The sequence below is a fragment of the Rhinolophus hipposideros genome, assembly GCF_964194185.1.
Source record: "Rhinolophus hipposideros genome assembly, chromosome: 26".
Classification (NCBI taxonomy): domain Eukaryota; kingdom Metazoa; phylum Chordata; class Mammalia; order Chiroptera; family Rhinolophidae; genus Rhinolophus; species Rhinolophus hipposideros.
In genome coordinates this window covers 17,733,871-17,805,959 of record NC_138072.1, presented here as the reverse complement: position 1 = coordinate 17,805,959, position 72,089 = coordinate 17,733,871, and positions in this window count along the sequence as shown.

The following is a 72,089-nucleotide window of genomic DNA, read 5'->3' as shown; positions in this document are numbered from 1 at the left end:
ACGTATACTGAATTTAGCATCAACTTAATTTTTAATAGTTTAATCTGTTTCCTGATGAAAAGTTAACTAAACTTTACTTCAAATCTTTTATCCATATTAAACTCTTGGATTGCATAATTATCATAATTTTACTAGTTAGCTGGAAAAATAAGCCATCACTCAAGCAATCTGACAGCCAGCAAGACTTGAAGTCACGCATGGGACGACCCATAGATAGGTTCTTGGCAGCTACTGGAGGCCACATAATGTACAGAATCAGTGGGAAGGAAGAGTAAGTTATTTATTTTTCCAGTGAAACGTCTATCCTCATACGTCAACTGATTCTGCATATATACGTACAAGCCCATCCAACCTTGGAAATTTTTATCATGAACAAAAAGATATCTTTGTCCAAATGCAGCAGAATGAAGCACGTCACCTTTAATTTTGCCATGTAGAAATGAGGGCAGACCTTCTGGGAGCTTTCATGTACTGTCCACACCTTTTAAGTTAGAGAATTGTTATTATATATAGTGTCTTCCTGTGACCCTCAGCAGTTTCATATATCTAAGTTTGTAATATTCAAATACCTTGAGTTCAAGTTCATATTTCCTTGTATCCTCCAACTCACATAGAAAACTGCTTGTTACATAATGTGTGTTCAATAAATATCTTATTAAGTCATTGGAAGACGGCAGTTGTAAAGGACGTCTGCTGAGGGATAAAATGCTGATCTCATTTTATCTCAAGATGAAAAGGACAGGACAAACGTATTAGGGGGAAGGAAAGGAAGCTGATTAGTTCTGTCAGTAACAGGCATTGTGTCCGGCATTTTTACATTCCTTGCAATTAATTCACAAAATGCAATACAAGATGGGTGTTATCCCATTTGCCATCATTCTTATGATTCTTGTTCTTACTCTTGAGTAAATAGATGTTCAAAGAAGTCAAATTCATTATTTGAGGACACATAACTACTAAATTGAGATTTCAAACCATAAATTTCTGGCTCCAAACCTAATGCCTTTTTTGTTTTGTTTTGTTTTTCATGGAAATGTTGCCTCTTTGTTGTCTATTTATATCATAGAGTCTGTATCAAATAACTAAAATCTATTTTTTTCTTCTCTGGTTTTGCCTAGATAGGTTAAGAGATGGTGCAGTTCCACAGCTGGGTTTTAGGATTTCTATATTATGACAAAATCCTCCATATCCAACCGTGAATAAGGAATCCACACAGTTCCAACCACTCAGGGTGCACAGACTTGATTATGAAGCCTGTTCTGTCTGGAAGGGATATACTAGCTTTGGGATAGGGTTAGGTTACCGGATGATGGATTTTGCCAAGATAATGAGAACCGCTATTAAGACAAAGGACTAATCTTATCTGCCTTTTTGCCAACATTGAAGATGATTGTTGATCATTCAAACATGAGTCCAAGCAGGGAGAAGACATTGAGCCAGATCACACAATCTCATCCATAAGAGTCGATCTGCATAGTGGTGCATTTGGTTCACATGAAGTCTTCAGAGAGGTCAGGACAGGCTTGGAAGTTTAAACAACTTGCTCGAAGATTACACTACATGTCACTAGACCTACAGAGCAGAGCCAGCCTAAGCCAGGTCCAATGGAGTCTCCTTACTTCAAAACATGAGGGTTGCCAGAAGCCCTACCCCTACTTTCCGATCCTGATGTATGAAATTACAGCATTAGAGGCTCATTTCTTTGTGTTGGAGCATGTCTTTCCCCATTGGGTCTACACTAAGTTCTTTATAACATAATGAGGATGAATCTGTCAGACTTTTTTCCTAGTTGGAGGGACAATCCTCTATCCAGAGATGTAAATGAGAAGATAATAGGGGAAGGAGTGTCTGCAGATGGAATAATGCATTTCCCTGACTTGCCAATTTTATTTAGGGCAGGACCAATAATAGGTCCTTGGTTGGTGTTTTTGTTGTTGCTGCTGCCAATCATGTTACTAGCCTAAAAGGGTACTCCCCTTTGAAATGGAGGACAGCCAGGCAGTACTGAAGGAATATGCAAGCATCCTGGGGTAGGGCGGGGAGGAAATGTTTCTAGTCAAACAGGCCTTTCTGCAGGCTCCCCATCACCCTGGAGTTAGGTGTAGAGAACCTCAAAGGTACCCCTGCTGCCAAGTGGTAGATTTGCATCTGGATACCATTAGTGAAACTAAATGATGGTTACTTCACCCTCCTTTCTCCCATATCCTTGTGGCTGCTTCTCTTCTCCAGAGGGTAATATGTTCTATTACATCACCTGGAAAATCTAAAGATAATAAAGGTGATTACAAATTAAATTAACCTTGGATACACTTGTTGAAAATTGCCTTTTTTCAGTAGCAGAATCGCAGACTTTTACAGCAGAAAAGAACCACAGAGATTAATTGATCCAACTGTTCTAGTTTTGCAAACGAGGTAACCAGCAAAATATTTTAGACCTGTACCAGTTTCCTGATCTTTCATCAGAAACGCACACACATAAAGTGTTTGTCCTATTTTAAGGCTCTTACAGAGAAAACAGACAGGAAAAGTAAAAGTCCTGCATATTCGAAGGAAAACTTAATTAGAAAAATTTTGTTTTGCATAGGGAAATCTTAATAAAATCACAATAATGTTAAGCACTTGCTGGTATTCTAAGGCCTTTTAGAGCACATTGCAGGCTAAATGCACCTAAGGCTTTGTGTCAATTATCTGAGTTGTTTCTTGAATCAAGCTGATTCAAGGTAGGGGGTAATATGATTTATATTTTGCTCAAGAAACCAAGGGCCTGGTTGGTATCAGTGAAAGAACCTGCTCTATTATCTTGTTCTGATTTTTGAATCATTGCTCCCTGTAAAGAAACCATTTGAGATCTGTATCTATCTGTATCTGTATCTCCTATATCTATACATATCTAAATCTAAATATTTATGTAACTCTATATATAAATCGACATCTATGTATATGTCTATATCTATCTCCATAGCACATACATGTGTATATGCTATGTATATAGACACATAAGACACACACACACACACACTTACACACACACGCACAGCACAGAGATGGAGATTTCTAGATTAACATAGTGGCAAATAAGCAATGTATAATAGGGTGTCTCACAACTTCCTAAACACCAAAGAAGATCAAGTTAAGTAAGTTAAGCGGAAAAGTCAATATGAAACTGTATGAAGCGTATGAGTCTAATTATATCACAAAACATAACTTTATATATATACATATATATATATATATATGTATATATATATATATACACACACACACACACACACATCTATATATATCCATCAATGCTCCAGTCTTCATCATGATAGAATAGGTTATATGGGATTTAAAAAAACTTCAAAATCTCAGTGATTTAACACAATAAAAGTTTATTCCTTACTCACAAAAAAAATATGCACTTTGTTCAGCCTTCTTTTGTGGCTACATTACCTTGGACATATGGCCTCCAAGATTTCAGTGGTGGAGAAAGAAAGCAGAAAGAGGCACACCGCTCTAAACGGCCAAGAGTCACCAATGTCACTCCCACACACCCATCATTAGCTAGAACTAGTTACCCAGGACACGCTTAGTTGTAAGACTCGGAAATGAACGGGAGCTCATAGATATACAGAGAGCTTTACAGTTTCTGCCAGTAACCCTTTCACCACAAATCTAGAGGCTCAGAGATTATGTCTCACCCACTGATTACACCAAATTCTGTATTCATGAGCCCTGCTAACCAAAAAACATCTAGTTATTCTGTGATTCATCTTGATATTATATAACTTATGAACTAAATTACAAAGTAAATCATCACAGCATACCCTATGTTTAAAAAGTGGGGGGAAGGGATAAGAAAGAAAACTAAAATTAGTTAAAATCTAGAATATGTATATGTACATATAATAGATAGATAGATATCACAGTAAGAAATAAAATACAGATCAATATTACATACCTACTTCTGTTCATAAGGCTGCAGTTGGTTTACTGGTTTTCTTTCTCTATTCCCTAAGTTTCCATATCCTCAGCCAGCACCCGAAGAGGTCAGGTTTCTACATCTGATAGGGAGACCCAACACTTCATTCCTGGAATTTCTGAGAGTCTTGATAGTCCTGTCTGTATTTTGTCATAGACTTCCACAATCTTTTCCTCTAGACATGGCAACACCAAGAATCACCCCAGAGGATCACCTCTTCTCCTGACACACTCTCCTTTCCACCATAGTGTAGAGACAGGCATTTGTGTATGGTAACCTTCTCTGTTCCATATTCCTGATGTGGCATGAAGAGCCCTAAATGAACAGGTAGTGCTGATCTTAGGGAATATTTGTGACAACCTGTAGTGGCAGCACTTATTCCTTTGAAACTAATATCCAAGTTGCACAGGAAAAGGAAGGCCATTTTTCAAAAATAGTGTGAGGTGCTTCTACAGTTTATTTTCACTTTGGGGTTGGGCAACGTTTGTGGACTGACTATGGCAGAAATCAGACAACATACTGGCCACTGAACCTGAGCATACTTCACCACGGAGGATAGTTCCCTAATCTTAAGAAGAGTCTTTTGGCCAATGTTTACTGAGATTTCAATAAGTCATTCTATTTGCGTGAAGGCCAGTTGCTTATAGGAAATAAGTGCATGGTAAGATTCACGAAAACTGAGTGCATCAGCTCACGTTGCATTACTTATTCCTCTGAAAAATTAGTTATGTGGATTAGGGGATGTATGAGTTCTGCTTGGGTGTAGAGCACTGGAAAAAAACAAAAACTGTTCCTACCATCCTTACAACAAAACAGAGAGCATGACAAACAGTAAGTTCATGACTTCTTAAATCCATCCTCAGGAACCCAAGGTTATAATGCAACCAGCTAGCCCGAACTGTAGGATGGCGCCTTCAGGGAGAGATGGAATATGTCCCTTGCTTACCTGGGGCAGACACAGCTGAATGCTGGTAAGAACAAAGCTACAGTTGTTAACGAAACTAAAAATAACAACAGACACCAAACCACACATCCAAGAAGCTCAGAACACACACAAAAATAAATATATATATTTAAAAAAAAACCCAAAACACCTACATACATCATACTCAAAGTGCTAAAAACCAAAGATAAAATCTTGAAGGCAGGCAAAGAAAAAAACAAGCACATTACATAAAAATACTAACAACAATAAGAATTACAACAGACCTTGTCTGAAACCATGCAAACAAGAAGACAATGGAGCACCATCTTTAAGGTGCTAAAAAGAACAATAACCTATCAACCCAGAATTCTATATGCTGGAAAAATGTCTTTCACAAATAAAGGATAAATAAAGATTATTTTTTTTAGGCAAACAAAAATTAAGAGAGTCCATAGATATCAGACCTGTACCACTAAAATGTTAAAAGAAGCTCTTCAGGCCGATGATACCAGATAGGAAATTGCACAAGCAAATGGAATGTCATAAGTGAAATAAATTAATTTAAAAATAAATTTATGTTTCTTACTTTTAATTGCTCCAAAAGACAACTGTCTAAAGCAATAGTAGTCGCAATGTATTGTGTTTTTAACCACATAGAAAAGCAAAATGTATGACAAAAACAGCACAAGGGATGGGAGAAAGAAATTGGGAATATACTATTATAGGATACTTAAACTATTGAACACTGAGAAAAATCCACTTGAAAGAATTTGATAAAACTGTCTGAAAGATTTTGAAGGTGACTTCCAGGGACTATACATGCCCTGGGGTAGTTTTAAATTCCCAGAAAAAGTTCAAGTTATTTTCTCTCAAATCTGGCAATAAAACCATCAGCACATGAAGAATGTTGGCATTTGGTTGGCTTCCCACTTAGCTTCCATTCTTTTTCACCATCTTTTCTTGGCTGAGACAATAATTTTGTACAAGCCAAACATGGAGGCTTGCTGATAGTGAAAATTACCCACTGGCAGCTTTAGTGTAATTTTCTACAAAGGCTTTTCCTGGGCTCTGTCCTCATGAGTAAGAGAGATTTGAGGAGAACCCCTGGTCCTGGATATCATCCAAATTTACAAAGTGACAGCAAGCATCACAGCCTTCCAACTGTGTGGGGAAATGGCACAATGTGTTATTTCTTAGATTGTCTATTTGTTTAACTTTGGTGGGATTGCAGCAGGACAGGATTGGCTAGGATTGAAGAAATTCATTTTGTCAATACAAATAATTACACTTAAACTGAAGGCTATACAACTCTTAGCTTGGTTTTCTTCTTTCTACGAAGAACGATGTATTTATGTACACATTTGGGGAAACAGGAAAAAATAATAATTCAAAACATTCCGCCTCCCCTTCCAAACTCAGATCTTTACAATCTTTGCTTCTTCTTAGGATGAATAACTAAGATAAGTAACTTTTTATTCCTAATATTTGTGAGTTTTCATATATGTCTCATCTGTGGAAACCTTTCACCAATCCTCTTCTCGAATCAGCTCCATGTCTCCTTCCAAATAAGCCTTCCCTGACCCTCCACAGTAAGTCACACTCTTCACACCCTTCCTCAGCTCTCCTAGGACCCTGTACTTTGCCTTCATGGCACATAGATTATTTGTCATGAAGCAGTTAATTCTGTAAGTGTGAAACTTGTCAGACTGACAGAATGTGATTCCAGGAGGGCAGAGACACCATGTGTCTTATTTACCACTGAATCCAAATATTTCACACACAATAGACACTTAATAAATGTTTAGTAAAATCTTGAGTGTGAATTCAAGTTCTCAATGAAATTAAATACCGTATGTGAAACATGTAGCCCACAGACTGGAATATAGTGCATCTTCGATCAATGTTAACTTACTGCATTTTTGAGTCTTATATCAACCCTGGGAAAAGGTAGGCAGGTATTATAGAAAATTCTTAATTTCCAAGTAAGGAAATAGACTCAAAGGGCACGTGGCTTGTCCAAGACATATTACTTGTAACAAGTGGAGGCCACGTGGAAACCAAAGTCTTCTCAATGCACCATGCTCTTCCTAATGAACCAAACTCTATAAAGAAAGTACAGCTGGGATAAAGAAGGAGCCAGTGAGTCTGCAACATGCACTAGCCTGAGGAACTCCATCCCCAGTGTCTTCGGTGTCTGGCTAGGAGAAGCTCTCTGTTCAACTTCTTTTCTTCATCATTGTAGCAGAGGCTGTTATTTCCCATCCAACACCCAGGCTTGGTCTTTAAGATAGGTCTACAATTTTTATTCAGAGAGCAACACACTTCTTAAAGAAAATGTATTTATCTCAACTTTCCTTGCATCAAGGTGAAGTCATTTCGTTAAGTTCTGATAATAAGTGTAAATGATGCATTTGTGTTCCAGAAAGGCTGCTTAAAGACACTGACTTATCTAAAAAGAGTACACGTTTGTCACAAGCTTTCAGCTTTTCACTGTTGAATAGAATGTTAGCTGTGGGTATGTCACATATAGCTTTTATTATGTTGAGGTACTTTCCTTTTATACCTATTTTATTGAGAATTTTTATCATAAATGGATGTTGTATCTTGCCAGATGCTTTTTCTGAATCTATTGAGATGATCATAGGATTTTTATCCTTAATTTTATTAATGTGTTGTACATATCATGTTGATTGATATGTGGATTTTGAACCACCTTTGTTCTTTCCCCAGGAAAGAAATCTCACTCGATCATAGTGTATAATCCTTTTAGTGTGCTGTTGAATTTGCTTTGCTAATATATTGCTAAGGATTTTTGGATTTATGTTCATCAGGGATATTGGTCTGTTGTTTCCTTTTCTTGTGGTATCCTAGTCTGGTTTTGGTATCCGGTTAATGCTGGCCTCATAAAATGAGTTTGGAAATATTTCCTCTTCTATTTTTTGGAAGATTTTGAGAAGGATTGGTATGAGTTGTCTGATAATGTTTGTAGAATTTCCAGTGGAGCCATCTGGTACTGGACTTTGTTGGGAGATTTATCATTACTGATTCATTTTCTTACTAGTCTTCGAATTGGTTTGCCCTAACTTGCTGCTTCTTCACAATTCAGTCTTTTTGGGTTGTATTTTCTTTAGGAATTTATCCATTTTTTCTTGGTTGTTCAGGTTATGGGTGTATAATTGTGGATAGTGATCTCTTATGATTTTTAGTATTTGTGTAGTTGTAATGTCTCCTCTTTCATTTCTGATTTTGGTTGAATCTTATCTCTTTTTGTCTTGGTAAGTCTAAAGTCTATTTTGCTTATCTTTTTAAAAACCAGGTTTTAGTTTCATTGGTCTTTTCTAGTCTCTTTTTAGTCTCTATTTCATTTTTTTCCCCCTGCTCTGATCTTTGTTATTTCCTTCCTTCTTTCTGCTAACTTTGGGCTTAGTTGTTTGTTCATTTTTTCTAGTTCCTGAGGTATAAATTTAGGTTTTTTATTTGAGATCTTTCTTCTTTCTTAATATAGGCACTTATCACTACAAACTGATCCTTTTCTCCACTTATCTAGTCTGCTGTTAAAGCCCTCTATTAAATTTTTTCAGTGCGGTTGTTGGACTCTTCAGCTCTGTGGTTTCTGTTTGGTACTTTCTTATATATTCTATCTCATTGTTGAAATTCTCACTTGATTCAGGCATTGTTCTCCTGACCTTGGTGAGCATCTTTCTGATCATTATTTTGAACTCTTTGTGAAGTACATTATTTATCTCTGTTTCACCAAGGTGTGTTTCTGAAGTTTATCTTATTCTTCTGTTTGGAACATATTCCTTTGTTTCTTCATTTTCCTTGACTGTCTGTATTGGTTTCTGTGCATTCAATAAAATAGCCACCTTGCCCAGTCTTAACTGAGTGGTCGCATGTAGGGGATGAACCTTATCCACTAGCCAACCCGAGCTTTCAGTTGACTCAAATCTTTGGGATTATCTAAGGTACCTTATTTGTTCTTAGTGGCTCCCAGTTGAGAGCATGAAAAGACCTGTAAGCCAAAAGGGAGAATCAGAGTCAGTACCAAATGCAGGTTGATTATAAGCTGGACACTCAGATGGCAGCTGGGAGAATATGCAGTTACAAACTTCCAGGGAGAAACTGGGAAATGGGCATTTGCCAGCTTCCTCTGTCCTGGACCTGGGTATATAGCCACAGGGGGTGCTCCTGTCCCTGATGAGAACTGATTCTTTGCTAACGTCTGTGGGATTTGTGAATGCTAGCCCCATTTCCTCTGAGAACTAGGCAATTCAAGGGCTCACCTCATGGGTGGCAGCTGCAAAATCTAAGATGCTAGATGTGTGTACAAGGTCCTCCCACAGAGATACTGGCAATTTAAGGCGGGTGAGAATGAAAAGCCTGAGGTGACATCGGCTGGCTTCCCCTGTCTCTGGGGAGGATCACAGCCAGCCCCTAGATGTGTAGTAAATTAGAAACTCAACTTAGGCAGCAACTTTTAAAATAAAATAGGTACCTGTCAAAGAAAGACTGGGAGATTAGCATTTTGGGCCTGCTTCCTCTATGCTGAGTCCTGGGCACAGCAATGGGGAGTCCTCACAAGTCAGTTAAGAACTATTTCTTTGTTTGCCATAGTTTTATGGACCTTGTGATGCCAGCCTGGTTGGCTTTCAGAGCTAGGTGTTTTGGGGGCCTAATTCTCAGGTGGACATCTTAAAAGTTGGGGCACTAAATGTGTGGTCCAAACCTTCGCTCCTCAGAAAAATCTGGGAGTGGAAATCCCCTTCTGACCCTATGACACTCTGCCCAGGATGGGGTTTATGGAAAGTGTGTGTCTCAGTCATTATAATCCATTCCTATGTGGGTATTTTCTCATTTGCCCACTGTGTAGGAGTCGATGTGTATTTTCTGGATTTCTTTTAGAGGAAATTGCTTTGTGTGGAGTGTAGATTCAGTGTGTCCATGGAAAGAAGGGAGTTAAGGGGCCATCGGTGTTGCTATCTTGGATTGGGGCCAGGAAATGTATTTTAAATCAATATCTTGAGATTTTGAATTGCAAATATTGCAACATGTCAGTATCACTAACTCTATGTGAAGTATGCTATTTCAGAACTCATTAAGGTAAGATTTATGAGATAATTCGGGGTCACATTTGTCTGTTTCAAGATTTTAATCAGCTGCAGTTTTGGAAAAGATTCTTAGCAGAACAGTAAGAGATAGATTATGCAGCAGTTTCTTTATTTGTAAAAGTTATAAATATAGAATTTTAAAATAAGAAGGTACCTTAGAAGTCATGTAGTCCATCTTTAGTTTAAAGCCAAAAAATAACTTGGGAATAATTATTATAAACAACTTTCTACTATTTCCACCGTTTGACTTTGCCCTCCTCCCAACCTACAGATAGGCATGGGAAGAAAAACTACTAATTTAACTGATCAAGAATCCAAGTAATTGATATGACCCCTTAACTAGTAGAGGGTATCAGGGGTCATTAATGGCCACGATGAACTCTGACCCGTGGGCCGTGTCAGAGACCATGTCTTCTGTCTCTTCTTTGAACGTCTTTTGCCAACCAGACAGTTAAAGAACTGCTCTTAACTAATGGGTGGTAGAGCTTGCATGCATGCCTGACTGCTGGCTGGGTAAGTTTTCTCTACCATGGGAACCTGAAGGTAGTAAGATCCCAGAGTTTCCATTCAGGATTAGGGCAATGTAGGTGGTCCCCACTTAGGCCACAGTTTAAACTTCATCCTCTAACTAGCTTTTACCAGTCAGCATCAGAGTATTAAGTGCTGGCTTGTCACCTTGATTCTGATTTGGCTGCTGTTCCTTAAGTGTAACTCCTAACACAAGGAGGTTAGAGCTATCATGGATTAGGTGGGGCAAGGAGAGAGGGATGGAGTAACAATTACCAGCTGGCTAAGATTTGGGCCTTTTGAGATCTCTATCCTCAATATCATAAAAAATTTTCAATGCTTTAGTATTGCTCCCAAATTATGGTCAATATATCTGACTGCTTGATATTTGATCATTTGAACAATCAGTCTAAACTGATAGTAACTGAAATAAAATCATCTCTTTAACCATTGTATATTTTCTTTTCCCTTACTCTAACCACCCCTTTCACCAATAATGCAGAGGTGAGTAAAAAAACCCAGGCAGATTCAATGACTCCCTTCAATATTCACCTCTTCTTGTCCCACACTTCCTCTCTCCCATTCACATTTCTTTCTTCTGCTCTTTGTTCTCCCCTGTCCATGCTCTAGGCCCTCCATACCATTCTAGCTAAAGTTCTCTGAGCAAATCACATTGCTGGACCTTGATAGACATTCATAAACCTTCAAAACCAACTGCACATTGTCCCCACCCCATCACTTCCTGGTCTCTTCTTTGAATCAGACTTCCATGGGACCACCATCCCATTGAAATGACCCACAGTTAGCACAGTTAACATGTTACAGGAAGAATAAGGATCAGATGGTCATCTTAGCCTTCCCTAAACAGGAATTATTTCTAAATGATTTCCATCAGGGAGCAGCAAGCTTTTACTTATAAAGAACCAGGCAGTAAATATTTCAGGCTTTGCATGCCATCCACTCTGTCTCAGTTACTCAACTCTGGCATTTTAGCATGAAAGCAGCCATAAACAATATGTAAATGATTGAACATGGCTGTGTTCCAATAAAACTTTGTTTACGGACACTGAAATTTAAATTTTATATAACTTACATATGCCCAAAGCATTCTCCTTTTGTTTGTTTGGGTTTCTTTTTTCACTTAAAGACATTAAAATATATAAAAACCTTTTGTACTTCGAATGCTCTATTTAAGCAGGGACGGATTTGGCCCATGGGCCATAGTTTGCCAGCCCTGATATAGGTGATATCCTTTTATAGTCTCTTTGAAGGTGTCTTTCCTTTTTGCTTATAAAACAGACTTTTATAGAAAGTCACCCATATTATTATTGCTACATTTTTATTCACACTATATTATCAAATAATTCAATAGTCTTATAAGCCAATTTAAATCAGTCCTGGAACAAAAAGGGGTATAACTAAAATAATATAGATTTATTTTGTGAAGGAGTGTTACTGAACTTAAAGTTTTCATCACATAAATTTTGTGCACAAATATTTGTGTTGGGGATTTCCATCAACACAACTGAGGCACGCCTTCGTCATAGCACACCCCTGACTACCTGGCTAGCTCCTTACTAATGCTAATCCAGATGGTATTCCTTTAGTTTCCCTTTAAAATGCTATTTGGTTTTTGACATGTCAAAATCTATGGGCTTCCCACCTTCTTCCTAGTAATAAATGCTAACGCACTTCTCAGAGCTCTTTGGAGAAATGTTCCGTGGAAATAGATTATATGGTAGACCACTGGCATTCATCGGGAATACTTCCTGAGACCTTCAAATATCCTAAATACATAAATACCACCGGAGCATATAAATTCCCATAAAATATAACAAATAGCTCAAGAAATCTATTACTTTATAAGTAATAAATATAGTACCAAAGTAATTTATAAGACCATTTCCTCCTTTCATGAGAGTTACTGTGAACATAAAGATAAAAAAAACACCAAAGTGAATGCTGACTTTCTAGAAAGGTCCACTTACTGGCTAAGTGGCTCAATTCTATAGATTAGCCTAGCAGCAAACATTACTCAACTTAAGGTCCTATCAAAATTATGAGTTAGGTCACTTTATGAAAGTTGAAGGGCTGTGGTAAAATTGCTAATATTAAATCTACGAATGCTAAGGTTGTGTTTTATTTAAGTATCCAGAAAAGAAGTAATTGGTTAAGTTATAGAGTGGTAGACCTGATGTGGGATCAATATAAAGAAGTGATTGTAAGGGTCATACAAAGATGGAATGGGTGGCTTCCACCTTCACCAAATCTTGTAGATATTGGAAGGGATACTGGCTTTAAGCCACATTTTCTTTAGATATAAACCTAATTCAATTTCAAAAATGAGAATATATGTGCACAATACAGATGCAAAAATTATTTTAAAAATTGGCAATCCAATCCAGCATGTATGATGGTAGCTAGTGTTTCTCCTTCCTAAGGCATTTTTTTCTCACCACCAGCAACTAACCTTCTTTTGGTAATAGTGCCTCTTTCTTTAGGGAGTTATTTGCCCATTCCAAAAGATCCCACATTACTACTGCTCAACAATGTAGTGGATATGTGACCTAAGCCAGACCAATCAGATTATCTCTGCTTGAAATCTGGTTCTTAAAATAAGTCATAAGGTAACAAAGGCAGTGGGAGTAAATTACACATGGTGCTACAATCCACTAGATGCTCTTTTTTGTTTCTCAGAACAGCTGATTCCTGTCCTTCATGGGCTTTAATCATTCAGCTTTTACTCTGCTCCTGCAAAACACCCTCACTGTATTTCCAATCTGACCCTCTTAAAATTAATATTCAATGACTATTTTTCATTGTTTGCAACCAGAGAAATTCAACTACGATAATTAGAATATCTAGAAATACAATTTACTTTCATGGATAGATGAAAGGTAGAGAAACTATGAGACAGCAATAAAAGTCAAAAAATAACTGAAATACAATGCTTACTTTTCATTAAAAAAAGAAAGTTCTTAGTAAACTAAACATAGAAGAGCTTTTTCTCAGTTTAAGTAGATCTGCCAGAAAATACCATACTGGAATGGGGATGGGGGTGGAGGTGGGGTAAGTATAACCACTGTATTCAGGAGCATCGAGAAAGTGAAAAACAAAGGGCCGGGGGTTGGGGGGGTGTGGGCGTTGGAAATTCACCAGCCACAAATTACAGTACTAGAGCCCAGCAGGGCAGACAAAGTTGTCACCACAGAGGAGACAGATTAAGAATGGTACACACTCATTTGAACCTCTTTCCCATCACTACCACAAAGACAGAGTAAGTTTCCTCAGTTATCCAGACTCCATCTTGGGGAAAACGTAGGAGGAAGAGGCAGCTCACCAAGTGACTGCTTTTTTCTTTCTCCTGGAGAGATTGAGAATACTGTAAAGAGACTACTTAAATTACTAGATTGGACTAAATTTGACAGAAATTTTACTTAAATATTTTTGCTGCTTACTAACAAGTAGGAAAACCAGATTACATTTTTCTCTTAAATGTAAGCTGCAGGAGGATATAAATTTTATAACTCCATACCAGTCTGCCAAGGAACTGTAAGATGATCAACTAGAAAATTATTAGAACAAAGAAGAGAGACAAGTAATGTGGCCAGATATAAGATCTACATGTAAAAATCAATTTTTACTACATACCAATAATAACCAAATAGAAATATAATTTTTAAAAAGGTCTCATTCATAATTCAATAAAACTCTCCTTATGAAATGAGCCACATTAATATAAAGAAAACCATAAAATTTTACTTTAAAATATTAAAGAAAACCTAACTAAATAGAGAGACAGAGCATGATCTTGGATGGGATGACTCAATTTCTAATGTCAAACAAATTTCTATAGGGTTTTTTGTTGAAATTGACAACACCTAAGCTGAGCTAAAGAGAATTAAATATAATCACTTAAGTTTAGTATCTAGTGACATCTCCTGCAAATTATAGGTACTAAATAAAAAGATATAACAGTTATAATCATTACTAGTATGGTTATTCTCATTTCTATTACTATTACTTGATCAATAGTGTTACAACCTTGCAATAGAGAAGGACTTACTAAGAATAAGACCAAAAATAGAACCCATAAAGTACAATATTTGTAGATTTAATTTAAAAATATTAAAAGTTTTATACCGCAGAACACCATAAACAAGATTAACAATCAAACAGAAAAATATGTATAATATATACAAAACATAATATCTTTTATATATATATGTATATATATTTAAAGCCTTACAAATCAGTATCAAAAATAAAGAGGTTAGAGAGAAAAATGGTTAAAAGATATAAACTGGAAATTGACAATAACGCAATGAAAAAGCCAACAAACACAACAAAAACAAACAATGAAAGAGTTTTATCTCACTAGGACTCACAACATAAATAAAAATGAAAACTATTTTTCACATCAATTTGGAAGACATACAAAAAAAAGTTGAACTGAAAATATATCAATTTGCATTGGATAGAATATATTTATGTACTTTGCAGTTACTTCCACGGATAGCTCAGTTTTCTTGCCGAAGTGATTTATTCCCAGAGATACTCCTACAGCACTGGGGCAACTCGCTCACATCTTGACATTAATACTCTGATACCTTGTCAGTGAGTGTCACCAATTTAGAGTACTTAGCAGTCATTGAACAGGAGAATCAAAAGTCCCCGAAATTTTGCTGCTCGTTTTATAGCAATTTTATGGGATTTTTTTTCCAATTTTACTATAACTTTAAAATATTAGAAAGATATCACCCATAGTGAGTTGTGAAACTGAAAGAAAATTTTCTAAACTATAAACAGTATTTAAAATTCTTTTTGTTAGACGTGCAAGAGTAAAGACTGGATTATCTATTCTCTTGGTGAAAGTACTGTAAAATTGTTCTATAAAGAGGTGATCATAGAGAATGCAAGTTAATAATACAGGAAAGTATTAGAAGTGTATCAGGCATTCATTAGCCATGTTTGTCATCTCCAAATACTAGGACAGGAAAGGGGGGTAGGGGTGTTCAAATAGCACTGCTTGGAAAAAGGATTTTCAGTCCTCATTTTTCAAATCTGACCCACGTTTTGAGGCTAACATTTGGACCTCCATGACTAGTAAATGATTTCATAAACAAAGAAGCCAAGGATTCAGATTCCTTGTCTTGGTTTCAAACCATAGGAATAAGAGGAAGCCTCAGACTTCGTCAGCCTAGGAGACCAGCAAGGGTACAGGGCCAAAGAGCTAACTAGGTGGACAATGTGTATTACCTTAGAGCATCACCTTGGCATCGGTCCATTAGAATTCAGGAATTTGATGAAACTTGATACTGATCCTCAGCGCATCCTAACACATTTGGCAGTCCAAAAAGCAATTTCTCTAGAATAAGTCAGCTCCTGATTTCTGTTTAGACTGATCTTGGGCCATGGAATTGAGCCAAATCACTTTGGTAGCCATGACCTTTTGTCATTGGGGATGCAGGACATCAAAGAGTACTCACTTCCAAACACATCAGAGTGAAAATGCTATTTGCTGCCCTGATACCAGCAGATGAGAGGCTTTCAAACCCTAAACAGAATAGGAAGAGAAGCTTGCCACACACAATTTATCCTTGCTAATTGTCTTAACTGCTTTTGCCCACAGTTGAGAGAAATGTACCTAGCTTCTTGAAATCTACTGTAGCTCAATGAAAAACATATAAATGATCAAGGCAAAAAATCCACTTCACTCCCAGATTATCTGAAGTTGCTGTATTGTTATAGTTTGATATGTATGGAAGCTGGAGGAGGATATGATTTTTTTAACTTTTTATTTTGAAACAATTAAAGATTTACAAGAAGTTGCAAAAATGGTCCATGGAGTCCCCAGTCAACTTCATGCAGCTTCCCCCAGTAGTGGCACCACAAATAACTGTAGTCTAATTAGTATCCCCCTACAAAATACAGGATATTCCATTAAATTTGAGTTTTAGATGGATAGCAAATCATCTTTTAATATAAGTATGTCCCAATATTATTTTTGGTTATCTGAAATTCATATTAAACTCAATGTCCAGTATTTTTATTCTCAAAATCTGGCAATTCTAAGTATAATGCCAAAACTAGGAAATTAGCATTGGTACAATATTGAAAACTAGACTACAGGCCTTATTGCATTTTCACATGCATTCCTTTATGTAAGTATATGTAGTTTGATTTTCTTTTTTTTCCCTAAATTTCACAAGCAAGAACCAAAAGAATCTGAGAACTTTGCAATGCAGAGCCCACCACTGTCGCATCTAATCACTGTCTGGTGTGTGTTGCAACTGGTGGCTCACCCAAGAGCCTGCCTGAACTAACAGGCTGTGAGCAGCAGGACTGGGGGAAACCAATAGGTTTGGTTTTTACTCTGGTCTAGAGACTTCAGTTAGCTTTTCACCTGCCTGGGGAAGTTCTTCCACTTGAATTTCTCTTGTTGCTATTGTCCCTAGACCATGATTTCCTGTATAAATAGCCATTTTCATGCTTTATAACAAGAGGAAGTGCCAAATTCTTCTCTTGGACTATAATTTATGTTCTGTAACCAGCGATTCGATACTCAATCTTTTGGATGATTATCCTTATTTTCTTTGTAAACAGTGGTGCTCTTAATAAGGAAAACAAAGTGGGAAAAACAAATCAAACCTCACACTGCCTAAGCCATGCTGATCAGTCAGCTTTCACTGAGAACTGCTGTGGGAGACATTATGGATGTCAGCAGCCAGAAACACCAAATGAAACAATTTGCTTCATTTAGAGACACATCCCTCCTTGTAGCACCTCCATCAGGCTATTTTAGCCCATCCTACACTCTCAGAAACAGTATACTTTAAATTCAAGGGGTATTTATTGCTTGCCTTTTGAAGAGTTAAAGAAAGGAGATTTTTATGAAAGATATATCACACCAAAATGGTACCCTGAGATACAGGCAAAGAAATATGCAGGAAATTTGACCTATATATGGCTGGGGGGATCAGGGAAATCTTCGGGGGTACCTGTGCCTAGACTCTTCTCCTACATGGAAATTCCTAGTTATTTATCCCCCAGACTCTTACAAGCCAATGATGACATTTTCACAGGTCTCATTAAAAAATGAGGAAGAGGAGATTTCTGTAATGTGTTTTCCATAGAGTTAAATATTTCAATTTGAAAGAATGTCCCATATTCCAAATTTTGTTCTATTTTTTAGTCATAAGATGTTCTATTACGAAATGATGGCAATAACAAGAATTTTTGTCCTTTGTTGTTCTTGCTTGGCAAATAAAATACAATGTTGAATAGATCTGTCAGTTACAACCACAATAATTCTGTGCGACACACTACCCCAAAGCTCAGCAGCATATAACAGTAAGCATTTATTTCTGGCCACTAGTCTACAGGTTGGCTGGGCAGCTTTGCTCTAAGTGCCTCTCATTCTTCTGGGGCCACTGGGCAACTGGGGACATGTTCTTCCCCTAACAATAGCACAGCAACGAGAACAAAGGCAAACATCCTTTTGGCCAAAGAGAATCACATGGTTGAGCCCAAAGGAAGGGTGGATAAGTATGGTGCACCCTCCATGGGGCCACGGTTGTGGAAAAAGGACTACATTGCACATTGTGACATAGTTCAGAGGGCACATGGGGCCAATTATATCAGTCCCTGTTTCCCCCTGATATTTGCTGACCTGAGACTGATCCAAAGACATCTTTGACCATGAAAAAAAATGCAGCATAATAAACAGTAGTTTAGAAAAACCAGATATGGGTCCTCTGTAGGCTATGAATGTTCTGTTCATGTATCTCTTGTTTTATGAAATATAATACTAAACTGAGGCAATTGACAATGACCATACTGTGCTTGTCGCCCCTTTAAAGCATCTCTGATAGAGTCTTTCGGCGTTTCTATTTTCTTCTTAGGATTATTGGAAAGAAATTTACTAATCAGAATTCTGTGTGAGATCATAGGTAATTGATTGATTCACCTTGTCCACTTTCCCTGTCCACGATGCAATGGATCCAATTTCTATCCTGGAACTTAATATGATTAGTTCATTATTAATTCATCATTCAAGTTGTCTCTTCATGACAAATTATACACTTTCATGCCTGCTCATGTTCAGCTTTGCCAACAAAATCGTTAGTGCCTTTTTAACTGTTTTTATTTTTTTAATAATAATAAATAAATAAATAAATCCTGGAAACCCATCACTATGGCCTTGAGTCAGAAATATTCATAAACATTGAAAATTCCAAGAAACAGGTACAGCATTTTGGAAATTATCTGCTTGCTCACACTATCTTCCTAACAAAACTATGGTTTCTAAGAGAGTCGGCTAGGACAAACAGCCTGGACTTTGTTCCAGAGCCTGTCTCTTGCGAGTTACAGTGGGGGTGGGGTGGGACTGAAAGACGTGTTCGGATGAGTTTCAAAGCTTTATGGAAGACAGATGATACAAACCTGGATATCATCTCATAGTCCAAGGCAGGATGTTGTGAAAGCCTCAGTACAGAATCAGGAATAACCATCTTCCTCTAGGCAGGAACATGGATATCAAGCTTCTCCCTTCTCAAAAGAAAGCACTGCACACACGGCCACCTGTTTCCCAGCCAGAATGCTGGGTGCGAACACACACACAGGACACAAAGGCCTTTTGTTTTCTAACCAGCTGCTTTGGCACACTGGTGGGTTAGAGAGTTCTGCCAAGCAGTGTGTGTGCCACGCAGCTTCTTGCTGCACAGCTGGGCTCCTGGTTTCTCAATCATATCATGAACATAATACATTCTCCAGTTTGCTTCGGGGGAAAGCACTTCTGTGGGACCGGGATGGAGAGAAGAGGAGGCAGAGCTGAAGGGAGTGGGGATGCCTGTTCTGGTAAGTCGCTGGGGTGTTAGGTGTGTTGTTCTGTTTCTCACCGTATGCAGGTGACTTAACTTCCTCTCATCAATGCAGGTCGCATTTCACATCAATATCCGGTAGCTCAGCACTCAGCCAAGAAGGCTTCAGAGGTCTCAGCCCGATGCCTCATTTTTGAGGGGTGCAGAAATGGCTTTTCCTCAAGAAAGATTAACAACAGGGAATGGAAATTCCCTGGTGGCACAAAAAGACATAGAAAAGGAGAAGAAATGAACGCACCGAAATTTTGGAAGCTGGGAACTAGATGGATCAATGGTGACTTAGAAGTCCTGAAAAAACTGAATTCTAGCCTGAAGAGGAGCAAGCCAAGAAGACACAGGATTTACTGCATAAGCTCTCCGAAGTCTCAGGAATCAGCAGCTCTGAGTATGTCCGCAGTGATTGTGAGGCTGAAACAAGAGGACTGGACCAAGGTGTCTTTGCAGAAATCTATTAGGTTGGTGCAAAAGTAATTGCGGTTGTTGCAATTATTTTTGACCTTTCAAACCGCAATTAGTTTTGTACCAAACTAATAGAAGCACAGATATTTCCCCCAACTCTGATTAACCTGACTAGTGCCCCTACCTGAACCCACAAAAAAGACTGATATTTATTCTTTGTTAGTGCAAAACTGAGAGTCTCTGGGCTTAAGGACATGCAGGCGTGGTGTAGGTCAGGGCTCCCCCAGTAAAAATGGGGCTTATGCAAAAAAAAATGTGCGTATTCTATTTTGAAAACCTCCCTCCACAATATTCTTTATCCCAGCTTTTCTTCACCTTTTTAAAAAAGCAAGCCGCTGATTGATATCCTCCCAGCAGGATATTGGAAGAGCCTTCTTGGGGAAATCTGACCCCTTAAGTGAAGAGACTTTAAGATATTGACTGACGGATTGCCCAGTGACACAGACCCCAAGACCTTCCTACAAGGTACCTACAGGTAGGCAATCCTCCCCGTCACACACAGTGCTTGCAATCACCTCTTTACTGTGACAATCTTAAGATGTATGAACACACAGTAGAGACTCCCTAGACATTTGAGTAAAAACTTCTGATAAAAAAAAAAAAAGCAGAGCAAAAACTTATGAAAAGCAAAAAGGCAATTATGAGAAAACAACTATGCAGGGGGGAGAAACCTGCTGATAATTATTTTTCTGCAAACCAGTGGGGAAGGTGTGGACTGTTTTAGTAGATTGTGCTGGAAAAATTGGTTTTCTGTTTTGAAAAGTTGACGTTGGATCACTATCTAATGCTACAAACAAGGGCAGACGCTAGAAAGATTAAAGACTTAAAATTGAAAGGTCAAGTTATAAGTTTAATACAATAAAACGTAAGAGACCATCTCCATCACCTGGAGGCAGGGAAGGACTTTAAACAAAATTCAAAAACAATGCCACAGGCAAAACATTAATTAAGTTGACAGCATCAAAGAGAAGATGAGGAAGGGTAGAAGGTATTTTCACTATCTAAAACAAATCATGGGCTTCTACCTAGAGCAGGTGTGTCCAAACTATTTTCAACGTTTTTCACCAAGGGCCATATGCAGTAAAATACACAAACAGCCGGGCCACTCACTCAAGGTGTAGTACCTATTGCCTCACCTGGTTTATGGAAGTAAACTAAATATATTTTTGGAATTTGCTGCGGGCCAATTAAAAATGGGCTGCGGGCCGCAGTTGGCCTGCGGGCCACAGTTTGGACACCCCTGACCTAGGGTATAAAAAGTACACATGAAATCTATGTAATTTTACTAGTTATTGTCACCCCAATACACTTTAATTAAAAAAATAGAAACAGTGAAATGTAGGGGAAAAAAGAAAAAAAAAAGGAATTCCATCAAACCAACAAATAGCAAGCAGCAACCCCACACATCCCCTCTCTATTCAAAGACATCTCTGTAGCACATGTGCACTTTTCCTCCTATGCCATCATTGTTTCCTTCTCACCCGGATCATTCCCATCAGCATATACCCATCTTTTTTTTTTTTTAATTCAATTTTTGAAGCACCCTCTTTTAACCCCACTTTAACCCAATTTCTCTGCTCCCTCCTTCATGGAAACACCCCTCAAAACTGTTTCCAATTCTCATTCTCTTTTAAAATTTTGTCATGTAGTATTTCATTAATACAAGAGAATATATGTACATGAAACAGAATGATAAAGTGAACACCAGTGAACCTTCCACTCCGCTTGAAAACAGGAAAATCACCAATTGCATTGCATTTACCTTTGTGTCCCTACTCCAAACACTTTGCCCTTTTCTCCCCCAAACACAGAAGCTGCTACCTTCAATTTTATCACTCCCATGTATTTTGCAAACATGTATCACACGTGTCTGTATTCCTAACTGATACATATTAAAATCAGAGAGAGAGCCTGTTTTGTTAGTTTTCTTTTTCTTAGTTTTCCCTCCATATTTTGAAACATTCCAAATGTTTCAGGTTCAGAGAGAAACTCCTTACCTTACTCCTCCCACCTCCCACTGTCTTCCCAGCCTAGCGATGTTACCCTTCTAGCTGCTCAGACAAATTACTTTAGTCACTTACGTCTCCTCTTTTTCTCTTGTAATGCATATCCAATCTATCTCCAAGTCCTATTGGTTCTACCTTCATAATATACTCAGAATCCTACCACCTCTCATCTCTACTCCTTTCACTCAGGCTCAAGCCACCGCCATCTCTCATCTTAATGACGGAAAGATCCACATATCTGTATCCTTGCTTTTGTCCTCATCCTGCCTCCACCCACAGTCTACTCCCAACAACAGCCAGAGTGATTATTTGAAAATCCATGTCAGGTTACATTACTCAACAACTTAGCACTCTTCAGTGGCTTCTATCACAGGCAGAATAAGAATGTACAAGACACTACATGCTCTGAGCAGCCCCTCAACTCACACACAATTTTGCAGAATTTCTTACCTACCGTTTCAGCTGGGTCGACTACCCTCCAACCATCTGCTTTCATGAACAAGCTAGAATCCTCCTGTCCCAGGATCTTTGTTCATGCTATTTGTCTTCTTCCTGGGAAGTTCTTTTCCTTAAACATCCTCTCTTCCTAGACGGCTGGCTGGTCATCACCTCCTTCACTTCTTACGGGTCAACTTGTCAGCAAAACCTTCCTCACCGCTCTGTTCAAAATACCATTCCGATCCCCATCAGCACATCTTATCCCCCTTTCCTGCTTTATTTTTCTGCATAACACTTATCACATTCTGACATGCTATATCTTTTGCTCATTTGTTTATTGTCTAGCTTCCTTCACTAAAGTATAAGTTCCTTGAAGGCAAGAGTTTTTGTCTGTATTTTTCACTGCTCTATCCCCAGCAATGCCTGGAACATACTAAGTCTCAATATATACTAACTTACTTACTTACTGAATGAATGAATATAAACCATCTTCTCCCCTAATATTTACCAGCTACCAATATCCATATCACACTGTTTTTTACTTTTCTATAACTAGATTCCAGGCCAAGTTAAAGTGTTGTTAGCACCTGGCCCGGTGATTCCAAAATGCTAATTACAGGTTCTGTCTCTTCTCTCAGAGCCCCAGGAGAGGTATACCACAATTTTTGCCTCTTTCTCCTTTCACCTCCTTACAGGCTGTGTCATAACACTGGAAGCTTTAAAATATGTTCCACAACTGAAAGTGAAGTGCTGTTTTTCCCAAGTTACCTATGTGTCTCCCATCACTGACACAAGCCCATTGTTGATTTTATGGATATTAAAGCCTAAAGCCTAAAAGCCTTTGAGTGAAATATTGAATTTTTTCAGTTTTAAGAGCCTGTGTGGCATACTTGGGTTTAATGTTACACTTAGAAAAATAAAAGGCATTGAGACATCATCAAAATGGCAGCGTAAGTTGAGCCTCTGTAAAGCTACTCTGGAATTTATAACTAATCGAACAACAATAACTCCACAAAGGACTCCCTGCACAGCAGACAGGCAAGACGAAGAGGCCGACTACTGAATTCACCTCCAGGTGGGCAAATCTCGGGAGCGGGGGAGGAGGGAAGGGAGAAGTGCGGATATGGAGCCGCGGGGGTGCAGGACGCAGACCTAGCTCAGTGCTCCGAGCTCACTGCATCCCGGAACTACCACAGCTGCGGGAGAGGGAAGGACTTGGACTGCTAGGGCTCCGCTTATGGCCCACAGGGTTGAGGGGGCAGCATATAACACGGCTGAACCCAATGCTCCTGGCAGACACCTCGGAGAAAAGACTGAGGGAAGAAGGCTGAAAACGGTGGTTTAAGCCCTCACTGCCGAGCAGAGAATGGAAGCCTTAGGCACTGAGACTAGCCGGCCCCTCCTTCCCCTCCCAGAGCTCGCCCTGCCCCCACCTTCCTGGTGCTAGAAGCTGAACAGTAGCAGTGTCAGATCAAAAGAACAGAATATTTGCTGTTCTGAGAACTGTGGACCACAGACACAGATTCTCAGCCCAACTAGTTCTGGCAAAGGGGAGGGAGTTGAGGGAAGCACGACCGGCTGTGGTGGTGGTCGCAGCCATTGCTCTGGGCCACCTCTCACAACTTACCCCGCCTCTGGCCCCACCTATCTGGGCAGATCCCTGCAGGAGTAAACAGAACTGCTGAAACATAAGGGCTCTGAATCCGGTGCAGGACGAGCTTTGGAACTTCAAAAGCTATCCGCATGCATACCCACATGGACACTGTGCCCTGTGACCCAGGCAAACTATTAACAGAGGAGAAGCCCGTCTCCCAGGGAATCCCCCCATTGTGTGAGAAGGTGGAATAGTGCAGAGAAAACATAGCACTACCGTGTGAAAGAGGAAAAAAAAGGCTGCAGTTGGAGAAAAAATAAAACATTCTACCAACAAGTACTGGAAAACAAAAGAAAGACACCTTCCTATCAACCTGTTGCAGAAGCCACTCCTGTAGATGTCTAGGAAGAGAAATAATAAATCAGTAATTGCCATGAATAACCAAGGCAACAAGACAGCTCAGAAAGAAAGTGAAGTCTCCAGAAAAGGAACTTAAAGATATGGAAATATGTGACTTAAATGACAGAGAATTCAAGATTGCAGTTCTGAAAAAACTCAACGAGATGCAAAAAAACACAGAAAGGAAGTTTAATGAACTCAGAAACACAATCAAAGAACAACATGAGCATTTTATGAAAGAGATTGAAATTCTAAAACAGAACCAAATAAAATTTCTGGAGATTAAGAACTCAATAGAAGAAATTAAGATTGAAATAACCAGCTTAGGTAGTAGAGTTGACCAGATGGAGGAAAGAATCAGTGACATCGAAGATAGAAACCTGGAAATTACACAGATGGAAAAAGAAAGAGACTTGAGACTTAAAAGAAATAAAGAACTCTACAAGAACTTTCTGACTCCATCAGAAAGAGCAATATAAGAATTATGGGCATACCAGAGGAGAAGAAAGAGAGAAGGGAACAGAGAATATATTCAAACAAATTGTCAATGAGAACTTCCCAAACTTATGGACAGAACTGGATCCTCGAATCCAAGAAGCAAATAGAACACCTAATTACCTCAATCCCAACAGGCCTTCTCCAAGGCAAGTTGTATTGAATCTGTCCAGAATCAACAACAAAGAAAGTATCCTCAAGGCAGCCAGGGAAAAGAAGACAGTAACCTACAAAGGAAAGTCCATTAGATGATCATCAGATTTTTCAGCAGAAACTCTACAAGCCAGGAGAGAGTGGAACCAAATATTCAAACAATTGAAAGAGAGAAATCATGAGGCAAGAATAATATATCCAGCAAAGATATCCTTTAGATATGAAGGAGGAATAAAGACCTTTCCAGACATACAGAAGCTAAGGGAATTTTCTAATACACAATCTGCACTACAAGAAATACTAAAGGAGGCTATTCGACCACCATCAACAGGGACAATTTGTGGCAACCAAAACATAAAAAGGGGGAGAGTAAAGGCCTGAATGGGAATATGGGAATGGAGAAAGTAGGCGTGCTGAAGAAAATGGAATACTCTAAATATCAACTTTCTTTTACAAAAACTTAAGGGTAACCACTCAAAGAAAATCCAGAACTGAAACATGTACTGTAATAAAAGAAGAAACAGAGGGAAATGTCATAGAATACCACCACACAGAAATCATAGACAACAACAAAAAGGCAAAGAAACAATGGAGACACAGCCTTACCAGAAAACTGAAGATCCAAGCAAATGGTACCCAGAGAAAATCAGGTGTAGCCATAATGATATCAGATGAAACAGACTTCAGGGTGAAAAAGATAACAAGAGACAAAGATGGACATTTTATAATGGTAAAGGGGACTATACAACAAGAAGACATAACAGTCATCAATATTTATGCCCCCAATCAGGGAGCACCAAAATATACCAAGCTACTACTAACAGAACTAAAGGGAGAAATTGACCAAAACACAATTATACTAGGGGACTTAAATACATCATTGACAGCTATGGATAGATCATCCAAACAGAAAATAAATAACAAAACAGCAGCCCTAAATGACACATTAGATGAAATAGACATAATTGACATATATAGAGCACTTCATCCTAAAACATCAGACTATACATTCTTTTTTAGTGTACATGGAACATTCTCAAGGATAGACCATATATTGGGACATAAAATCAGCCTCAGCAAATTGAATAAGATTGAAATCATACCAAGCATATTCTCTGATCACAAAACTTTGAAATTGGATATCAACTGCAAAAAGAAAGCTGGAAAAAACACAAATACGTGGAGATTAAACAACATACTTTTAAAAAACGACTGGGTCAAAGAAGAAATTAGAGGAGAGACCAAAAGATACATAGAAACAAATGACAATAAAAATACATCCTACCAAAAGTTTTGGGATGCAAAGATAGCAGTTTTAAGAGGGAAATTTATATCGTTACAGGCCTATCTCAAGAAATAAGAAAAATCCCAAATAAATAACCTCATGTTAAACCTTAAAGAACTGAAAAAAGAAGAACAAGTGAAACCCAAGGTCAGCAGAAGAAAGGAAATAACAAAAATCAGAGCAGAACTAAATGTAATAGAGAACAAAAAGACAATAGAAAAAAATTAATGTGACAAAGAGTGGTTCTTTGAAAAAATTAACAAAATTGACAAACCGTTGGCTAGACTCACTAAGATAAAAAGAGAGAAGACACTAATTAACAAAATCAGAAATGAAAAACGGGAAGTTATCACATACACCACAGAAAAACAAAGGATCATCCAAGAATACTATGAAGGACTATATGCCACCAAAATCAATAACCTAGAAGAAATGGACAAGTTCTTAGAAACATAGCCTTCCAAGGCTGAACCATGAAGAACTGGAAAATCTAAACAGACCGATCACCAGTAACAAAATTGAATCAGTCATCCAAAACCTTCCCAAAAGCAAAAGTCCGGGACCAGATGGCTTCACTAGTGAATTCTACCAAACCTTCAAACAGGATCTAATATCAATCCTGCTCAAACTCTTCCAAAAAATTGAAGAAGAGACAGTACTCCCTAACTCATTTTACGAGGCCAACATTACTCTGATACCAATACCTGGTAGGGGCAACACAAAAAAAGAAAACTACAGACCAATATCTCTGATGAATACAGATGCAAAAATCCTAAACAAAATTCTAGCAAATCGAATACAACAATGCATTAAAAAGATTATTCATCACGACCAAGTTGGGTTCATCCCCAGGGCATAAGGATGGTTCAACATCCGCAAATCCATCAATGTGAAACATCATATAAACAAAATAAAGGACAAAAATCATATGATTATATCAATTGATGCAGAAAAAGCATTTGACAAGATACAACATCCATTTATGATTAAAACACTTAATAAAATAGGTATAGAAAAAAAATACCTTAACATAATAAAGGCCATCTATGACAAGCCATCAGCTAATCTCATAATTAATGGTGAAAAGCTGAAGCCCTTTGCTCTACGTTCAGAAACACGACACGGCTGTCTCCTATCACCTCTGCTTTTCAACATAGTGTTGGAAGTCCTTGCCAGAGCCATCAGGCAAGAGAAAGAAATAAAAGGCATCCAAATTGGGAATGAAGAAGTTAAATTGTCACTCTTTGCAGATTACATGATGCTATATATAGAAAACCCTAAAGACTCCACCAAAAAGCTATTAGAAACAATCAACGAATACACTAAAGTTACTGGCTACAAAATCAACGTACAAAAGTTCATTACATTCCTATATACTAACAATGAAATCTCAGAAAAAGAAATACAAAAAACAATTCCTTTTGCAATTGCAGAAAAAGAATAAAATACCTAGGAATAAACTTAATCAAGGACGTGAAGGACCTATATGCTGAAAACTATAAGACATTTTTGAAAGAAATTGAAGAAGACACAAAGAAATAGAAAGACATTCTGTGCTCATGGACTGGAAGAATCAACATAGTTAAAATGGCCATATTACCCAAAGTAATATAAAGGTTTAATCCAATCCCCATCAAAATCCCAATGGCATTTTTAAAAGAAATAGAACAAAAAATCATCAGATTTGTTTGGAACCACAAAAGACCCCGAATAGCCAAAGCAAACTTAAAGAAAAAGAACAATACTGGAGGTATCATATTCCCTGACTTTAGCTAGTACTACAGGGCTACAATAATCAAAACAGCATGGTATTGGCAGAAAAACAGACACATAGACCAATGGAATAGAATTGGGAACCCAGAAATAAAACCACATAAATATGGACAGACAATTTTTGACAAAGAAGCTAAAAACACAATGGAGGAAAGACAGCCTCTTCAATAAATGGTGCTGGGAAAATTGGATAGCCACGTGCAAAAGAATGAAACTGGACTGCTATCTGTCACCATGTACCAAAATTAATTCAAAATGGATCAAAGACTTAAGCATAAGACCTGACACAATAAATTGCATAGAAGAAAACATAGGTACTAAACTTATGGACCTTGGGTTCAAAGAGAGTTTTATGAATTTGACTCCAAAGGCAATGGAAGTAAAAGGTAAAATAAACGAATAGGACTATGTGAAACTTAAAAGGTTCTGCACAGCAAAAGAAACCATTGACAAAATAAAGAGGCAACTAACTGAATGAGAGAAGATTTTTGCAAACAGTGCCTCCGATAAGGGGCTAATATCCAAAATATACAAGGAACTCATGAAGCTCAACAACAAAAAAACAAACAACACAATTGAGAAATGGGCAGACTACCTGAAGAGACATTTCTCCAAAGAGGACATACAAATGGCAAATAGACATATGAAAAAATGCTCAACATCGCTAATCATCAGAGAAATGCAAATAAAAACCACAATGAGATATCACTTCACATCAGTCAGAATGGCTATCATCAACAAGACAAATAGTAACAAGTGTTGGAGAGGCTGTGGAGAAAAAGGAACCCTCATACACTGTTGGTGGGAATGCAGACTGGTGCAGTGGTTATGGAAGGCAGTGTGGAGGTTCCTCAAAAAATTACTAATAGAATTTCCATATGACCCAGCAATCGCTCTCCTGGGTATCTACCCAAAAAATATGAAAACATTTATACATAAAGACACGTGTGCTCCAATGTTCATTGCAGCTTTGTTTACGGTGGCCAAGACATGGAAACAACCAAAACGTCTTTCGATAGATGAATGGATAAAGAAGTTGTGGTATATATACACAATGGAATACTATTCGGCGGTAAGAAAAAATGATATAGGAATGTTTGTGACAACATGGATGGATCTTGAGAGTATAATGGTAATCAAAATAAGTCAGACAGAAAAAGCAGAAACATATGATTTCACTGATATGTGGGATACAAACCAAAAATAACAAAAGAACAAGATGAACAAATGAGAAACAAAAACTCAGAGACACAGACAATAGTTTAGTGGTTACCAGAGGGTAAGGGGGGAGGAGGGTGAGAGATGAGGGTAAGGGGGATCAAATATGTGGTGATGGAAGGAGAACTGACTCTGGGTGGTGAACACAAATGGGATTTACAGATGATGTAATACAGAATTGTACACCTGAAATCTCTGTAGTTTTACTAACAATTGTCACCCCAATAAATTAAAAATAAATAAATAAAAGGCAAAAAGACCAGAGTCTATTCACTCTACATCCTTCCTCTTTCTTGGAAAATCTTACATCAGCTCAGAAAAACCTAAATTACATGAAGTTTACAAAATTAGTTGCCTCCTGAATAAATGGATTTCTTATTCAAGATGCTAGTGAGCACATTTTATTATTCAATATCCTTGGAACAAAATATTTGAAATGTGGGATGAAATATTTTCAAGCTGCTTTTTTCAGGCAGACAAAAAGAACATTTGCACATTAACATAAAACATTCATCAGGAGGTCTGCTGGCAGCACAGAAGGAAGTGGCTGCATTTTTTATTAGAATAATTCCCATTGAATTGTGGTTTGTGACCATTTTTACTGTGTCTATGCTGGAACTTACCTCAGATCATTGAGGCTATATCCAAAGATGTTATAAACTATCTACTGTAAGGAACTAGAAACTTCCAGAAGTGTTCTTAATGATTAAGAAGATAAGAATGACCAACCAGCCAAAAATCAATTGGTTTTATTACGTATTTTGCTCATGTATTGAAGTTCAATATTCCTATACCCCAGAAGCTTTAAACAAATGTAGCAAGCAAGGAAAACTGTTTTCAATTTTTAATTATCTTTCTCTATTCAAATTTCCTGACTTATCTTCGCGTTCCCCCTCATCTCCTCCCTCTGAGCCTGTTTATGATGAGAGGTTTTGCCAAGGTCAAATTCCAAAGGCAAGTCGTCTGCTCAGCATTTGCCTCATAACATTTTCAATAAATGTTGAACCCTTAGGGTCTGAAAGGCAATGCAAGATATATATTTTCTAGGTTTACTTTAGAGAGAAATTGTGGGGGTTTCATGTATCTCTGGTTTTAGAACTAATATTATGAAGGGGGAAAATAGATTAGAATAATAGAATCTTCAAGCTGAAAGAAACTTTACATTTCCCAGTTAACCCATTCTTTTCATAAATAAACCGAGGAGGGGAAGTGATTTTCCTAGCACCCAGCAGTCAGTTAATCACAGTACAGAATTGGAACCAAGCTCCCCGACTCCAGCCCTGGTTTTTATCAGCAGTTTGTGAAGTCGTGGTCTGCATGATTTACCTATGGCTTCTTCATCCCTGCCTCCAGACTGGTACCAAATCCCACCTTTCCACCTTAGAAATGTCTTTATTTTCTGGCCTGTGGTCATTGCCTTCATCCAGCCCCTCCCTGTGCCCAGTCTGGACCAATTCAGGGCCCTTCTGTCTAGCTGTCCTATTCTTGGACTCCCTTCACACCAGCTAGTTCCCTGTGAGGCTGCAAAACCACCCAATCCAAAATAACAATTCAGATCACACCCTGTTCCTGCTTAGAAACTTTACTGGCTTCCCGTTGTCTCTGAAATCAAATTCAAGCTCTTCACCCTCAGGTACCAAGTTCTCTGGAATTGTCTGAAGCCCCAGCTGTCCCCATTCCATCCCCATGAACTCTACTTCAGTTCCAGGGAATATTTCACATTGCTTTATTCTGCCCAAAATGATTTTTGGCATTCCTCATCCACCTGGCAATAAATTCTTTTTGTCTGATTATTGGGAAATCCTTGGCCATCCTTCAAGAGCAATTCAAATGTCATTTCCTCTCAACTTGTGTGACACTTTGTGAAAGTGTGGAGCTCACCTCGGTCCCTTTGCTATGCTCTGCTGGTCTCTTGTCCCATTTCCCAGGCATAACCTCACCCAGCCTCTCCATCAGCTTAGTGCTTGCTCTGTCTCACAAATTCCAAATCTAGCCTCCCACATCTCTCATCCTGTTGCTAACCTTCTCCAAGACTTAGACTTTTTGATATCTGAATTCTCACATCTGTCTTTTCTTTCTGACATAGGCTCTCCACAGACTAATGAATCATGTGTTATGACCCTCCCCTTATTTTCCACCTAAAAACCCTGGTCATTTGCACCTCACAATGACTTCTCACACGGGCAGTTCGCAGCAGGCCTGACTCACCCAGGTGGACCAAACAGTAAAAATGTTTATGTAGAACTTCTCACACTGCAACAATACAAGTAGCTTACACTGTGAATTACTTCATGTCAAGAACTATGTGGATTTTATCTTTAATTGTTAATGCCTAAAAGAGGGCGTGATGTATAGTTGGCATTCAATAACTGTATGAATGAATGAATATAATAATAATAATAATAATAATAATAATAATACAATACAGCCCAAAGAACTGAACAGAAATGTAGATGGAGAGTCATTACATTCAAAGATCCCTTCTGGTCTAAAGAATAAAGGGTTTGTAGAATATTAGAAATTAAGTTCAGTTACTTACTTCCTTTATTTTATTAGAATACAATATTTACAAGAATAGGCCACTGAGTTATATGCTTGTTCAGTCAGGATCTAGCTAGATCGAGCTAGGTTCTGCTGTGGTGACAAACCACCCCAGATGGCAGGGCCTGAAAACAGCAGGATTTACCTGCATGTCCAATGCGGGAAGAGGGAGGTCTGGTCATCAGAGTCAGTCTGGGATCAGCATGATGGAGGCTGTATCTCAACAAGCATTTTCAGGAAGTCTTAAACCAATAACTTAAAGCCCACAATTTCCACCCACACCCATTAGCTATCCCAGTCGTAGGACTATACCTGACTTCAAAGAGACATAGAGGGCCAGTCGTCACACAGCTGGGAGGACGGGGAAATGGTGTACCAGTGGAGGTGGTGACATCTAGCACATGCCACTCCTCTGGTTTCTTGTTCATTCCTCTTCATCCCTCGTGCAGAGCTCATTCACCTGCCATAGCCCGGTCCCAGCACTGAATATTGGGTACATTGTGTGCTGGCGAAAGGGCGAGTGAAAACGGATCTTTCTAGATCATAGTTTTTGAGTTCGAGAAGAATTACATCTGACCTAACATAGAAATGAAAGTTTATGACCCATCTGTTTTTGTTTCCTAGGGCTGCCATAACACAATACCACACACAGAGTGGCTCAGAACAGAAATTTATTGTCTCACAGTTCTGGAGACTAGATGTCTGAGGTCAAGGTGTCAGCAGAGCCATGCTCCCTCGTAAACCTTAGGGGAGAATCCTTGTCTCTTCCCAGCTTCTGATGATTGGCCAGTAATCCTGAACATTCCTTGGCTTGTAGCAGCAACACTTTAATCTCTGCTTCTGTTGTCACAAGACATTCTCCTCTCATGTCTGTTTCCTCTCTTTTTCTTATGAGGACACAAGTCACACTGGATTAGGGCTCACAACCCACCTTAATCCTGTATGACCACGTTAATGTGATTATATCTGCAAAACCCTTTATTTCCAAATAAGGTCGCATTCACAAGCACCAGGGGGTAGGACTTCAATATATTACTTAGGAGACACAACTCAATCATGAGACCATCTACCACCCTCCTAAAACCTCTCATGTAGACACTGTTGCTCATCACCTCGAGGTCATGAACTTTGAGCTCAATGCCATGACTGGATAGGATTTGTGTATTGTCTCCCATGGGAAGGGCGACAATATATATTTATATATTCTGCATGGGTGAAGGAGAACGAACCAAATATTTTGTGACTAGAATGGTGGGCTATAGTAGACATTAGAGTTCCTGACCAATAATTCCAGTTGTCTTCCATCCAAACTAACAGTAGAATTATACCTATCTGCTCCCATGAAACTAGATGTGACCATGTAAGTTGCTTAAAGCCAATGAAATGTGAGCATAAGAGATATCTGTTATTTCCAGATACTAGAATTTCAGAGCCAAAGCACAAGTTTCTGCCTTCCTTTTATCTTTCAGGTTGACAGCTAACTTTCCACATGGCGAAAGGTCAGAATAAAGATTTTGGTAGAAGGACAACATGAAGTAAAGAACCGCACCACACTGACCTGTACTTAACATGTAGCTTAAGTGAAAAAATGAGTTCTTGTTATATGAAGACTCTGAGTTGAACATATGCTTACCCCATGCATGACACAGCAATTTCATACATATATCATAAAAATTCTTGCACATATTCATTAGGGAAATGTACAAGTATTTTTAATAGAATTGTTTGCAGCAAAAAAATGGGACTCAGTCGAAATGTTCATCAGTTGTATGTTGAAATAAATAAATAACTTCTATGACATCCACAGTTGAATAATGTATAGCATTGAAAATGAATGAATTACAGATAAAAATCAATATGGATAAATTTTAAAAACATAATTTTAAGAAATCATAAAACAATACATAGGTATTATTCCAGTTCTATAACAGTCAGAATTAATCAATATATTATATAAAGATATAAAAATATACAGTAATAGCACTGAAAAAAAACCAGGGACTACAATTTGGCTGAGTGATTACTTCGGGGAGATAAGGGGCATAATGTGATTGGAGGGGGCACTCAGAGAGGTCCTGGGGTATGATAATTCATTTTCTGGCATGGTTGTTGGGCACATGCTGTTCATTTCATTATTGATCTTTAAACTCTACATATATATTTTATGTGCTCTCTTTATAATCTATATTTCACAACTTTAAAAAATAACTTGGGTAAAATTAAATATTGGGCTTTGGTGATAGCAGTAATGCCATGGTTATTTTTTCCTGTAAAATGAACAATTTTCTTGTATAAATAATGATTCACTTATCACTGCGTCTTTTGGCTTTGTTAAAGAAGGGCTGGCCTTTCACTTTTAATTTTTTTGTCCTTTTTGCAGGATTAAAGAGGGTAAAACAGGAAATCACAAATCTATAAAGACTTCTTTTTAAGAAGGGGGATTTTCATCCCATGCTAGTGAAACAGCTACTCTCTTAGCATATTTTCATGTGTTTTTTTTCTTGTTATTTTTGCTACTTTAGTGGTCCTAAAAAAAGAAAATTTACCATAAAATCTTCCCTTAACAAAATAAAAAAATTAATATATAACACCTTCCAGAACAATGACTTTAGAACTTTTAAATTTTCCTATTTTCCCTGATGAATGTTAATTCTCATGTTCTCCCTGCTCTTTTTAAGAAGTATTTTGGAGCACTAAATTTGTTTTAATTTATTGGGGTGACAATTGTTAGTAAAATTACATAGATTTCAGGTGTACAATTCTGTATTACATCATCTATAAATCCCATTGTGTGTTCAACACCCAGAGTCAGTTCTCCTTCCATCACCATATATTTGATCCCCCTTACCCTCATCTCCCACCCTTCACCCGCCTTACCCTCTGGTAACCACTAAACTATTGTCTGTGTCTATGAGTTTTTGTTTCTCATTTGTTTGTCTTGTTCTTTTGTTGTTTTTGGTTTATATCCCACATATCAGTGAAATCATATGTTTCTCTGCTTTTTCTGTCTAACTTATTTCACTTAGCATTATACTCTCAAGATCCATCCATGTTGTCACAAACGTTCCTATATCATTTTTTCTTACCGCCGAATAGTATTCCATTGTGTATATATACCACAACTTCTTTATCCATTCATCTATCGAAGGACGTTTTGGTTGTTTCCATGTCTTGGCCACCGTAAACAAAGCTGCAATGAACATTGGAGCACACGTGTCTGTATGGATAAATGTTTTCAGATTTTTTGGGTAGATACTCAGGAGAGGGATTGCTGAGTCATAGTAATTCTGTTCATAATTTTTTGAGGAACCTCCACATTGCCTTCCATAGCGGCTGCACCAGTCTGCATTCCCACCAACAGTGTATGAGGGTTCCTTTTTCTCCAAAGCCTCTCCAGCACTTGTTACGATTTGTCTTGTTGATGATAGCAATTCTGACTGGGGTGAAGTGATATCTCATTGTGGTTTTTATTTGCATTTCTCTGATGATTAGTGATATTGAGCATTTTTTCATATGTCTATTTGCCGTGTGTATGTCCTCTTTGGAGAAATGTCTCTTCAGGTAGTCTGCCCATTTTTCAATTGTGTTGTTTGTTTTTTTGTTGTTGAGCTTCATGAGTTCCTTGTATATTTTGGATATTAGCCCCTTATCGGAGGCACTGTTTGCAAAAATCTTCTCTCATTCAGTTGGTTGCCTCTTTATTTTGTCAATGGTTTCTTTTGCTGTGCAGAAGCTTTTAAGTTTCATAGAATCCCATTCGTTTATTTTAGCTTTTACTTCCATTGCCTTTGGTGTCAAATTCATAAAACTCTCTTTAAATCCCAGGTCCACAAGTTTAGTACCTCTTTTCTTCTATGCAGTTTATTGTGTCAGGTCTTAGATGCTTAAGTCTTTGATCCATTTTGAATTAATTTTGGTACATGGTGACAGACAGCAGTCCAGTTTCATTCTTTTGCACGTGGCTATCCAATTTTCCCAGCACCATTTATTGAAGAGGCTGTCTTTCCTCCATTGTATGTTTTTAGTTTCTTTGTCAAAAATTGTCTGTCCATATTTATGTGGTTTTATTTCTGGGTTCTCAATTCTATTCCATTGGTCTATGTGTCTGTTTTTCTGCCAATACCATGCTGTTTTGATTATTGTAGCCCTGTAATACAAGCTAAAGTCAGGGAGTGTGATACCTCCAGTATTGTTCTTTTTTCTTAAGATTGCTTTGGCTATTTGAGGTCTTTTGTGGTTTCAAAGAAATCTGAAGATTTTTTGTTCTATTTCTTTAAAAAATGCCATTGGGATTTTGATGGGGATGTATATTGCTTTGGGTAACATGGCCATTTTAACTATGTTGATTCTTCCAAACCATGAGCACAGAATGTCTTTCCATTTCTTTGTGTCTTCTTCAATTTCTTTTAAAAATGTCTTTAAGTTTTCAGCATATAGGTCCTTCAACATCCTTGGTTAAGTTTGTTCCTAGGTATTTTATTCTTTTTGCTGCAATTGCAAAAGGAATTGTTTTTTGTATTTCTTTTTCTGAGATTTCGTTGTCAGTATATAGGAATGCAATGGACTTTTGTACGTTGATTTTGTAGCCAGCAACTTTAGTATATTCGTTGATTGTTTCTAATAGCTTTTTGGTGGAGTCTTTAGGGTTTTCTATATATAGCATCATGTCATCTGCCAATTTGGATGCCTTTTATTTCTTTCTCTTGCCTGATTGCTCTGGCAAGGAGTCCAATACTATGTTGAAAAGCAGAGGTGATAGGGGACAACCTTGTCATGTTCCTGAACATGGAGCAAAGGGCTTCAGTTTTTCACCATTAATTATGAGATTAGCTGAGGGCTTGTCATATATGGCCTTTATCATGTTAAAGTATTTTCCTTCTACACCTATTTTATTAAGTGTTTTAATCATAAATAGATGTTTTATCTTGTCAAGTGCTTTTTCTGCATCAATTGATATAATCATATGATTTTTGTCCTTTATTTTGTTTATGTGATGTATCACATTGATGGATTTGCAGATGTTGAATATTCCTTGGGAGCCCTCCATTTTTAAATCTTACAAATTATAGCTATAACTTTTAAATTTACTTTGTAAAGCTAATGCTACTCTAGATTTCCTTACAGTTTTGACATTTCTTTACTCCCATAACTCTTGCATCTCAGAAAAATCCTCCCAGTTTCTTGTGATTTCCTAAAGCATCCTTCAGAAGTTCTTTCAGTGAAAGTCTGTTGGTGGCAAACTCAACACAGCCTTCTTGAAAATGTCATTAATTGGTACTAGTTTCTGATTGAGAGTTTTCTGGATGTACAATGCTAGGTTAGTAGTGATTTTCTCTTAACATGATGAAGATATTAATCCACTTTTTGCAAGATCTCACCATTGCTGTGCACAACACCCCAGTCAGCCCACTTTCAGTTTCTACTTAGGTCATCTGTCCTTTCTCCCCATCTGCTTTTATGCTCTCCTCTTTGGCGTGAGTGTTTCCTATAAACTATGTTTGTTTGTTTGTTTGTTTGTTTGTTGTTTGTTTGTTTGTTTTAAATTTATCTTTCTGTGCATACATTATTATTCTGGACATTTTTCAGCTATTATTTTTTCATGTATGGTCCCTCCATCATTCTCACTATTTTCTGGGACACTAGTTTGCTGGGTTTTTTAGATATTCCCATGCTCTCTCCCACAGCTCTTACCCTCTCTTTTATGTTTTTTATTTCTTTTGGTCTCCTTGCTACATTCTGGGTAAGTTCTTTCAAGCTGTCTTCCATGCCACTGATTTTGTTTTCAGCTGTATCTAATCTAATAATTGAACTTTTTATTTCAACAATGATTTCAAATTGTATTTTGTTATTTTGTAGTCTGTCTATTCATTTTATAAAGTCTTTTGTTTCTTGCTTATTTTTATAAGCCTATCTTTTATATCTTTCAACATTTAAACTTAATTATAGATTTATGCTGTATTTTTTTCTTTCTTTATTCTGTATTTTTTAGTTCTGATATCCAAAATCTTTGGGATCTAAATGTTTTATGTCCTGCTTACTCTGTTCTCTGTTCCCTTGTGTATTTGTTGATGAATGCTTGTGAGCTAACATTTGGGTTGATATCTACCCATTGGAATCTTGGAATCCTTTTTTCCAGAAGGATTTGTGTTTTCTTCTGCCCAGGTTCCACTGACCTAGACCATTTCAGGCCCCTTCCAGGATTAATGTGAAATTCCCTGGCCAAGTTCTCTCACTTTGCTGCTAGCCCAGAGAATTGTCATTTAATCACAAAGCTGAATGACCTTAAAAATGTCACATTTGTGTTTGTTTACTGCTTATCCCTCTCTTCTCTGATTAACTAATGTTTTGGTGAGGGAGGGAAAGAGGTAGCTTTAAAGGTTTTTTTAATTTCTTGTAAGCCCAGCAATGTATAAAGGATTATGGGTTTGTTTTCTTCTGTTTTTGTTGTTGTTTTTTAGCTTAATGGTTTTCTACAGCATAGTTTATTTCACTGTACTGCTTTCTAAATGCATTCCATTTGGCTTTTTAAAAATCTCTGTAAAATAAAAAGGGAAGCTACTTTATTTTGCTTAATTTGCAAGTATTAGAACGTCTAGTAAATTTCTTGGATTTTACCCAAGTGTGCAGAGCTGTATTTTACAACTATTTAATCCTGCCTTTTGATCTCTAGGATAATCTTTGTGCTGGACACCATTCCTAAGAGCACAGTATTGGCAATGGCCTGAGATCCACTAATATTGGATGAACATAACATAATAATGTGGTTCAAAACAGTAGCTGTTTTTAACATTATGACTACTTATTTTTCTGTTACAACCCACAGATATTCAGACCTTAAACAATAAAATGTTCAAAACTTTCCTTGCTTGCCCTCCCTGCTATAATTCCAACATCACCTAGAGAAACCCAAGTTGTAAGTAAGCAAAATCTTAGCGTTCAAGCACCACATTTGGCTTAAGGCTCCAGAGATTATTCTAAAGAAAAACAACAAGGCTTCCCTGATTATTTGTGTGTGTTGAATTTATTTATTTTCCCTTTCCCTAAGTGACATATAACCTAACCTTGAATAGTGCAAAGACCGGTGTCTGCTGCTCCTCTGAGTCGAATTTGAATGAATTTTCTGGAATGTTTTGGTTCTGGCAAAAGCACCCACTATCTTCACCATACAATTTCAGAGCCACTTATATTGTACCCTTTTCCTAAGTTGGAATCATTCTTGTTCTCCACGTCTGCCTTGGAAATACACTAGATTTGTTGCATTACTTGGTGCTTTTAGCTGCTATTATATCAAGGGCAGAAAAAGACTTCAGAGACTTGGTGACTTGTTCAGGGCTGACCCTAAGAAAATTTGGGGGTAGGTCAGGTTTATGTTTTAGATTTCCCTTCCTCCCTGGTATTTCTCTCCTCTTTACCCTTGGAAGCCCCAATCATGTAAGAATTTGAGTCCACTTGAGGTATCAGAGGATCTTCCTAGATAGTACACATGCTCCCCAAACCTTTCGATGATACTAGAGAGGCTGGAATATAGACTCACTTAGCACCTAAGTCACACCGATGTGAGAATTACTGATAGCTTTTAAGTTCCGAGAAGTTTTCTTATTTTAAAACTGGGTGCTCTCCAACGAACAAACTCTCTCATTTCAGAAAATCTAGGCAAAATTTTTTGCTTGTTTTCCACGTTTTTTTTTTAAACTATTTTTTTATCACTTTCAGGTGCACAAAACAGTGTAATAGTTAGACATTTCTCATTTATATCCCTCACACAGTGATAACCCTCCTCCCCCATCTACTACCCCTCTGACATCACACACAGCCATTACATTTCCACTGTCTCTATTCCTAATGATGTACTCTGCTTCTTGTAACTATATATATAAAATTGTAGTTGACATTCATTATTGTTCCTTCTACACTACCCTGTTACACAAAATAAAATAGATGACTGATGATAGATAGATAGATAGATAGATAGATAGATAGATAGATAGATGATAGATAAGAAAGCAAAGAATAGTGAAAATATTATGATTAGGTAGAGCAATAATACTATAATTTAGAGCAGAGCTAAGAAAATGAGAAATAATCATAGACATCAAGGTGTAACAATAACAATAGGGGTTGGGGAGGTTAGCTGTTAAGCTGTTACAAGTTACCAAGATAGAAGGGCAGGCTAAAAAGTAAACAGTAGGTTATAAATGACTTCAAGTCCATTCTCTTCCCCTCCTCTGGAGGCTATTTGATCAGAAATCTGAAAATTGTATTTCTGCAGTCATTATGCCTCTATGGCCTTTAGAATTAGAATGGTACATCAGAAGTCCCTGAGGGAAAGGTACTAGAATAAAAGCACATTATTTACTAAATGGAGAGAAGTGAAAGTGAAGTAAACTCATTCTTTAGAAATCACCATCTAAAACAGAGAAGAAAGAGCAAGTTCAAGATGGAATAATGTACTTTTGTTTATGATAGGAAAAAAATTGAAGTCAGCTGAAATGTCCCTCAGTGGGGATTGGTTAAACAAATTATAGCACACCCCATCAATGAATCACTATGCCTCCATTAAAAAGAACAATTTAGAAAATAATGTGTACTAAAATTGGGAGATATTAAGGTAAAACAGTTTAAAGAAATTGGTAAGTGAAAACTTTTTGAAAAAGTTCCAGAGAAAGCAAAAAGGACAGAATACTCTTCAACTCATTTTATGATGTAGATATATATTCTTAATGCCTAATTACAAGATTTGTACATAAAAGAAAAATTGTAGGCCAATGACATCCATGTGAAACACACAAAAATCCTAGTACAAAATAAAAGACAATAATGAGTGACCAAGTGTAGTTTTTTTGACCAGAGCCGGGGATAGGGCATACACACACACACACACACACACACACACACACCAGGGGTACAAAAAATGTATATACATGACTTATATTCATCTTTTGTTATCGGTATATATTGAGTATGACAAATTTAATACAGTTTTTTTCCTTTCTTAAAATGTGTATACATTTCTTTTGCACCCTCTGTATTACATATATAATATATATATAAATTCCACATGCATTCATGCATGACAGAAATAGAAAAAAATACAACTTTTAAAATTAAGAATCTATGGGAATTCCTAAATCTAATAAAGGATATCTACCAAAAACAAGCAAGCAAAAATAACAACAAAGATTAACTCAATGGTAAAATGTCAAATGTTTTTAATTAAAAATGATTAACACAAAAAACTGTTAGAAGACAAAGCTGCCCTCCTTAACAATGTGCTAAAGGTCCTAGTAGCACATTAAGAAAAGTAATTAAATAAATAAAATAATAACCTCCACATGTATAGTCAACTAATTTTTGACAAAGGAGCCAAGAACACACAGTGTGGAAAGGATAGTCTCTTCAATAACTGGTGCTGGGAAAACTGGACATCCACATGCAAAAGAATGAAACTGGACACCAAATGAATCTTACACCATTTCAAGAATTAACTCAAAATGGATTTAAGTTTTAAGCATAAGACCTGAAACAGTAAAACTCCTAGAAGAAAACGAGGGGAAGAGATCCTTGGCATTGGTCTAGGCAATGATTTCTTGTGTAAGTCACCAAAAGCAAAGGCAACAAAAAATAAACATTCGGGACTACATTAAACTAAAGAGCTTCTGCACAATAAAGGACACAATAAATTAAAAAGACAACCTACAGAATGGGAGAAAATATTTGCAAACTATATATCTGATAGGGGACTAAAATTCAAAATGTATAAAAAAAGTCATACACTTCAATAGCAAAAAAAGAAAATAACTTAATTTAAAAATGGGAAAGAGACCCGAATAGATATTTTTCCAAAGAAGACATACACATAGCCAACAGGTGCATGAAGAAGGTGCTCACCATCCCTCATCATCAGGGAAATGCAAATCAAAACCACAATGAGATATCACCTCACACCTATCAGAATGGCTATTATTAAAATAAATAAATATTGGCAACAATGTGGAGGAAAAGGAACTCTTATGCATTGTTGGTGTAAGTGTAAATTGGTGCAGTCATTATGGAAAATAGCATGGACGTTCCTCAAAAAATGAAAAATTGAACTACCATATGATCCAGCAATTACAGGAACTGAAGGAACTGAAATCAGTATCTCAGAGGAATGTTAGGAACCCGATGTTCACTGCAGCATTACTCACAAAAGCCAAGATATGGAAGCAACCTAAGTGTTAGTCAACTGATGAATGGATAAAGAAGATTCCATGTCCAGTGGATTCTTATTCAGCCATGAGAAAGAAGAAAATCTTTCCATTTGTGAAAACATAGATGGACCTTGAAGGCTTTCTTCTAAGTAAGAGAAGTCAGACAGAGACTGACAAATGCTGTATGATATCTCTTATATGCCAAATCTTTAAAAAAAAAATGAACTTATAAAAACAGAGTAGAATGGTGGTTACCAGGGGCTGAGGGTAGGGGAACTGGGGCGATGTTTGAAGGGTACCAATTTATAACTAGTATATAGTCCTGGAGATGTAATACACAGCATAGTGATTATAGTCCACAATACCATATTATAATCTTCAAGGTACCTAAGAGGCTAAAACTGAACTGTCCTCAACACCAAAAAAAGAGATAATAAATATGTAACATAATAAAGTTGTTCCCTAATGCTACTGTAGTGATCATATTGCAATATATAAACATATCAAATCATGTCATACAACTTAAGCTTACATAATGTGATATGTCAATTTTTTCTCAATTAAAAAAATGAACCGAAATGATGAAACTGTAATTATTAGCAGATTATATGATGGTTTATGCAGAAAACCCTAAAAATCAATAGTTAATAACAGAATTTAGTAAGGGGCTAGGATAGATGATGAATATTAAAAAAATGTATTATATTTTTATACCACATTAATAATCACTTAGAAAATGTAATTTTTAGTGTGAATTATGATACCAACATAAAGGTAAATTGGAATAAACCTTACCAAATATGGGTAAGACATTTATTGAGAAAAATTTAAGCTGTGTTATATTATTTCATTTTTTTACATATGCATTTTCTAAAGTATTTAATGAAATATTCTATAATGCAAAATAAAGAACATTATGTTCTTAAATTATTATAAAGGATAACACAAAAAAGAAAATGACAGACCAATATTTCTGATGAATATAGATACAAAAATCCTAAACAAAACTTTAGCAAATCAAATGCAACAGTGCAATAAAAAGATTGTACACCACGACCAAGTGGGGTTCATCCCACAGGCACAAAGATGGTTCAACATCCGCAAATCCATCAATGTGATACATCACATAAACAAAATAAAGGACAAAAATTATATGATTATATCAATTGATGCAGAAAAAGCATTTGACAAGATACAACATCCATTTATGATTAAAACACTTAATAAAATAGGTATAAAAGGAAAATACCTTAACATAATAAAGACCATATATGACAAACCCTCAGCTAATATAATTAATGGTGAAAAACTGAAGCCCTTTGCTCTATGCTCAGGAACACGACAGGGCTGTCCCCTATCACCTCTGCTTTTCCACATAGTATTGGAAGTCTTCCCAGAGCAATCAGGCAAGAGAAAGAGATAAAAGCCATCCAAATTGGGAATGAAGAAGTTAAATTGTCCCTCTTTGCAGATGACATGATGCTATATATAGAAAACCCTAAAGAGTCCACTAAAAAGCTATTAGAAACAATAAACGAAAATAGTCAATTTACTGGCTACAAAATCAACGTACAAAAGTCCACTGCATTCCTATATACTAACAATGAAATATCAGAAAAAGAAATAAAAAATACAATTCCTTTTGCAGTTACAACAAAAAGAATAAAATACTTTTTAATAAAAATGAAAATAAAATAAAAATAAAATACAACAAAGAGAATAAAATATTAGGAATAAACTTAAACCAAGGATATAAATGACCTATATGCTGAAAACTATAAGACATTTTGAAAAGAAATTGAAGACACAAAGAAATGAAAAGACACTCCATATTCATGGATTGGAAGAATCAACATAGTTAAAATGGCCATATTACCCAGAGTAATATACAGATTTAATGCAATCCCCATCAAAATCTCAATGGTATTTTTTAAATAAATAGAGCCAGAAATCATCAGATTTGTATGGAAACACAGAAGACCTCAAATAGCCAAAGCAATCCTAAGAAAAAAGAACAATGCTGGAGGTATCACACTCCCTGACTTCAGCTTGTACTACAGGGCAACAATAATTAAAACAGTACGGTATTGGCAGAAAAACAGACACATAGACCAATGGAATAGAATTGAGAACCCAGAAATAAAACCACATAAATATGGACAATTTTGACAAAAAAGCCAAAAGCATACAATGTAGGAAAGACAGCCTCTTCAATAAATGGTGCTGGGAGAATTGGATAGCCACGTGCAAAAGAATGAAACTAGACTGCTATCTGTCACCATGTACCAAAATTAATTCAGAATGGATCAAAGATCTAAACATAAGACCTGAAACAATAAACTGCATAGAAGAAAACATAGGTACTAAACTTACGGACTTTGGGTTTAAAGAGCATTTTATGAATTTGATACCAAAAGCAAGGTAAGTAAAAGCTAAAATAAATGAATGGGACTATATGAAACTTAAAAGCTTCTGCACAACAAAAGAAACCATTGACAAAATAAAGAAGCGACCAATTGAATGGGAGCAGATATTTGCAAACAATGCCTCTGATAAGGGGCTAATATCCTAAATATATAAGCAACTCATACAACTCACAACAAAAAAACAAACAACCCAATTTAAAAATGGGCAGAGGACCTGAAGAGACATTTCTCCAAAGAGGACATACAAATGGCAAATAGACATATAAAAAAATGCTCAACATCACTTATCATCAGAGAAATGCAAGTAAAAACCGAAATGAGATATCACCTCACCCCAGTCAGAATGGCTATCATCAACAAGACAGATTGTAACAAGTGTTGGAGAGGCTGTGGAGAAAAAGGAACCCTCATACACTGTTGGTGAGAATGCAGACTGGTGCAGCTGCTATGGAAGGCAGTGTGGAGGTTCCTCAAAAAATTAAGAATAGAATTATCATCTGACCCAGCAATCGCTCTCCTGGGTATCTGTGGGGACAGAGCCAGGAGTGCAGTTTCCAGGCTCTCGGCCTCACATGGAAAGGTGCTGGCTCAGGTAGTAAATGACCATCAACTGTGACTGGATGGCCATCAGCTGTAACTAGTGAGCCATTGGCCACTAATATAACTGCCGTGGCTACGCTAGCAGAAAATGGGGGCTAGCAAGAAGATGGTGGCTGAGCTAGCAAGCGCAGATCTCAGTTAGAGAGTCGGTTTGTTGGCAGAAAAGCGGACAGCAGGTCGCACGTCGTGTGAATCCAGCCTCCAGTGAGACTATAGTGGTATGACTCCCCTACCTCTAGCTCCGTGGGTGGTCCTTTTTGGCCTAGCCACATCCTGCATTCTTGTGTGGGGAGCAGGAGCTGAGACCCCGCATGACACCCAGCGTGACAGTGTCTATCCAAAAAATCTGAAAACATTTATCCATAAAGACATATGTGCTCCAATGTTCATTGCAGCTTTATTTACGGTGGCCAATACATGGAAACAACCAAAGTATCCTTTGATAGAGGATAAAGAAGTTGTGGTATCTATACACAATGGAATACTATTCTGCCATAAGAAAAGATGAAATAGGAGCATTTGCAACAACATGGATGGATCTTGAGAGTATAATGCTAAGCGAAATAAATCAGACAGAAAAATTAGAGAACCATATGATCTCACTGATACGTGGTATATAAAAAAGAACAAGACAAACAAATGAGAAACAAAAACTCATAAACACAGACAATAGTTTAGTGGTTACCAGAGGGTAAGAGAGGAGGAGAGCTCTAGAAGAGGGTAAACCTCAGGATCAAATATGGTGATGGAAGGAGAACTGACTCGGGGTGATGAACACACAATGTGAGATATAGATGATGTATTACAGAATTGTACACCTGAAATCTATGTAATTTACGAACAATTGTCACCGCAATAAACTTTAGTTTTTAAAAAATTGTTGTAAAATTACCAGGGATAAAAATTTTTATAAATAAAATCGCCAAAACATACAGGTAACAAAATCTTATTTGGAAATAAGGCTGTTCACTTACCAATGTGTTTGTGTAAATTGTATCTGTGTATACATAGAAAAAAGTCTGGAATTATATAAATAAAACTTTTAAATTATTTTTCGATCTCATTTATTTAACAAAATATGTTATTGACTTTGTAGCATACACTATTTGCCAAGTACTTTACAAATATTCTCTTACATAATTCTCATAACAACCCTCTGAGATATGAACCATGATCCTCATTTTCATGATGCCTGAGACTTGACACCAGAATCTGGGCTCATAACAACTACATTAGGCTAGGGTTTATGCGCTTTACATTTTTTCTTTGTACTTTTGAACTATATATATATATATTTTTTTTTAACTACAGTTTATTGGGGTGGACATTGTTAGTAAAGTTACATAGATTTCAGGTGTACAATTCTATAATACACCATCTATATATCATATTGTGTGTTCACCACCCAGTCAGTTCTCCTTCCATCACCATATATTTGATCCCCTTACCCTCATCTACCACTCTCCTCCCCCCTTTACCCTCTGGTAACCACTAAACTATTGTCTGTGTCTATGAGTTTTTGTTTCTTCATTTGTTTGTCTTGTTCTTTTGTTGTTTTCAGTTTTAGATCCCATATATCAGCGAAATCAAATGGTTCTCTACTTTTTCTGTCTGACTTATTTCGCTTAGCATTATACTCTCAAGATCCATCCATGTTGTTGCAAATGCTCCTATTTCATCTTTTCTTACCACAGAATAGTATTCCATTGTGTATATATACCACATCTTCTTTATCCAATCATCTATCGAAGGACACTGGTTGTTTCCATGTCTTGGCCACCGTAAATTGAACTGTATATTTTATAATGAGCACATTTTACAATTAAAATCAAATATTAAGTCAATGCATTTTGGAAAGCAAAATAATGCACTTTTGGCTTGGTTGTAGGATATGAAATTCACATAAACATAACATCATAAGAGGAAGAATGAAAAAGCCAGTATGCACTCATGCTGCATCATATAATTTACACATTCACATTAGTTTCTTTGTTGTTAAATGCTTCAAATAATGCTGCTTCTATGGAGGAAAAACATCTGCTGATTCTGCCTCCTAATTCTTTTCTGTTGTAATTCTACCCTGCTTCTTCCTGAGAAACAGCTAGTTCAAGGAACCTGTTTAAACTTCTCACTATGCAGAGTATCTGTTTTTCCTTGCTCATGTTGATAACTTCCAGCAAAACTGTCAGATTTCTTGACAAGGTACTAGTAAATTGACTACTGCACTAAAACCTTCAGTTTGTTCAGTTCTTCCAGAATCGTCTTAAAGTCAAGAGCGGGGATTGGTAATTTAAAGTTCTAACTGAACACCTCTATGAATGAGTCTGACAACCCCCCAAAATTGACCTTGATCAATTTTGTCTTATTAAAAACATAGATGCTTTCTATTGTCCCATCATAGCTCAGGTCATGGACTTAATACATATTTTAATGAGTATCTATTATGTGCCAAAGACTGTGCTAGACACCAAGAATATGGCAGCAAGTTACCATGGTCCCTGTTCTCCCCAGTAGAAGAGATGATTTAATCCTTTAATTCTGGGATCAACTCAAATGCCTACAGGGCTGTGCAGATGGCATCAGGCAGGGTGCTGGGGGAGAAGGAAAGGCTGGAGAGAGAGTAATTCAGCAGGCATTTGTAAGGGGACTGCCATTATACATCTCCACCAAATTGCTTCTGTGCTAGAATGTGATATCAGTGTTTCCATGTCTCTACTTTTTCAAAGGAAGCCAGATATTCACATTTTAAAAGAAATATCCCCATTCTTAAATGATAGCAAGCTAGTCCAAGTTTAACAATACTGCGCAAGTCAACAAAATGCATTTGAGCAGCAGCTAGGCCCTACAGGCCAGGAATTTGCAACCTTTGCTCTACTTGGTTCTGTGGTCTTTCACCAAAGAAACTGATGACTTCTTGTGTTCAAATCTGAATGATCACTTCAAAGTCAGTCGGGTTTAAACTCCTTGCATTCTGGGCCACCAGGCAGTTTCCAGAGGCACTAGGTTATTGCTTTGGCCTCTGCCTCATTTCAAAGTGCAAAGTGTGCGCATGCACACAAACACACACACAGAGCCCTTCACTATTGACAAGGTCCACCTGATCTAGCCTTCTCCCTGGCCTTGACTTTTGACACTTTCCCTTTTCACAATTTGCCTTGTAGCCCAAAGCAGCCATGTTCCTTCTCAGCTCATAGCTTTGCATGAGATAATCTTCTGCTTGGAAGATTTCCTCTATCCTGAATCTGGTGAACTCCTACCCATCACTCAGACCTCAACTCAAATGTCCACTCATTAAGAAGTCTACCCAGCTCTCAACTCTCTCAGCAGCACAGTAGGGAGTCTCTGGCTTGAGGGCTGTAGCAGTTTTATGCCCTCTCTTATCAATGGCCAGCAATGCTGGATGGGGTTTCACGGGGTATAAAAGTAGGTAGTTTCTAGGTGGCTAAACATCTCCTCTTGGGCTATTTTTCAAACAATTAGTTGTGTAAAACTTTGAGATTGTCATCAGCAAGCTTTTGAGCTAATGGGTCAGTGTCTGCAGTGATGAAATAAACAATCAGAGGCCAATATACTGAGGCATCATTGGCCCCTTTATATAACATTGGGCAGGGGCATCCATCCACTGACAGGTCTTGCCATGTTTGCTGTGGCTAAAGTGTTTAAATATATTTCTATGTAAATGATGCAAGGAGAGTCCAAATTCCTGACAATCTCTCTGTTGAGTCACCCACCCTGTGACAACCTAAGTCAGTCAGATGGATAAGGTCACAGAAAGAAATGAGACTCCAAAGCCAAAGGCCATTCAGAAACTCAGCCAAGGGAACTACTTCACAAAATAGTTTTATCTCATCTAGTCCAGACTCTTCATTTTGTAGCTTATTCCAGACAGACAACCAGAGAAGATCCTACCAAAAGTAGAAAGTGGTTCCAAAGAGGAGGAGCATGCTGTCTGTTCCTGACAGCTGCTCCACGTAGATCATGGAGGAAACTGGCTACTCTCTTTAGGTCTTTAAAATGAAGCAGAGCAGAAAAAAAATTTTAGTCTTAATACTAGAGAGAAAAAGTGAAGAGAATCAGAAACACTGAGCCTTAGTCTGCCTTAACAAGTAAAATTAACCTAAACAGTTGAGTTTTCAGACTTATAAGGAAAATAATTTAGATAGATAGATAGATTACATAGAGATAGATGATTGATAGATAGATGATAGATAGATAGATAGATAGATAGATAGATAGATAGATAGATAGATAGATAGATAGACAGATACATGGCATACAAAGGACTTTTTTTTCCCCTTTTGCATTAGCCCAGTTTTGTTGTTTGTTTATCTTAGCTCAGACTGCTAGAACAAAACACCATGTGACTTAAACAACAGAAATATATTTATCCCAGTCCTGAGGTCAGGGTGCAAGCCTGGTGGGGTTCTGGTGAGAGCCCTCTTCCTGATTTGCTGGTGGCTGTCTTCTCGCTGTGTCCCCACATTGTAGAGTGATCATCTCTCTCATTTCTCTCCTTAGAAAAGCACTGAGCTCTTCATGAGGGTTCCATCCTCATCACCTAGTTACCTCCCAAAACCCCACCTCCATACACCATCACATTAAGGATTAGGACTTGTGTATGAATGTAGGGGGAACACAAACATTCAGTCCGTAACACGTTACCCAAGAGCTAAGCCCCAAACACTGTACCTGCTGTGATCCTCGAAAGAACCCCATGGAATCACCAGGAGGCAGTGACTAGCATTGAGGGCCTTTGGAGTTGCCACTAATGCCCACAGGTTTCAAACATTCTCACTGGGGGTAGCCATCCATCTGGGACGACTGGGGATCTCTGCTATTTCCTAAAGCAGTGATTCACAAAATGTAATGTGCACCTGGGTCATGTAGGGAGCTTGTTAGGTTTGCTGTTCCCAAGGCTTGTGCACTCTGGTGTGGGAGATATCAGAACCTTACCTGGAGAAGCACTGTCCATAGAATAACTCTGTCAACCTTGCCCTTCACCATCACATGATCAGACTCAGGAGCCTGTGCTGGTCATCTGAAAAGGAAGAGCCTGTAGGAAGAGAAAACAAGGTAGTCACAAAGCGAAGTGTAGCTATGACAGAAAAATGTTGCACCAAATCTGAAAGCTGTGTGGCAGTGGGTACAAATGCCTGGTGGTTTACGTCACCAGAGTGCCACTGGCTGAGTTCCACTTACTGAGTTCCACTCAGTAAGAATCTCTGTTGCCATGCAATGCTTATGAGTCATTCCTGATCTAGAAGAGTCTAAAATCTCTCTTCCATGACAGGATAATAAGGATGAGGAAGGCTATTTTACATTTCCCCTCGGAAACCTTCCTTTCAAATTCTTTAAATGAAGAGTGAGGCATAAGCCAGGAAAAGGTAAATCAAAAGACCATGGCCACACTTTGCCCACATATCCTACATATTACACAAGTACTGATGTTTTCCTATCCTATCATACTCTCTGTGAGGTGATATAGAATAAGATCATTTTGATGACAATATAATAAAAAGAATACATTATTAATTGCCAAATGATGTCTCTCTTACTCATCAAACTAAGTCATTTATTCACTCACTCACTTTATTGCCTACAGACATCTGTATAACTGAGGAGGAAGGTACTTGTTATGCAGTGAAGTGTGGCTCAATGCATAACAATATTTGTGAACTCTTCTTGTATTCTTCTGTCCTGAGCTAGGTCTGTAGGCTCCTGTCCTGAAGAAGCAAAAGCCTTTATTTTAGAACTGTAATCTGTCATTCCTCTCTTGCACTAAAAACAATGTATGTGTAAGCGTTAAAAATGGTAATCCCAAATACTTGCGTTCTTGCCTAATTTAGTACACCTTCTTCTTTAAACTAAGAGAAAACAAACAATGGCAGGACACACAAGAAATTTGGCAGACATTTATTAAATGGGCTAAGGAACACTTTGGGCCCAGGAAACACAGACCTGTATTGGTTAGCCACATCATAAAAGGGAAAATAAGAATGAAATGGTTCTTTAATCATCTAATGTTAGTTTGTGTTTCACTACAATTCTCATTCAGCATCTCTTTTCTAAGATGAAAATCAGCAAATAATGTGATATTAATTAGCCAGAGAGTGGATTTCCATTACGTGATTGTGTCTGGTGGGCAATAAGTCATCAATCCCAAACTATCATTAGCTTCATCCTTTTAGCAAATCAGTTCTGGCTGGTAGTTGATAATTGGTTAAATGGGATATTCTGGGACATGAAGCCCTGGGAGTGATGAGAAAATAATGGGTCTCTTCTTTAGGCAGAAGACTAATTAGCAATAAGGAGTTGCCCACATTCAATTATTTAATGATTTGCCAACACAGTGGGTGACACATTAGAATACAGAGAGCCTAGTTCAGCATTGATCTGAATCAAAATGAATATGCAAACCCAAACAAAAGGACACCCATTAGCTGTCTCTTCCTCCTTTTATACCAATCTCAAGGCATTTATTAATTTAAAAAACTGACCTACCTGAAAGAGCAGTAATGAAATATTTCTTCCGTTTGAAGAGCTGGGTCTTCAGCTAACATCTCAGGACTTTATAATAGAGTTTGCAAATTTCACAGATTTATTACTAATCCGCAAAATATTGTGTCCATAAAGTTCACCCTATAAATACTGGAGCAAGAGGCATACTAACTAATCTGGAATAGTTGGGAAATTTTAGGTGTGGGTTAATTGGTAAAGAAGCTGATTTTCATAAATATATTTCCCCAGTTAAGACCATGAGAACCAACTTAATGGAATGAAAGAGCTGGCTAGAGAAACCTGACCACACTGCATCTGAGCGACTAGTTTTCTGTGCAAGTAGACATGGCCAGTTTATTTTCTACAGGAGAGAAGAGTGGGTGAAAGAAGCTGTTTTGAAGATTGATAGAATGTATGCCAAGGATTTGACCTTTTTGGAAGAAGAGGCTGTAGGCCATTTGTCCCTAAGCCTGGCTCATCGTTAGGAACACTTGGGAAGCTTCTTAAAAATAAATACCCCTCCCAGGGTTTTACAAACTTCAAGGGTGCATAATAATCCCCCAGGAAAGGTGTTTATTCAACTTCAGGTTCTAGTTCTATAGGTCTGGGTTGGAGCCTCAGATTCTGCACTTCCGATAAGGTCACAGGTGATGGGGACCATGATTGGGGAAACACTACTGTAAGCATTGTTTTTAAATGCAACAATTCTGGTGAAAGTGCCTTGTAAATGATAAGGCATTTCATGAAACGTTACAATAAACAGGATTGTATTATTAAAATAACCTTGTTACAGTCCATTTAGATAGAGTGTAATACAGGCCTCAACATGTTTCCTTGCGTCTCTTAATTGCTTGGGACTTCTAAACCCAATCTATTAGCAAATCCTGTCAGTGCTACTTTCTGTATTTTGCTCCTTTTGCCCAACATCAGCTTAGTAAGATTCATTCATGTTATGCATAGTTCATTCATGAAAAAATTGTATTTTGACATAAAAACATTAATTTAGATGTCAACATATCACCCTTCTCAAAAATAAGCTCTAGATTGATGTTTAAAACTAAACATGGGTAAAAGCTATTAGTAGAAAGTATACCAAATGTATTTATAGCTCCAGAATACAAAAATATTTCTTAAGACAAAAAATCATGATTCACAAAGATAAAGACTGATTAAATTGATCGATCACCTTTAATAAAAAAATAAATTTGAGACAAGTGACAATAGATGCAGCATACATAGCCAAATATTAATATCCAGAATTCATAAAGAACAAACTTCATAAGAAAATGACAAATACTATAATAGAAAAATGGGTTAAGAACACACAAGTCACTCGACAGCCAAAAGGGCTCCATCACACTTGTGTAATCAAGGAACGTAAGTGAAAACGTTAAGGCACCATTTCATACTCTTCAGATTAGCAAACATTTTAAAGACTGCAAGTGTTGGAAAGAACATTGTTAATGGGGTGGTTGTAAATTGGTAATACCATTTTGGAGACCAATCTTGAAATTTTAAGTAAAGCTATGTGTCCTTCAGCCCTGCAATTCTACTTCTAGGTAACACATGGAAATGATTGTTCATTGAAATGTTGTTTGTATTAAAAGAAAGACAATGGCACTATAATGACCAATGAAACACTTATCTCCTTGCCAGAAAAGAGAAGCCATGAAGTTAAGAAATTCACTGAGTAGTTCAATAAGGGGGAGTTTTGCTAACTATGGATTGAAGCTTGCCCTCTAGATAAAGTAAATGACTCTCTATCCATACACAATCAATTAAAACAAGTCAGTAGTAAATGTCGAAAGTAGAAAATGTCACTCAATATTTGAAACCAAGAAGCTGAATTTATTGTCTACTTAAGAAAGGGGCAGTTATGCTGGTCAGTTAGACTGTCATTAAACAAAGCAAACTGCTCATCTCATATATGTTTCTTTGGGGAATTTACTTTGGGTAGCAATGGTGACAGATGCAGGAGTAGGTTGATGTTAGTCTAGGAAGCATGGGCTTTTGTTGGCTACAGAGAATGTTTTGTGTTAGTTACGGAGTGAGAGTAGGTAGACATCAGCCTAAGGTGCATATTAACTGAAGTAGTCTGATGATGGTTGGCTGCCTTTCAAAGCATGAGACTGTCACTGATTGGATGGCTTTCAGAAGTGTTTTCAACTGGAGGTGCCATTGATTTAGTAGAGGGATTTAAAACCAGTTCTGGTGTTTACTTGTTATCATGGCTAGTGAATAAGTACATTTGAAACTAGTTCCAGTGTTTCTTTCTCACTTCTAAGAACAAGGGGACTTTTGTTTTTCTTATTATCAGGAAAGAGACTTTAATTGGATCACTGAGTGTCACCCCAAGTTTCTAGTCACCAATCAGCTTTAGATTGTGAAAACTGGTTGTGAAATATAGCATTTGATTTGATATCTCTTAAGTAAGGGTTGCTGCAAGTGTCACATTCTTATATTTCTAATAGTAAAAGATTGGAGATCAAATATATGACTATTAATAGGAGAATAAATAAATTATGGTATATCCATATTATAAAATAACTTACAATTGTTAAAATTAACTAGATCCACATATATCAACATATATCTAAAACAATGTCTGGTAAAGAAAGAAAACTGAAGAATATTACATGTAGTATACTACATGTGTAATTTTTTAAAATATTAATATATATTGTGTTTATGTATATGGGTGTTTGTATATAGTAACATTAAAAAACATGGACTGGATAAACACTAAATTCATGATTATGTCTAACTCTGAGAAATGTGGGAAATATATGGAATTGGAAAATGAAACCCAACGATCTTTGAAGCAAATGTTGTTATTTATTTATTTGGGGTGATTCATTTTGTGTATTTCTGCATATTGCACATGTTTGTAAAATAAAATAAAACATGAGGTTAATCATTCTACCTCTTTTCTTAAACAAAAGCACAAACAATAATTTAAAGAAAACTTTTCTAAAACCACAGCCTTTTCTACTTATATTGTAAACATAACACTGAGATTAAATTTGTACTGTTCATCTAAAACCACAGATAAAGGAAGTTCTAGGTAAAAGGACAACCATTTCCTCCCAGTATTTCGTGGTAGCTCAGTCAAATCTCCCTGGTGCCATTTTCCTCAGTGTCTGTAATTCCCAATTTAACAGAGATAAACAATCTTCTCTGAAATTTTTCTGACAAGTTTTCTCTAAGAAAAGACAGAAGTTGCTGGAGGAGAAATATAAGGGGTATAAATAAGACCCCCCCCCTTCTGGTTTAAATTTTTACTGAGATAATTAGAATATAGTATAGATTTACATGTACTGATAAGAAATAGAATATTGAGACCCCATATACACTTTTAGCAATTTTTTCCAATGGTCACATTTGCAAAATTATGGTATAACATCACAACTATGGTATGATTTCCCCAGTTTTACTTGTATTCATGAGTGTGTATGTGCGAGAAGTTTGCGCACGCATGCTAGGTACGATCTACCTATATCACACGTAGGTACTATCTACCTTTCTCACATGTGTAGATTCATGCATCCATCACCATAGTCAAGATACAAAGCAGTTCCAGCACCACAAGAATCCCTGCGTTAACCTTTTATAACCAAACTTAATTCCCTTCCAACTCTCCTCCCATCCCTAACCCATGGCAACTACTAATCTACTTTCCATTTCTAAAGTGCTGTCATTTCTAAAAGGTTATACAAATGGAATCATACGCTATGAAACCTAAATCTCAAAAGCAGAGTAGCTTTTGTTCACTCAGCATAATGCTTTCATTTAAGTTGTTGGTGTATTTATAGTGTGTTCCTTCTTATTACTGAGTTTTATTGCTGAGTTAATCCATGGATGTACCATTTTGTTTAACCATTTTCCCCACTGAAGGACCTCTGGGCTGTTTCCAGTTTTTGGCCATCATGAATAAAGCTGCTATGAATATACTTGGGTGAAGGTTGTTATGTGAACAGGAATTTTTATTTCTCTGGGATAAATGCCCAAGTGTACAATTGCTGGGTCATATGGTAATCACATCTTTAGTTGTATAAGAACTAACCAGACTGTTTTCCAGAGTGGCGGTACCATTTTCTGTTCCCACCTGCAATGGAAGAGTTTGTTACTCTGTACCCTTGCCAGGTTTGGTGGTGTCACTGTTTCTATGCTAGTTGTTCTGATAAGTTTGGCTAAACATAACTTACTGTGGTTTTAATTTGCATTTCCATGATGGCTAATACTGTTGAAATTCTTTTCATGTATTGTTTTCTACCTGGATATCCTCTTTGGTGAGTTGTCAGATTTTTACCCATTTTCTAACTGGATTATTTAGTTTTTTAATGTTCAGTTTTGGCAGGTTTTTAATATATTTTAGATACTAGAACTTTGATGAATATGTGGTTTGCAAATATTTTCTCTTAGTCTGTAGCTTATCTTTTCATCTTCACATGGGCTTTCACAGATAACGAATTTTTAGTTTTAATGATGCTTAATTTACCTATGTTTTTCTTTTATGGATCCTGCTTTTGGTAGCAAGTCTAAGAAATCTACCTAGCCCTAGATCTTAAAGATTTTCTTCTATTTTTTTCTAAATATTGTATAGTTTTACATTTACACTCATTTTCAAAATCCATTTTGAGTTTATGTTTATGTAAGATATGAAGTTTAGGTTAAGGAACCTTTTTTCCCCCAAAAAATATTTGCCATACACACATCCCTTAAGCTTAAATTGAGGCTATAAACTCAGAGGAGCAAAGAGTCAAACAGTCATTATGTACAAAATTACCAGATGCTGAATGGCATTTTTCATTTTTCCTCTAATTTTGACATCTTGTAAACACTATAATTAAGGAAACAGGAAATCCAGTAACAGCATCCTAGATTTCAATTTTCATTTCATTCTGAATTTGGCATCATACACTTACCCATGTGACCACTGGCTTTCCAATGACCATTTATGCCTTCCATGGGCACATCCTGGACATTTTGACTGCCCAGCTCCAGGCTATTTGATAGAAATGCGGAAATGAAGGTTCAGCTTCGGGCTTTGATGGTTTGGCAGTCTATAACAGGCGATAGACAGGTCTTCTCATGATTAGGCTACAGTGAGCTCTCTGACAGAAGTGGGGATAACTATTGAGAAATCTCTAAGGAGGTAGTGCCTCACTCTTTGGTGGGGAGCATGAGAAGTTTTTCCAAAGAGTGACCTTTTAGCTGACTTAAAGTATGAATGTGTATGCAAGGCAGACAAAAGAAAAGGGAGAAATTTTTGAAAAAAGATGGCATGGTTAGTAAAATGATTGCAAAATGGTGAGAAAATGGCATTGAAGAGGACAGGTGGGAAGTATATCAACAGAGATAGACCATGGCAGATGTCTTTGGGTCTCTTCCTGTCTCTCTGTCTCTGTCTCTCTCATTAATTAACAAAGAGTTTCAGTCTTACTTCTTTTTTAGGTTACCTTATTTATCTTAATTATATCAAATTACTTCTTTGGGTTAGAAAAATGAGGAAAGCTAATTTAGACTGTAATTGTATTCACAGTGAATCAGGAGCATTCTATTGGGAATCAGAAAACTAGAGCGATATTCCCAGCCTCACTACCAACCTGAGGAAAACACCACTAGCTCACAGATTCAGGACTTACAATTAGTTGTTGCTTTTTACAGCTGGGGTTAAAATACCGCCAAGATATGATCCAGATCTGGTCAAGACGGTGGATAGGTCAACGCTGTGCTTACCATCTCTCGTGAACAAGATTATAAAAAAGTACAACTAAACTACAAAACAGCCATCCTAGACAATCACCTGAAGTCTAGCTGAACCAAAGCCCTACAACTAGGGACATACAGAAGAAGCCACCTCAACACTGGTAGGAGGGACGAAGAGGCAGAACAGGCTGGTCCCACACACACTTGTGACCATTAAAACTTGGGAGGGCTATCTTGGCTGCGAAAATCCCACCCCCTAGTCTTATTTGGGATGTTCTGATTTAATAAAATTTTAGTTATAGGTTAACTAGAACTAATTAGAACTAAAATGTATTGAATAGAAAAAATAATACCATGATACTAAAAAACTAGATCAAAATAAGGAATGAGTAACATTGCCAAATGTTGCAGGAGTTCAAAAGGACTGAAAAAAAACATTTCCTTGGATTGGATAACTGGAAGGTCACGGATAATGTCAGCAAAAAAATGTTTCCAATTAAATAAATGAGAACTCCTAAGAGAAAACCAAAATTAGGAGAATCTTGGCTGTGAGTGGAAAGAGAAAGATTGGTTGATGGCTACATTTGGATGAGAAAGGTCATGTCTCCGTGATGATGGAGATGAAATAAGAGAGGAGGAGAGAGAGGAGTGAGAGGAGTGAGAATAGTGGATGCGATTATTGGTTGTAGATGTGGGAGGGGATAGAGGCAGGCAAGATTCACTTTAGTTCAGAGAGGGAAAGAATAACTTATTAAATGCAAAGGTACCTTTCTTTAAAGAGATGATCAAGAACTTAGTATTTTCTCAAGGAAGGAGGCGGTATCTGATACAAGTCAGAAGGGGATAGCAGAAGAGGAATTAAAAGAATGATGACTATGTTAAACAGATTGTATAAGGAATTGTCTAGAAACTCCCCCAGAGGGTTGAAAGGCATTGCTGAGGGCTTATCTATGGTCAGAGACAATGACATCATAATGGCAAAAAGTGGCATAACTATGTGATTTGCCTCAGAAATCCTTAGCAACATGGATGAAGGAGCAGAGATGACAACTGGTTGGACTGGTCTTGGGGATTGGGGATGAAGCCAACACTAGCGGAACCTCACAGGGACAAGAGTGTTGTTGACCTGATAAGCCACTGGATCTATAAAAATGTGAAGATTTAAAAGTGTTCACTAACAGAGATAAAAATGGGGAATTAAGGAATTAAAATTTATATGAGGTCAAAGAACACATAATATGGGAAATGAGATGTGGAGAGCTGAAAATGTGAGATTGTATCATACGAGGTCTGACAATTAGGTTTGTGAACTCATCCTAGAAGTGCTACACACCTCACTGCTGAATATCACTATGGTCACCTTCGAAGTACTGCACTTGGGAAGCTGTGCACCGACGCCAGAGCCTTTAAAGCGATTTTGGAACTCTTTTTCTGGAATGGCCATCAGAGCTGTCATCATATTACCCTTAATGTCCTGAACATCATCCAAATGTCTCCCTTTCAATATTTCCTTTATCTTTGGGTAAAGAAAGAAGTCATTTGGGGCCAGATCAGGTGAATAGAGAGCGTGTTCCAATACAGTTATTTGTTAGTACTGGCTAAAAACTCCCTCACAGACAGTGCCGTGTGAGCTGGTGCATTGTCGTGATGCAAGAGCCATCAATTGATGGCAAAAATTTCAGGTCGTCTAATTTTTTCATGCAGCCTTTTCAGCATTTCCAAATAGTAAACTGGTTAACTGTTTGTCCAGTTGGTACAAATTCATAATGAATAATCCCTCTGATATCAAAAAATGTTAGCAACATTGTTGCAACAAGTTCACGAACTTAATAGTCAAGCCTCGTAAATAGGATATTGCAGATAGATTTTTAGCAGTGGAAAGGTGCTGTGGAATGATGGAATATGGAACTGCTTGGGTGGGCTGGCATGGATTTGTGATAAAGGATAATGATGTCTAAGAGGTCAAATATCTCCAAGGATATTTGATGAGCCATTTAGTTCCAATATCCACATACATGTGGGTAATGGCAGGACCAGAAGGATGAAGGGAATTGTTGGTAGGGAGGACAATAGTTGAAGGATGAGTCAAGGATCAGGAATTTTCAAGCTATTTGGGAATGCCAAGTAGAAAGAGAAGTTTGCAATGTCTAATGGAATTGGGAATGTAAGACTTTGAGTTAATAGGTCTCAAATATCAGAATGGAATCTGAGTTAAAATTGCTCATTGCTAGCACATACTGCGGTCCAGGTTTCTGTCCGAGATCTAATGATATCTTCCTAAGCTTCCAAATGGAATTTTTGTCAAAAGATGTCTTGTGGCCTTGGCAAAGGTCCAGCAACTACCAAGGACATAAGGAGAAAGGAAATCCGAGCACTTACTGTGTGTCAAACACTGTGTTGAGCACTTTCCACGGATTATCTCATTTAATCTTCACAACAGTCTTTCTATAAGATAACTATTATTATTATCCCCAATTAGGAAATAAAAAAGAAAGCTGAAGTTAGTGGACTCGAAGCAATTCACAAAGATCATATAGCTATAAAGTGAAGAGACTGAACTTTGAACCATATTCTTTTTACAGCAAACCCTAATACATTTTCCACTGTATAATTTAAGTGTCATGCCATTTAGGAAGAATTGAATGTGGCCACATCCACAAAAGGAGCCCAACTGGCTTAAAGCAACTCTTAGAGTCCCTTCAGCTCAACCATGCTGATTGTTTTGGGAACTGGCACGTGATCCAAGAGAAGCCATTCAAAACCATTTAGATTCGACTCCAGGATTAAGCTTGTGTTTTGCAGGACCCAATAAAGAAAGATTACAGCTCCAGAAGCTGCTGGCAGGCATTTAGGACCACAAAGACGGAGCTGCCTTGAGGCGAGACAGAACATCAGCAAGTAGAACCAGAAATGAAGCAAGGACAAGGAGGGCTTGGCCCATATTTTTGATTCATGAATCAAACCTTTTATGGAAATTTACACCTGTTCAGTTTTGTGAGCCACTAAATTCTCTGTTTTGCTTAAGCCAGTTTTGATAAGGGTTCTTAATTGATTCAATACCAAAATATGAAATACAAGCATTTGCAAGCAAACCGAGGCCTTAAGAAAATATGTAAAAAGCAAAATTTGCTTTGAGTGCAGACCTACTTCCCTTTCAGTGTCTCATTCTTGGTTTCCCACCCACCTCTCTGATAATAGCTAAATATTCTCTAGATTGTCCTATTCTTTCTTCAGGAAAGGGGGGGTATACATAAAACCTAGCTCCTCTCATTTTCCTCTTTATTCAGCCCCTCCTCCCTCGACACTCTTGAAACTCTCAGAGTCAAACTTGACATGAATTCAGAAGGAGTTTCTCCTTGGCCCTGAGCTGTCCTCCTGGCCACGGACTCATCTGTCTCTGAAAATTTGAATTTATCACACAGACATACAGGGGGCTTATTTAGAATAGGGTGAGATAATAATCAAGATGATACAGGGGATGGCATAGGGTGCAAAAGTTAGCCTGATTTGTAGCAACGTGTCCTTAAATGTACTTTGCTATTCTTCTTAAAGGAGAATAACAGGAGGAGGAGGGGGAGAAAGAAAAAGAAATGGGAATTTCTCCAGAAGAAAACAATGCTTTTAATCTTGGATGATATTTCTTTTCTAAATAGATAACGTTTTTAGATCTTCTAAATGTTTTATTACTTTTGAAAGTGTCTATAAATATAAAAATATACTTACCAAACTTTGGATTTTCAAAGGAAAATATAATATCACAAACCTGGGTATTTGTTAGTGATTTTCGTGTTACTTGTCAGGCAATCACAATGTGTGAGTTGTGCCCTGTTTGTTCACAGGTGAAGAGATAGTCCTTCCTCTACACTTCCTTATAGTATAATGGAGTGATTGGCCCTAAACTACAAATAACATTTAGAAATGCAAGAACTATGAAAACAAAGAGAATTATCCTGTGAGTCAGCAGTGGCTTGGCAGACAGGAGGCAGAGAAAATTTTAAGGAGGTAAACTTGAATTACTACTTGAAGGAGGGAGAGGGAGTATGGCAAACAGATCCATCTGTCACCTTGAGGAATCGATCAAGTAGGTCCTGGAAACAGGCACAGTTAGGACTTGTGACCAGTCTTTTGCAATGTGTCTCATCCTTCGTGCTTATGGCGCTTCCTACTTCCACCTCTCTAGTATAGAGCATCATTTCCTAATGTTCAGGTGACCAACCAGAACTCTACAATGGCCCTGGGCGTGTAATCCGTTCACACCTGCTCACAGAGAGCGAGGAGGAGCATTATAAAGGTTACAGATTGACAAGAGCTCTGGGGCTCTGTCACTCAGTGGCATAAATATTTTTGTAGCTAGTAAGGATAGTTGTACTTATTTCAATATCAAGATGCAGGAGGGAATATGAGGACCAGCATTCAAAAATGTGATTCCCTTGAGCCTCTCAAAGCCAGCTATGTGCTCAGGCAGTGGACTCTGCTGATGACAGCCTGCACAAAATGGGCATTGCTGGGTCTACAGAGCTGGCAATGTTTATTAACTCATGTTGTTTAGAGTTGGCAATTGCTTGATATTGCGTGTAAGTTTCTCCATAGAATTCAGAAGAACCATTTCCCCCTCTCACAATTCTGAAACGGACCATCTATACATTTGTGCCAGATAGAAATTTCATTAGAAATGTATTACCTACCCCCAGCTGTGTGCTTTGGGCCGATATGCTTTACACGCTCAGATCTGGAGTTAGACTGCCAGTTCTGGTTCCTGCCTCCTCTCTTACGAGCTTATAAAAGCTGTATCTGATTCCATCTCTCCCTCTGCACCAACAGCATATGTCTTACTCAAAAGAGCATCCGCAGATCTACAGAAGAGGAACTATATTCCTGTCTTATATATATTTTTATAAAGTTAAATGTTTATAAACAGGCACACACACCCCAACAGAAACAAAAAGCAAAACAAATCTAGCTAGACCCAATAAAACATTATTAAAACCCTGGCTTTGCACTTCCATTTTCTTGTCTAAAAGATGTTATATCTTTTGAGCTCGAACGGAAATTTGGCTAAATTCATAATTAAAATATTTTAAAGACTTTAATGATTTTTTTTGTTTTAAAGTTGATTACATGCTTATTGAGATGCCTTCTACCCCCAGAAGAATAGGAAAAATACATGAAGTCATTTCTTCTTTTATTTAAATATATCTTCCACACTTACCATCTTCATAAAACGCATTCACAAGGCATTTTAAGAGCATTTCAAATATAAGCATTTTATCCTCTTTTTGCAGATGGGATGTCTCTACACAGAGTAGATTAGATAGGCTGGCTCAGCTACTCTGCCAGCTTAGCCAAAATCCTTGGAAAAAAAAACCCAAAAAAACAGATGGAGTTCCAGACTTTGTCTATAGAAAATCGTCCTGTTGCCAGAGATAAAGTCTAAGCCTTAAAAATACCAAGATATCTCATTCTCTAAAGTTCCATATCAATTTTGCTTTCTGAGTTCAGGAGTGACTAACATACCTGACATTTAGAAAGATACAAGGTGACTATAGATATAGATGAGAATATAGATTAGTTTCCAATATAGATATATAGGTAGAGAAAAAGATAAAAAATAATATATAGTAAAATATTATCACTGTATCATCACTGGGGTAGCTCTAGATGTTATGATCAATTCGAGTTTTCTACTTTTTGTTTTTTATGTTTTTACATATTTTCAGTGAATACTTTTATAATACAACTTTTTAACTGCTTTTTCTTTTCCTTACCTTCCTGAACAACCCCGTCCTCACGCTGTTAGTGAAGGTGGAGTATATGCACTGGTAGGGGAGGGATGAGCCACAGTGCATCAAACTGGGATATCCCAGCCCACATAGGGTAAGGAGGGCATCACATAGGAAGGATTCCTGGCATAAGATAGAGTCTTAGGGGAAGAGTTGTCCATGAAGTAGGTGTGATGTGATGAGGAGTCAGAGTCACACCAAGGATGGAAGGGCTCTTCTGCAAAGGGCAGCCTAGTACTGGGAGTCCTAGTGGGGTAAGGAGGTGTCCACACTAGGGGGCCAGGAGATGAAGCAGGGTTAGAGAGAATCCTCACAAAAGGGCATCCTGGTGGGGGTGTTGGAGTCAGGCAAAGTAAGAAGGGTAGTCAGTCATAGGTTTTAAAGACCTTTTGCAGTGTGTTAAAGACAAAGGAGGTGAGGAGAGTGTCCACGTGGGAGGGAGGTCGAGTATAGAACTGGGTGTTTAACACTAAGTAGGGTGAGGCGGGATTAAAGTAATTTTTCTACTTGCCCCTATAAATTACATGATGTCTTGACAATGCTAATATCTCAGCATCTAGAGTGTATCTCCCCAAAAAAAGAGAAAAGAAGTAGATCTGGGCTAATGTCAATATAACATTGATATCATTGAAAAAAAGAAAATCTGCCACTAAAATCATGTGTCAGATTTTCTGGTCAAGATGGTGGGGTAGGTAAATGCTTTGTTTACCTCCTCTCATGACCACATCAAAATTACAACTAAACTACAGAACAACCATCATATGGCCACTCTATTAAGACCAGGAGACACAACAGCCCTAGCTAATACATAGAAACAAACATGGGGGCAGCCAAAATGGAGAGAACAGAACAAAGCTCCAGAAAAAGAACTAAATCAATGAAAACATGCAATCTACCTGATACACAGTTCAAAACACTGGTTATTAGGATACTCAGTGACTTCTGGGAGAATTTCAGCAAAGAGATAGAAAACATAAAATTGGAGATAGAAAAGATAGAAAAGAGCCAGTCTGAAATAAAGAGTATAATAACTGAAATGAAGAATACATTAGAGGGACTCAAAAGTAGATTAGATGAAGAAGAGGATCGAATCAGAGATTTAGAAGATAAGGTAGCAGAAAACACCCAACTAGTACAGCAAAAAGAAAAAAGAATCCAAAAAAATAAGGATAGTTTAAGGGGCTTTGGGGACTACATCAAGCATGCAAATATTTGCATCATAGGGGTAATAGAAGGAGAAGAGAGAGGTCAAGGAATTGAAAATCTATTTGAAGAAACATGATGGAAAACTTCCCTAATCTTGTGAAGGAAATATATATACAAGCCCAGGAAGCACAAAGAGTCCCAAACAAGATGAATCCAAACAGGCCCACACGAAGACACATTATAATTAAAATGCCAAAGGCTAAAGACAAAGAGAAAATATTAAAAGCATCCAGAGAAAGGCAGTTACTTACCTACAGGGGAGCTCCCATAGACTGTCAGCTGATTTCTTAACAAAAATTTTGTAGGCCAGAATGGATAGGCATGAAATATTCAGTGATGAAAAGCAAGGACCTACAACCAAGATTACTCTACCCAGCAAAGCTATCATTTAAAATTGAAGGACAAATAAGTAGCTTTCCAGACTAGAAAAAGCTAGAGTTCATCATTACCAAACCAGAATTATAAGGAATGTTAAAGAGACTTATTTAAGATGAAAAAGAAAATAAAAAATATGAATTAAAAAATGGCAATAACTACATACATATCAACAATTTAAACGTAAATAGATTAAATGCTCCAATCAAAAGATAGAGTGGCTAAACGGATAAAACAAAAAGACCCTTTACTTATGTGGCCTATAGGAGACTCACTTCAGATCAAAAGACACATAGAGAGTGAAAGTAAAGCGCTGCTGTGTCTGCTGGTCTTATGTAGTAGGTGAACTGTAGGGTCCATTAGCTCAATCTCCCTTGTCACCTCAGCCTGGTATTCCAGGTGTGTCCCTTGTGTGTGTTGTATGTGCCCTCTTGTTTTAGTTGAGCCTTGGCTGCTGTTTGTATGTCAGTGGGAGGGATTGAACCTCAGGCTGATTGGTTGTGAGGACTGATTCTGACTACAGTGGAGGAGCTGTTGTGCAGGGGCTTTCCTTCTGGAGCAAGATTTGCTCTTGAAGGTCTCTGGTGCTTGCCCAGTGGGCCCTTTAGGGGTGTCATCCTCAGAAGTGACTAGGTGGTGCTCTGGTTCAGTCCAAACCTGGCCATTGGACATGCTGGCTCTGGGGTCTCCTGGAAGGGGCTTTGCTGTAGGCCAAGTTCATCCAAGCCTGTGCCCCACCCAGGGCCGCCTGGCATGAGTCCCAAAGCAATCCACATAATGCTGCCAACCACATGGGGCTTGGAGGTGCCTCAAGAGTCCAAACCTCAAACTGAGGCTGGTTGTCACTAGTGCTGGGCTTGGGGTTGCCCAGCACAAGTTACAGGGCAAGCCAAGGCCAGATGCTGCTTGTTTAGGTTTTGTGAACCTTTGAGAGATTTTAGGAAAGTGTACAGCATGAGACAAGACAGGCAATTTGTATGCAAAAACCACTGGAAGCAGCTTGGGTGTGCCCAAAATTCAGGTGGGGCAGGATCTCAGGGAATCACAAGGGCAGGGTGAATGGTTTTAGCCAGTTTGATGGAGTTTCACATATGGCGGCTGCCTGCAACAGCACTCTGGAAGAGGAGAGATCTCAACAAAGAAACAACAGATTCTGCCAGCACTGCTATCTGGGAGAAAGCTGCCCCTTAAGCCCTCGCCCAGAAACCAGACAATTCAGTTCCTTCCTTAGGTTCCTGGTGCCTTTCAACCTGCTGCCCTAACATTGGAGCTCAGAGTGACTGAATCCATCACTGAGTGAGTTCATGCATGGTCCCTTTAAAAGGAATGCCTGCAGCTCCAGCCACCCTCTGTCTCACTTAGCCACTCTCTTTGCTGGTTTTCACAGCCAGACATTGTGGAACTTCTCTTCCCAGCAATGGAATCCCGGGCTGGTGATCCTGGGGTGGGGCTGAGAAACCTTCCTCTTCCAGGGGTACCTTGGCAGCTGAGCTATCCCTTCTAAGTTTTAACTGTCACACGTGGGTGTGGGACCAGCCTGTTCTGAATCTCCACCCTTCCTACCAGTCTTGAGGTGGCTTGTTCTACATGTCATTAGTTGTAGGATTTATGTTTAGCTAAACTTCAGGTGATGCTCATGATGGTTGTTCTGTAGTTTAGTTTTAATTTTGATGTGGTCATGAGAGGGAGCAAATAACAGCGTTTACCTACTCTGCCATCTTGACCCAAAATCCTTGTCACTTTTCATCTGGTTTTATTGGCCACAGTCTCTGCCTGATCTCCCTGGGTTTGAAGCAGACTTCTCAGCTGTGTCTATGTGATGAGGCTTGTGAGCTCAGTTATGACTCTTGGCATTTACATTCAGGCAGAACAAAGGCAATTTTGATGCTTGATTTACCACACAGGGCTTTGATGCAGGAGTCAGGCTTTGGCAAGTGGTAAAAATTCAGCAAACACAAACAACCATGCTATTCTACCTGGATTGTCATGTTCACATAGATACTAATAATTGGGCAAATACACTCTCCCACCAGGAACCAATGTCTCAGAATATTTTTCAATACAGTACTCCAATTTTTCCATTACTAACCAATAGAAGTTGGTACAAAAGATAAAATTTATTTGTGAACCATGATATAAACATAATTGAAGTTCTTGCTTAACACGAGTTACATCTTATCTTTAGGAAAAGAAAGTGTAGCAAAATGTCAAAATTTACTCAAGACATATGGGCCAGAACAAGATGGGACGTCAAAGTGTGGAGACATTTTAAAATCCTGCGATTTTAGGGTACGACTCTTGTGAAACTAGGCATTAATCCTACCTAGCCCCAAGAAATTTTCAGTGACCATTCATTCATTCAGCTTACAGTGAAAGAATACAATAATCAAGGGAATCAGAATCATGTGAAAATTTCACATCATGTCAAGAGCAAAGCCCACACAACTCCCGCAGGGGCACATTGGACTTTTCTAAAACCAGTGATTTGATTGCCATGCAATATACACGGAATGATCTCCTGCTAGCACAACCATTTGTCTCAAAGCCCTAGGGAGACACAGAAGAGTGCAGGCAATTGGGAGAAAGGAAATGTGTAAAATTATATGATGATCATCTTTGTAAAATTAAGAGAATGCATGTTAATAACATTAAATCTTTGAGTAACAATGTTAACACTTATGGAGAGCTTCTAATGATCTGGGCACTGTGCTAAGTACTTTATGGGCATTATCTCGTTTAGTACACAAACAACCCTTTGGGGTAAGTAGCCTTTATCTCCATTTTACAAATGCAGTGGCACAACTTAAAGGGGTAAAATGCTCAAGGTACCACAGTGCTGGGATTCAAACTTAAGCTGTCTTTGAAGCCTAGGGCTTTAACCTTATATAAAATTGCCTCTTTGCCTCATGCAAAACTGCAGTGAAGAGAAATTTCAGAGAAAGCAAATGCAGGTGACATTTGGGGTTTTAAAACTCCATTGCTCACAAAACTGGGCAGTTCTTTGGCAAGCATTTTTTTGTCTTTGGAAATTAAATATTAATTTATATGAGCCTGTTAGTTGGGCAACAGAGAATAATAAACACTGTCTTCAAAAAGGAAAATATTCTCATGAGTGAGTGGTAAGGGTTTGTAGCTAAATCTGTCGTCTGAAAGGTAGAGAAGGAAGCAAGCTTCCAATTCGCAGCCATGATCTATGGACTCTCAGTCACTGGAGGCAGCATTGAACCAGAACTCCCCAGAGCTATGGGAGCAGGAGCAGTGCTGTCTTGTAACTGGTCAGAGGAATCAAACAGAGGGAGCAATATGAAAACAAATCTGTGTGTTGAGCAGTACATAGGAATAAGTATCACAAGAAGCCTCATTCAAGTTCTGGAGGGTGCAAACCAAAGGCACGCTCAGCCACACTGCATGACCCAATGACTCTAACAGAAGTGGGGTTTGAGCCAGATTAGGTTATAGGACAGACTTAAGGACTGCAGCAGAAAAAACAAGTAGAGGGAAGAGGGGTGAGCAAAGGCATAAAGAAAGGAATGGGCCACCGGGGGAAAGATAACCATTAGTCCAAGAAGAGGGTCTCCAGAGAGGGACTGTGAAAAGTATCACTGGAGAATAATGAGGAGGAAGTGGAATATTAGAGAAGGAAGAAGAGAAGGGATATGTAACGCTTTGGGATCCAACAATGTTTTCCTTTCTGTTTCTAATGTGTACAAAATCAGAATGGCAACATGGGAGAGTAGGAAAAATAGTGTCCTGGCTCCCTACTGCCAGGGCTGACTCCTGCCCCAACACCTGCCACTTGTGACATTGACAACAGAATCTCTCTGCATGTCAATTTTCTCATCTGTAAAACGGGGCTACTACTTTTTATCCTATTACATTATTATGAGGATTAAATGAGTTACTATTTGCTAAACAATTCCAACATTCTTGACCGAGTACAGAATATATATTATCTTGTAATACTTAAAATAGAGCCCTGCCGATACAAAGGGCTGCTGTGGATTTAATGCAGCCTAGATTAAAGTAGAGCTGGGCAAGTAAAGACTAAAACTACATAACCCTTTCATTAATGGTTTTCCTCCCCCGCTAGCTCTGTGAGGGCAAGGACTGTCTTTCTCTTTTTCACTTCAGTTCCTGACAGTATAGAAGCTCATTAAATACTTGTGGATTGAATCAGTAGAAGCAATTGAAGCAATTGAAGTGGGGTTGGGGTCTGGAGACAGGTAGAATGCAATCAGATTTATTCAGGCAACATTGTACGGGAGGGCTTGCCTCAGAGTAGGTGGAAGGGATGAAGGGACACCAGTCAGGATGATATTACAATCCTACAAGTGAGAGGTTGTGACAGTTTGTCTTGGGGAGGGTGGCAACAGTTAGGAGAAGAATATGGACTTGATAGATATTTAGGAATCAAAAAGGACAGCACTTGGTAATGGCTTGGCTGGCTATGAGACAGTGAGAGAGGGCGACATCAAGGATGATTCCTGGGAGTCTGGGCAACCCCATTGATGAGATGTCAATTTTAACATAGAAAATCTTGGAAGAAGTTCAATGTGGAGATATTGGGGGGGGGTGTTTGTTTGTTTTGCGGGGGGTGGGGAAGAGGACCTAGAGTAGTCTGCTTGGGTTTATTTGGGAACTTACTGGAGTCTTTTGAGAGTCAGGTTTAATATTTTGCAAGCAATATTGAGCTCCATCATGATAAGACTAAAAATTCTTTGTAATGTAACTATTGTTTTTAAACTCCTGATGACTTTCAAAACTTCCAAAAGTCTTAAAGAACAATGCACAAACCTGCAGTTCAGGGTGCCAACAATTATTGCCTTAACTATTTTTTTGCGTGGAAATGGGAAATTAGAAATATATGAATCTTGCAACTTATTTGAACTGCTCACTGTCAAGGGCTGTTTCCCCAACTCATTTCCTAATTTAAGACTAGGGATATTTGATAATTAAGAAATTTCTGATGCTTCTATTCCCTTGATGTTTTGGCAATCATCATAATAATGATAATATTATTCTGAAAGAAAATAAGCTAAAATGACCTTATTTTATAGTATACCCAATATCTCTACAAGAGTTTGGAAAAGCTGCCAACTTAGGGTAAAGCTAATAAAAATTCACCCCTGATGAATGAGATTATCTGCAGGTAAAAATAATCTCCAAGATGAGCTGTCAGTGTGCAATTTACAAAGTCTGAGAACACTGAAAATTCCAGTCTCAGTGGTGTGAGGCTGAACTCAGACAGTTGAAATATGGGCTTGTATTAGTTATCGAGGGCCGTTTTAACTAAGTATCACAAAGTGGGTGGTTGAAACAACAGAAATGTATTGTCTCACAGTTCTGAAGGCTGGAAGTCTGAAATCAGATCAGTGTCAGCAGGCTGGTTCCTTCTGAAAACTGTGAGCATTCACATAGCATTCTCTCTGTGTGGATATGTGTCTCTGTGTCCAAATGTCTCCCTTTTTCTAAGGATACAATCATACTGTATTAAGAGGATCATCTTAAACTTGATTACCTACAAAGATCCTATTGTGAAATAAGGTCCCATTCACAGGAACCACGGTGAGAACTTTTGTGTGTTCCATGCCACTGACTTATTTCTGACTCCCGGTAACTTTATGAATTGGTGATGTCTACAATGTCCTGTCCTCAACAGCCCTGCTTAGCTCCTGTACGCTCATGCCTATGGCTTCTTTTATGGAGTCGATCCATCTTATATTTGGTCTTCCTCTTTTCCTGCCTTCTATTTTTCCCAGCATTATTGTCTTTTCCAAAGAGATCTGCCTTCTTTGAGGTGCCCAAAGTAGGAGAGCTTCAGTTTTGTCATTTTGGGTTCTAGCGATATTTAAGGCTTAATTTGCTCAAGGACCCAATTGTTCATCTTTCTTCAAATCCAAGGAATCTGTAGCACTCTCCTCCAACACCATATTTCAAATAAATCAATTATTTTTCCTATCAACCTTCTGTATTTTCCAACTTTTGTATCTTTACATAGTGTTAATGGTCTTAGCCTTGGTTTCTAATGACATATCTTTGCTCTTGATCTTTTCTAATTCATTTATTGCTGTCCTTTTGAATCTTACCCTTCCAAGTCTCAGGACTTCTAAGTGTCAGGACTTTTAGGGGATACAATTCAACCTATAACATGGAGTAAAGTTTAGTAAGCCAAAGTGTAATTGACTATATCCTGAGTGGCCTGTCTAGAGAAGACCTCTGTGAACATAGTAGGATTTAGTCTAGAGTATGGATTGAAGACCAGCCAAACATGAAATATTTGTCAGTGCATCAGGGGAAGAGTCATGTGGATCAGTGTACTACATAAAGAATACTCTATGTTGTAAGAAGTAGAACTATTTTTTTCAGAATAAAATATTGAAACCCAATAAATAAGGCAAATATAAGTAGAGCTATTTTAGGGGCCCCTAGGTGGAAAGACAAAAGTTTCATCCACTGAAACTTTCCCTAACCAATCAAGAGTATCCTATGCCTAAAAAATATTCCATGGAAATGGTAAACTAAAGAAATCAGGAGTGGCTATACTTATACTAGACAAAATAGATTTTAAGTTAACAACTTTCTCTAAGGACAAACAAAGGCATTCTATAGTGACAAAAGAGTCAATTCAAAAGGAAGATATAATAATTATAAATATATACATAAACAACATCAGAGCACCTAAATATATAAAGCAAATATTGATCAACATGAAACGAGAAATTAACAGCAATACAATAATACAATAGGAGACATCAATACCCCATTTTCAATAATGAAAAGAACATCCAGAGAGAAAAATCAGTAAAAAACCAGCTAACTTGAACAACACTATAGAACAAATGAACTTGACATATTGAGAACTTTCCACTTAACAGCAGAATACACATTCTCTCAAGAGCACAGGGAACATTCCCCAGGATAGATCACGTTAGGTCACCCAAAAAAGTCTTAAAATTTTTAAGAAAATTGAAATTATTCCAGACCACAATGGAAGAAAATTAGAAATCATCAGTGAGAAAATAAAAAAGTTTACAAATATATGGAAATTAAACAATACATTCTTAAATAACATTGGATGAAACAGAAAATCAAAAGACAATTTAAAAAATATCTTCAGACAAATGAAAAGGAAAAATACAACATACCAAAATTTATGGGTTGCACAAGAGCAATATGAAGAGTGAAGTTTATAGCAATAACTGGCCTACATTAAAAAAAGAAAGATCTCAAATAAAGAATCTAAAATTATACTTCAAGGAACTAGAAAAAATGAATAAAGCCCAAAGTTGGCAAAAGAAAGGAAATAATAAAGATTATTTAATAATAAATAAATCAAATAGAGTAATAAAATAATAGAAAAAAATCAATAAATCTAAGAGTTGGGTTTTTATTCATTTTATTTAAATTCAAACTATTTGTATTAAATTTATTAATAAATTTTATTAAATTTATCACATTGTGTGTTTACCACCCAGGGAGAGCTGGTTTTATTTAAAAAATAAAATTGAGAAACTCTCCGCTAGACTAACTGAAAAAAGAGAGAAGTCTCAAATAAAAT